Consider the following 71,097-nt stretch of genomic DNA (forward strand, 5'->3'; position numbering starts at 1 on the left):
CCAGGAGGCAGAAGGATCCCTTACCTGAACAGGAATCCCCGAGTGAACATAAAGAGAAGGATGGTGGTCATAGCAAACCAATGGTTCCTTACCTGGCCGGGAAGCCCCAAATAAATGATCAGGCGACCCGACCAGACATGGCTTTAATATCTACTCTTGCCACAATAAAAGAAGAGGACAAGGAAGGACTGTCTCTGGGGGATGTTTAATTCCCTGAGGTGTTAGATGGCAACAGCCCTCCACATTGGCACCTATTAAGGGAACCAGCAGGGAATGCCAGGAGTTGAAGTCCAGCAGCACAGCCATGGGTGGGGCACTTTAGGAAGTTGTGCGCCCCAATTTATGGGAATTCCATATGACCCGGAAGTGCTTCCATCGGGCAGTGACCCTGACACCAGAAGTACTCCCAGGTCCTTAATGAAAGGGACTGCACTCCTTTATCCAGGTGAGTCAGAGCTGGGAGGAAGGAAGGTAACACTTAACCGGAGGAGAGAGGAGAGGGGATTGTGAAGTGAACTGTGGAATAAAGAGAACCTGTGCTTAGTACTTTGTAACTTTGGAGAGGTATTGTGTTGTGTTGAATAAACACCTGTTAATTTGAACCCAGGACTGTTTTTTTGTGATCATGCTTGGGGTTTAGGGGTCGATGATGGCCTGGATCCATCTATATATATATATATTATATTTATATTTAAATATATTTTCTATTTTTTTTTTTAAATATATATTTGTATGTATTGTCACACACATGTGTTTAGGAGACAGCTAAAGGGCCTGAATACATGTAATTCCATGGCAGACCAGGGGGTGGCGAAGTGCACTAATTTTCCCTCTCAATCTTTTGCAGACCATTCTAGGGAAATCCCACCCGACTATGGGAAGCCAATGACATTACTTCCGGTTCCGGTATTGATTACATCACTTCCTGTACTGGCCTTTATAGCCACCATTTTGTCTCCAGAGAATCAGTTCTGCTTTGGACTCGGTTGAATGAACATGTCTTTGATAATGAATCAGTTTTGCAGCTGGGAACAATTATACGGGTGAATGCCCCAAGCCTTTTCAATGTTTGATGGTCGTTTTTGTGACAGTAAATATTGTGGCAGATGCCCAAGGCCCCTGCCAGGCCGGGATGCCTCTTCTTTATATGGTCCATGGGAACAAGCATGGATTGAACCATACCTTCCCCGGGACGCTTAATGGCCGCCCCCCTTGGTGGCAGTGGAAGCAGTTCTCTACAATCCTGTTGGGATCCAGGGTTGCTGCCAGGGTGGCGCTGCAATTGTTCCTGAGCCCATGTGAGCGGTTCGTCTGCAGCCAGAAATCGGTCATCAAACACCTGGAGCACTTTCAGGTGGGCTATAAAAGGAGCCAGCAGCCACCACTCCGAGAGCCATAGTCAGGAGGAAGAAGACCAAGCTTGCTGGAGAGGAGTGGAGGAGAAGAGAAGAATTAGTATAAGTAGAGTGTGTTATTGTGCTTATTGGTTCTGTGTTGTGCCTGTAGGAACGGTCAAGGCGTTGCCTACAGGTGAAGAAAAAAGAATAAAAAAACTTTTTTTAGAAGTGTGCCTCCTGTATCTGTCTGTGTCGGGTTGGGTGGCTGGCACGCCCCCTGCAGTTGTTACTATATATATATATATATAGTGGCGGCGGCTGGGGGTGGTACCCAGCCGGGGCACCGGGAAGGACCAGAAGAGGGACTACGGGTCCTCTGGACCACGAGAGGGCAGCCGCCCTTACTGGAATGGGGACCACGGGAACAGAGCATGGAAGCTCAACCCTATAGGGGCCCGTGGTCACCGCCAGGGTGTGCCCGGATGCCTGAAAAAGCCCTCGACACCAGGAAGTGCCGGCGGGAGTTCATCAGGAGGCACCTGGAGCATGTCATAAAAGGGGCCGCCTCCCTTCATTCGTAAGCTGGAGTTGGGTGGAAGAGGACAGAGCTCGGAGAAGAGGAGTGGAGACAGTAAAGAGAAAGGCATTGGAGAAAGAGGCCTGGACTGAGGGTGATTGGTGCTGTGTGGTACACTGTAAATAATAGTATGTATAATAAACGTGTGTGTGGTTTGAAACCATCAGTGTCTGCCTGACTGTGTCTGAGCTGCTTTCCACAATATATATATTGGCCCCACTTACAAACAATTTCTTGGAGACATTTTAACGTCCCGCTAGACAAGGAAGTGAGATAAAAGGGCAGCTGCTGTGCAGGCTTTAAAAAAATCACAACACATCGCGACCTGCAGATGACGCAGCACGGCAGTAGCAGCAGATGATCCGTCCGCATCTCCTTAGCATTTGTCCAATTCACAACGCAAGGGGCAGAGAAGTGAAGTGGCAAGTGTGACCCGCCACCCCCGGGAGGGGGAGTTTGGTTGGGGGTGTGGGTGAGTAAAGCGAGCAGGTGGAAAATCCTCCTAGTAATATAAAATATAATCATCGTCTTGTGGTTTACTTCTCAAATATCAAACTCCATATCTAAGTATACAAGAAACTCGAGGGGAGAGCACTCCCGAGTTTTATCTCTTAATTATTGTTTGACTGTGCACCTTCACAGTGGAAGGCATGTTGTGTAAATCAAATGGTGCTAACCCCCTAAAAATCCATTTTACTCTCTGGTTGTAATGTGACAAAACAGGACGGACACTGAATATTTTTACAAGGCGCCATATAATCACCCTTTTAGATGACAAGCCATTAGAAGGGTCTTCTGTGAGATCTGGAGCAAGCCATCCCAGTATTAGGGGTCTTCTTCAAAGATCTGCCAAAGGTTTTCAATCTGTCAGTTACAGTACCCGGTAGAAATGAGTGGACCCCAAAATGATTTTTTAGGAAATCATCCATCCTTTCCCCCTTTAGAATGAATACTATCTATGAGATCCTAAACCATAAAACAGTCCAGAAAATCTGGTTTATTGGTTTAAAAAGAGATCTATCAGTACAAAAAATGTAATAACAAAATAATTTGCACAAATGAGTCCACTCCAATAAAGGAATAACTCTTGATAAAATACTAATTAACAGGAATTCAACAACTGACGAGTCGAGTCTGTCATCACACAGGTGGCCACCAGATAACTAACAATTACGGGTGGCATTTGGCAAATAAAATCCCCTCCCGTTCAATGCTGACAATAATGGCACCACATGTTAGAGAATCACTACAAGACTTGATAAAGAAAGTCATTTTGTTACACAAAAAAGGTCAAGGATACGAGAAAAACGAGTAAAGTAATGCTAATCAGTGATAGTGCAGAAGCAAAAGCGAGTCAGAAATTCAAAATGGCCGTCCACGGAAGAGAATACCTCGACATGAGCGTTTTGAGATAAGAAAACTTGAGGTCTCATCTGCTTTTGTTCAGTTCACCAATCATTGGGCACTTTTGTCAACGTTTGTTTTTCTTTTTGTTCTGTGGTCCTGGAGAGCATCGTAGGACACATGGTCCATGTGGGAGAGTTCCTGCGAAATAACAGAAGGGAAAAAAAATCACAATTTGAAATTGCTGAAAAATGAAATGATGTTTATGCAACGGGGACAATGAAACAAAATATGGCAAAATAGCATCTGCAGACGCCACCACCAGCTCAGTCTGTGACCTGTTCCAAATCAGGGGTCCCCAACACCAGTCCTGGAAGGCCACAGTGGCTGCAGGTTGTCATTGTAACCCTTTTCTTAATTTGTGACCAGTTTTTGCTGCTAATTAACTCCTTTAACATTCATTTTAATTGACAATTTTTTATAAGATTCATTCCCCTGAATTTCTTCATCGTACCCCTGAATTGCTTCATTTCTTTCTTTAAATGGCACCCAAAAAGAATTGTAATGTGAAGTGAGTGACCCAACAGAAGAGCAACTGAGTCAGGGCCTCAAACTCTAACCAGTTCCTTGATTAGGCGACGACTCTTGTTGTTAATTAAACTCGTTCTTTAATTCCATGGCTTGTTTCTACTCTCATTGTGTAATAGCAGACATTTCCAAAATTATCGATTTTCTCTTTTCTAAGACCACTCCTAAAATGTTTTGTGGACCTGAGTAGATGAGAATTCCTGAGACCTTCACCTTTCTTTATTTTCAGACATTGTATGATGGACACCAGTTATTTTGGCTCATTTTGTATCTCATTATTGTTTGGCTGCTAATTAAGGAAAAAGAAACAATTGAGGGGTCTGAGTCTTCAAGAACAAAAATGAGTTCAAAAGGAGTTAATTAGCAGCAAAAACAGGTCACTAATCAAGAACAGGGTTAGAATGAAAACCTGCGGCCACTGCGGCACCTCCAGGACCGGAGTTAGGGACCCTTCCCTAAATAACTTTAAGAGACCCCCCCCCAAAAAAAACTCAAAGAGCTGTGCTCAGAACTCCAAAGCTGTAACTTCAGATGCCACCAATGTCATGGTGACTTGATCTAAGTCACTGATATGGAATCCAATTCATGTAAGGCACTATATAAAGAAGTCTATCAACTTGATCTTTACCTGATAATAACCTTCTTGCTCCTGACTGGGAAACATAACCTGAAAAAGAGTTTGAACAATTCTGTCTTTAATCTTTAATTTTTACACAAATAAGACAGGTTCATCAACAATGCTATGTGAAGAGCATTACAGTTATAATTATTATAACAAATGGACTGACTGTTTTGGCCACCATAATGTGCTCCTGATTTCAGACATGACTGTCAAGTGTGCACGCCACACTCAGATGTCCACCCATCTGTCCATTTTTCATTCTCGCTATTCCGTTACCTGTGAATCAGACGCCCGGCTCCTCATGTCCCTCTGGTTCTGAAGTTTGTCTGATCGGCAGCCTTCTGTAATGAAAAATGAGACAGGGTTGGCCACCTCAGCTGCCAGCAACACGTCATGTAAAGGTCCAGTATGTAAATTGAAACCATCCGTCCACCCATCTTTCTAACCCATTCATCCAAGGTAAGGTCATAAGGCAGCTATAGTCTATCCCAGCAATCACAAGGCCCAACACAGGAACAATACCTGGATGGGGCACCAGCTATGAGATGAAATATGGGTGAGGAACTGACTATAAAACAAAGACTGGGTGTAGAAAATTCAATTACATTCAGCCACAAGGGTCAGAAAAAGAATGATAAATATGGACTCGCGGTGATGGTCTCAGTTGTTAGGCATGCCAGGTCAGTCCAACAGCACACTCAGGTGCCACATGCTTTGATCAGGTGCCCTGATTTGAATTGTAATTATTGATGCCACAATTTTAAGGAGAGGGGATAGCATGGAAATGACTAACGATGACGTTCAGAACCCCAGAAATAGATAAATAACCACCAGAACTGAGGTAATTGGTAAAAGGTGTAGTGCAAAAAAGCAAGGTGAGCACAGGATCCCAAGATGGAGGAACAATCGTGTTAATGAATGTTTTTTAGCAAACAAAATCAGAGGGAGACGCAGCTACGGAGATCAGAGCTGTTAAACTGAAGAGTTTGTGCCGGGTAAAGCTTTACCTTGGTTGCGGATTGTTGGTGGACCCTTTTAGTTTATGAAACTTCTCGAAATCTTGGGGTATTTTGAACTTTCTCTAGTCTTGTGGTGGGTGCATCAACACGCTGTGTCAGCAAGCATTTTGAAGATGTCCATCTGGATTTAAATGGAATCACCGCCTTTGATGTAGCCAATGTAATAAGGGAGGGAGTGTTGCAATGCATGTATTAAAAATCTAAAAAATCCAACTAACACAAGTCCACCATCCATTTACAGTTTTAGCCTGTTTTTCCTCTCCGTCCAACAACTTTTCCAACTTTTCACCAGTTCCATCTCCATTGATTAACAACATGCTCTATAGGATGAGACCCACTACTTGAACACCACCACACTTCTCCATTCCTGGCCTCATGCACTAATCTCAAGTGTTACGACATTATTAAAATCATCAGCTCTGGGGCAGCTATTTTCAAAAAACGCTTCTCTAACCCCACAATTAAAAAAAAAAGTTTGGTCTTGATGATGAGAATCTGACCAATTTTCATCCCGTCTCTCACTTACCTTCCATGTAAAGTTCACCAGTTACTTAAGATAATAAACTGATGGTGCCCTTCCAGTCTGGTTTCAGAGCAACGGCTCTGGTTAAGGTAACCAGTGACTTGATTATGGCCACAAACTCTGGGCAGACCAGCATATTAATTGTGTTAGACTTCATTGTGGCATTTGACACTGTCAAGCATGACATTCTCACTGCCAAGAGTGGAGATCAAGCTGGGTAGGTTTAGGAAGGTTGGCTACTGTCCCATGGGCCTTTTTCATAATACTTCAAGCCGCTTAGAGACTGTGGTCTTCTACCCTTTGCCTTTCAAACACTTGTCTATTATTTTCATTCTGATCTCCTCAGACAAGTCTCTCCATGTTTTCCATGTTCAGTATGGGACACTTGATGACATCAAACAGCAGAGTGATGACTTTTCTCCAATTAAATCGGATGAATGACTGACTGCATGAGACATGCATGATACGAATTCAAGAGAACTGATAGTTTGACAAATCACTTGAATTCAATAATTTAAGGGCCTTTTTTAGGGCTCCCAACAAATGTTTACAGGCCATTTAAGTAGATCTTTGTAGAATAAGCCATAGTTGATCTCTTGTCCCACTTGCTTTGCTTTACTTGGTGACATGTCAAATGCTTGCTGGTACACAGGTAACAATAGCTTTTTATGTCATCACTTTTCAATGAGCTGTAAGGAGATTGTACGAGCCAAGTACTCTATTAACATTTTGAGGTTTAGTTAATTTGAAAATACGTTAAATTTATTTGCAGTTCAAGATTATTTTATATAAAATGCTCAAAAAAAATGAAAGGAACACTTTTGAATGCAAATATAGCATCAAGTCAATGAAACTAGTGAGCTATTGATCTGCTCAGTTCAGTAGCAGAGGGGCTTGTTAATCAGTTTCAGCTGCTTTGGTGCACTAGAGGGGCCATAATGAGAGAGATACGACCCCCAAAACATGAATGAATGGGTTAACAGGTGGAGGGAGACCATTGACATTTTTCCCTCCTCATCAGTTTTGTCACTCGTTTTGCATTTGGCTCTGGTCAGTGTCACTGCTGGTAGCATGAAGGCATACCTGGACCCTACAGAGGTGGCACAGGTAGGCCAACTTCTCCAGGATGGCACATCAATACATGGCATTGCCAGAAGGTTTGCTGTGTCTCCCAGCACAGTCTCAAGGGCATGAAGGAGATTCCAGGAGACAGACAGGCAGTCACTCTAGGAGAGCTGGACAGGGCCCCTCATAGAAGGTCTTTAACACATCAGCTGGACCCACCAGTATCTGCTCCATTGGGCAAGGAGTAACAGGATGAGCACTGGCAGAGCTTACAGAATGACCTCCTGCAGGCAGGCAGGCCACTGGTGTGAATGTCTCTGACCAAACAATCAGAAACAGACTCCATGAGGGTGGCCCAAGGGCTCGATGTCCTCTAGTGGGCACCGTGGAGCTCGATTGGTATTTGCCATAGACTACCAGAATTGTCAGGTCCACCACTGGCGGGCGCCCTGTGCTTCTCACAGATGAGAGCAGATTCACATGTGACAGACGTGAAAGGGTCTGGAAAAGCCATGAAGAACATTATGCTGCCTGTAACATCGTTCAGCATGACTGGTTTGGTGGTGGGTCAGTGATGGTATATCTGGGGAGGCATATCCATGGAGGGACACACAGACCTCAACAGGCTAGACAACGGCACCTTGACTGCCATTAGGTATTGGGATAAAATCCTTTGATCCATTGTCAGACCCTATGCTGGTGCAGTGGCTACTGGGTTCCTCCTGATGCACGACAATGCCCGGCCTCATGTGACGAAAGGATGAAGGAATTGTTACCATTGACTGGCCCTCACGCTCACTCGCCTGACGACAATCCAATAGAGGTTGCACCTCAGATGGTCCAGGAGTTCAGTGATGCCCTGGTCCAGATCTGGGAGGAGATCCCCCAGGACACCATCTATTATCGTGATGGTGGTGGTGGGGGGGGGGATTATACAAACTACTGAGCATGATTTGGAGCTGCTGCAATGAAATTTCTGCCAAATGGACTCGCCTGCCTCATCATTTTGTTCCCTTTGAGTCTTTGAATTCAGCCCTCTCTCTTTTGGTTGATCATTTTCATTTCCATCCTTTCGTTCCTAACACATCACCATATCAGTCCATAGCAGTAGAGAGCCAGCAGGATTTTTTCTCATTGAGAGCAGATGTGTTTTCAAAGTTTTCCTTTAATTTTTTATGCAGTTTATTAAGAATAGGGCTAGATAATTAATTAGTTCTAAAGAGATATTGTTACTTTAAGAAGGGGTGCTGGGTAGCGGGAGTTATGGGAACAAGGAAGTTATTGTAAATTTTTGTGTGGATTGATAGGGCTTTGGAAACACACGGTTTTCTTACTGTGTCTCTCTTCAGTTTCATTTTTGACTGTGGAAATATATAACATGGAAAATAAACATTGTTCTTATAAAACAACGGAGTGGATTAATGTGAAATGCCAAGGACTGGACACACGTAAGTTCCTGCTGTTGTCACAAGTTTTTTCGCACCTTTCAGGACCAACATATTTGTAAACCACATTACGAAACTTTCTCACTTCCACCTCCATCATGTATCCCGTGTCTGATCATTTCTCTCCTTTTCTAATGCTAACACTTGTCCATCCTGGATCAGCTACTGGAATTCCCTACTGGTAGGTGCCCTTTCAAATCGGTGATCACAGCTCTAGTTGACTCAAAACTCTTTTGTTAGAGTCTTGACGCAGACCTCCACTGGCTCCCTGTGTCTTACAGGACTCAATATGAAGTTCAAGTAGTGACCTACAAAGCTTTAAATGGCCTGGCACCGGACTACATCAGTGACACTCTCCATCATTCTGCTCCACTGGTTTTTGTTGTGCTCCAATCTGACCAACACTCTGTGGGTGACGGACCCTTCAGCTTTCTAGCGCCCAGACTTTGGAATGACCTCCCTAAAATTAATGAGATCAGCCGACTCCATTCATTCTTTTTCAAAGCAAATTTGTTTGGACTGCATTGAACTGACCGCCCCTTGTCTCAATTAACTTCTCTGTCTACAATTTGTAAATTTTGTCTGCGGTCACAGTCATCTCAAATAGCCATCATTAATATAATATCTCTGCACAAGAAGCCCATTTCCTCACAACGTTGTGAGATATTGGAGCTTGTACTTTCATTTTTTTTAATGTGTCATAGCTCAGACTTGATACTGGTGATTTCTCATCTCAGTCCAGTACAGTGCAGTTGCATGTTGGCATTTAAGGTGTTTGTTTGATCCAAGAGGAGACTCTTTATCATCTCCCAGCTTGTTCCCTCAGAGTCTGCCACAGGCCTAGAGGAAGACTTTGGTGATCTGAAGGCTTACAAACAAGTTCCCCGGGCAGAATGCAGCATCTCGTAGCTCAGTCAGGTAAGCAAAATCATTGTACCTTTAAGAAGCCAATTTTAGTGATAGGGGTAAGGAGCAAGACAGGTCGAAAGGCGTGGGACAGCTGGACTGTAAGCAGTAAGCTGTGGTTTCCAACAGAGTATTACAAAACCCTACCCAAATAGGTGATATTTGATCAAAAACTGGGCTTTGCTGAGCTGCGTTTTTTTGGGGGGCTACTTTTTTCAGAAGCAATGTGGTATTTTGGGCTATTTTTCGAACACTTTCTTTCACCTTTCACCGTTCTAAAATCTCTGAGGGGGAGCCCCCACAGTCATCATTGGTATATTTTGGTATATACAGTGCATCCGGAAAGTATTCACACGCACATCACTTATTCCACATTTTGTTATGTTTCAGCCTTATTCCAAAATGGATTAAATTCATTTTTTCCCCAGAATTCTACACACAACACCCCATAATGACAATGTGAAAAAGTTTACTTGAAAATTTTTGCTAATTTATTAAAAATAAAAAAACTGAGAAGTCACAAGTACATAAGTATTCACAGCCTTTGCCATGAAGCTCCAAATTGAGCTCAGGTTCATCCTGTTTCCCCTGATCATCCTTGAGATGTTTCTGCAGCTTCATTGGAGTCCAACTATGGTCAATTCAGTTGATGTGACATGATTTGGAAAGGCACACACCTGTCAATAGACCTCCAAGACAGGATTGTCTCGAGGCACAAATCTGGGGAAAGTTAAAGAAAAGTTTCTACTGCTTTGAAGGTCCCAAAGAGCACAGTGGCCTCCATCATCCATAACTGGAAGAATTTCGAAACCACCAGGACTCTTCCTAGAGCTGGCCGGCCATCTAAACTGAGCGATCGGGGGAGAAGGGCGTTAGTCAGGAAGGTGACCAAGAACCCGATGGTCACTCTGTCAGAGCTCCAGAGGTCCTCTGTGGAGAGAGAAGATCCTTCCAGAAGGACAACCATCTCTGCAGCAATCCACCAATCAGGCCTGTATGGTAGAGTGGCCAGACGGAAGCCACTCCTTAGTAAAAGGCACATGGCAGCCCGCCTGGAGTTTGCCAAAAGTCACCTGAAGGACTCTCAGACCATGAGAAACAAAATTCTCTGGTCTGATGAGACAAAGATTGAACTCTTTGGTGTGAATGCCAGGCATCACGTTTGGAGGAAACCAGGCACCGCTCATCACCAGGCCAATACCATCCCTACAGTGAAGCATGGTGGTGGCAGCATCATGCTGTGGGGGGCAGGAACTGGTAGACTAGTCAGGATAAAGGGAAAGATGACTGCAGCAATGTACAGAGACTTCCTGGATGAAAACCTGCTCCAGAGCGCTCTTGACCTCAGACTGGGGCAACGGTTCATCTTTCAGCAGGACAACGACCCTAAGCACACTGCCAAGATATCAAAGGAGTGGCTTCAGGACAACTCTGTGAATGTCCTTGAGTGGCCCAGCCAGAGCCCAGACTTCAATCCGATTGAACATCTTTGGAGAGATCTTAAAATGGCTGTGCACCGGCGCTTCCCATCCAACCTGATGGAGCTTGAAAGGTGCTGCAAAGAGGAATGGGCGACACTGGCCAAGGATAGGTGTGCCAAGCTTGTGGCATCATATTCAAAAAGACTTGAGGCTGGAATTGCTGCCAAGGGTGCATCGACAAAGTATTGAGCAAAGGCTGTGAATAATTATGTACATGTGACTTCTCAGTTTTTTTATTTTTAATAAATTAGCAAAAACCTCAAGTAAACTTTTTTCACGTTGTCATTATGGGGTGTAGTGTGTAGAATTCTGAGGAGAAAAATGAATTTAATCCATTTTTGAATAAGGCTGTAACTCAACAAAATGTAGAAAAAGTGATGCGCTGTGAATACTTTCCAGATGCGCTGTATACTCCAACTCTTGATATGTAGCTTTGTCATTTTGTTTTGGGTTAGATTTTTTTGCACCTCTACACAATTTGTGAGCTTTCCTTGGGCTATAAAGTTTTTAAGGACCTGGCACCCCTAGCACATATCAGCTGGACGGATACCAGCCATTCTCTGAGCAGAGATATACAAAACTCATCATATTAATAATTTTGTAAACATTAAAATTCTGGATGGTCACATCTCCACACCTGGACCTCATTTATCGTGGTGGAAACATAAATGGTTTTGTCTTACCTTTACGTTTTAACTTATAGACAGTGCATATGGTGACACAGGTCATCAGTACCAGCATGGTGCCCAAGGTAGAAGAGATCCAGACAAGCCAACTGCTGGACTCATCTAAACAAAATCACAAGGAGAAGAATAATGGAGTCACTCAGAATCTTCTTGGCACTGAAAGGTACTCCTAATGCCTAGGTGGCCCATTTGCTGCAGCTTGTCCACATAAAGAGAACTCATTGATTTCTCTCTCGAGAAGTAAGAGACAAGTCCTCTGTCTTGTACAATTCAGTTTAATTTATTTTCGTGTTCCTCGCCTACCAGGCCAAGCCAGGAGTTCAGAAATCAGACGCCTGATCCAGAATGCTAAACAAACTTTCAAGTCAGAATTCCTAGCCAAAAAGAGTTCCTTTAATCCTAAAGGCCCTAATTAGAAGTACGTGAGAGTTTTTTGTTTAAATATGCACAATTCTGGACCACTTGGAAATCCACAACATCAACCTTGGTGCCGTAAAGATGCCACAAGCTGCTACTTTCAAGTATCATATAGTAGCAACAAGATAACAGCCAAGAAAAATACCATAACACGAAAAAATTAAGGTGTAAGCAAAAAAAAAAAATTAAACCTTTGAATTCAGCAATTTTGAAAACTTTTTCAATAAAAACTTTAAAAAAAATGAAAACATATTGCAGATACCTACTGAAATCACAGCACGATGTCCTACTCTGTTTTCTGGACTCTTGTCTTTGTGTTGCTTTTTGTTTGCTGTTCTGGGGTGCATTTCTGGAACATTTCCTAACGCTAAGTACCTTGTTATCTCGTACTTAAGACTGTTAATCATTTAAATATTTCCCAAAACCCCTCATAACTATAGTAATACTGAGATTCGTTCTGAAATGAACGAGTGAACTGACCCACTCGTTATTTTTAATGTTTTTCTTTGTATGGACTTTTGCATGTGATTCTACCACATAGGGACAGAAGTCGCCTTAAGTAGATTACAGAAAACACCACATTGATGCTCTTTTTTGGACAATGTAGAAATAATAATAACAGCAACAACACGGAGGTCTAAATCTGTGCATTCGGTACCGGATCATCAAATCCCACTGCTAACACCAAGTGACTATAATCAAGTCACTTCCACTGCAGGTGCTCTAATTGGAAAAACAAAAGAAATGTAACCAACTGTATCTCAGATGTTGCCTTGGATAAACACATCAGACAAATACAAATGTGAAAAAGTAAGTGCACCCCATGGAAATTGTTGACTTTTCCAAACCATATCTCTTCATGTTTACAGATAAAGGTGATAGACTTGAATATCAAATTGACATGGTGTACTCATTTTCATAATCTAAATGAAAAAAAAAATAGTCAAATAGAAAAAGTAAGTCCACCCCTCCATTCATCACTACTTTCAGATCCATCAGATTAGAATCAGAGGGTTCCAAATGCAGTGCCATTGCTTAGAACCTCCTTAGAGAGTTTATGTTATTGTTTACATCCCTCCTCGGGCGAACGCGGAGATAGCGAGTGACATCATCCATTCCGCAGTTGCTAAGTTACAATGCAGCACCCTGAGGCACTTGTGCTGATCTCTGGAGACTTTAACCATGTGACGCTGGACAAAACATTACCTGCCTTCTCCCAGTATGTGGATTGTAACACTCGGGGAAACAGGACTATCGACCTACTGTATGCAAACGTTAAAGACGCATACAGCGCCACCCTGCTGCCTGTGCTTGTGAAAGCAGATCATAACCTGGTTCTGCTTCAGCCTCACTACAAACCAAGAGTGAGGGCGCTACCTACAACCACACGCTCATTCAGGAAGTGGTCCCCTGAGGCAGAGCAGGCTCTGAGAGACTGCTTTGGATTTACGGACTGGGATATCCTGCAGGGATCACATAGTGAGAACATTGAGGAGGTTGTTGACTGCACTACTGATTACATCAACTTCTGGATGGACATTGTAGTTCCAGTAAGAACAATACGCTGCTATGCTAACAACAAGCCATGGGTTACAAGTGAAATGAAGGGCCTTTTGAACCAGAAGAAAAGGGCTTTTAAAGACGGTGATCAGCATGAGCTCAAGTGCATGCAGAAGGAACTCTGAGTCCAGCTCAGGGCGACGAAAGAGCAGTACAGGAGAAAGCTGGAGCAGAAGTTGCAGAATAACAGCATAAAGGAAGTGTGGGATGGGATGAAGATCATCACTGGCTGCAGCTCGAAGCGGGGTGCCAACATCGAGACAGACGTGGAGAGAGCAAACCAGATGAACAACTTCTTCAACAGGTTTGACCACCCTAACCCACTCTCACCTCAGAGTACTGCAGCCACCCCACATCCTTCTGCTGATACCAGCATAGGAGAGACATCCCCACCCACAATTACAGCAGCGCAGGTGAGCAGAGAGCTGAGGAGACTTTGTACCAGGAAAGTAGTGGGTTCAGATGGAGTATCGCCACGACTGCTGAAGGCCTGTGCATTGGAGATGGGGAGTCCACTACAGCACATCTTCAACCTGAGCCTGGAACAGGGGAGAGTCCAGAGGCTTTGGCAAACATCTTGTATCACCCCAGTCCCAAAGGTATCACATCCAAGTGAGCTGACTGACTTCCAGCCTGTCGCTCTGACATCACATGTGATGAAGACCATGGAGAGGCTGCTGCTTCACCACCTGAGGCCACAGGTCCACCATACCCTCGACTCTCTGCAGTTCGCATACCAGGAGAAGGGGGGAGCAGAGGATGCTATCATCTATATGCTACACCAATCCCTCTCCCACTTGGACAGAGGCAGTAGTGCTGTAAGAATTATGTTTCTGGACTTCTCTAGCGCCTTCAACACCATCCAACGTCTGCTCCTTAGAGACAAGCTGACTGAGATGGGAGTAGACTCACACCTAGTGCCATGGATCGTGGACTATCTTACAGACAGACCTCAGTATGTGCGTCTTGGGAACTGCAGGTCTGACATTGTGGTCAGCAACACAGGAGCACCACAGGGGACTGGACTTTCCGGTCCTGTTCATCCAACATACATCGGACTTCCAATACAACTCGGAGTCCTGCCACGTGCAAAGGTTCACTGTCGACACTGCAATCGTGGGCTGCATCAGGAGTGGGCAGGAGGAGAAGTATAGGAACCTAATCAAGGACTTTGTTAAATGGTGCGTTTCAAACCACCTACACCTGAACACCAGCAAGACCAAGGAACTGGTGGTGGATTTTAGGAGGACCAGGCCCCTCATGGACCCTGTGATCATCAGAGGAGACTGTGCAGAGGGTACAGACCTATAAATACCTGGGAGTGCAGCTGGATGATAAACTGGACTGGACTGCCAATACTGATGCTCTGTGTAAGAAAGGTCAGAGCCGACAATACCTTCTTAGAAGGCTGCCGTCGTTCAACATCTGCAATAAGATGCTACAGATGTTCTATCAGACGGTTCTGGTGTGCACCCTCTTCTACGCGGTGATGTGCTGGGGAGGCAGCATAAAGAAGAGGGACGCCTCACACCTGGACAGACTGGTGAGGAAGGCAGGCTCTATTGTAGGCACGGAGCTGGACAGTTTGACATCTGTGGCAGAGCGATGGGCGCTGAGCAGAATCCTGCCAATCATGGAGAATCCACTGAACAGGATCATCTCCAGACAGAGGAGCAGCTTCAGCGACAGACTGCTGTCACCATCCTGCTCCACTGACAGACTGAGGAGACCCCACACTATGTGACTCTTTAATTCCACCCGGGGGGTAAACGTTAACATTATACAAAGTTATTGTCTGTTATACCTGCATTGTTATCACTCTTTAATTTAATATTGTTATTATCAGTATGCTGCTGCTGGAGAATTATGAGAGTATTATCTATCTATCTATCTATCTATCTATCTATCTATCTATCTATCTATCTATCTATCTATCTATCTATCTATCTATCTATCTATCTATCTATCTATCAATAATGTTATATGGTTTTTCATCTCCACAGCATTGCACGCCTGCGACCCTCCCTCACACGACACGTCCCACATTGATTATTGTAATTCTCTTCTCTTTGGTCTCCCACATAAGCTTCTCCATAAACTTCAGCTTGTTCAGAATTCCACTGCCCGTATTATAACTTAGACCTCTTCTGTGCAGCACATGACCCCATCGTTAAATGGCTTAATTGGCGTCCTGTAAAATTTTGCATTGATTTTATAAATCTTCTACTTACCTTCTGAGCACTATACCATTACACCTCTCTGACGTCACTCATGTTTATGCTCCTAATCACACTCTTAGGTCCTTTACTTCTGGTTTTCTCATCAATCCCCCCCCCCACAATTCCCAATTAAGGATGACCACCATGGGCTCCAGGGCATTTAGTCTTAGTGCCCTTCATCTCTCAAACTCACTACCATCAAACATTCGGGACACAGACTCCCTACGTAGTATTTTCAAATCTCGTCTTAAGACTTATCGATTTAGATTAGCTTACACTACATGACCTTAGGCTGTTTACTTATTGCTGTATTTTCAGTTTCATAGATACAGATAGGGCGGCACAGTGGCACGGTGGTAGCGCTGCTGCCTCGCAGTAAGGAGACCTGGGTTCGCTTCCTGGGTCCTCCCTGCGTGGAGTTTGCATGTTCTCCCCATGTCTGCATGGGTTTCCTTCCAAAGACATGCAGGTTAAGTGCATTGGCGATTCTAAATTGTCCCTAGTGTGTGCTTGGTGAGTATGTGTGTGTGTGCACCCAGCAGTGGGTTGGCGCCCTGTCCGGAATTTGTTTCCTGCCTTGCACCCTGTGTTGGCTGGGATTGGCTCCAGCAGATCCCCGTGACCCTGTTAGGATAATAGCGGGTTGGATTATGGATGGATGGATAGATACAGATATAAAGTGCATCCAGAAAGTATTCACAGCACATCAGGGAGAGGACCCCATTGGCAAAGATCTTCATTTCGGGTCCACTACCTCTCGTCAGACGATCAAATGAATACTACAGTTATCTGCTGGGATTAACCAAGTGGCTGAAAGGCTTCTGTGAGAATCAAGACATCGGGTTCATCGACATCTGGGACCTCTTTTGGGAAAGGCCATGTTTCTTCAAGCAGGATGGCCTGCATCAGAATAGATTCTGCGCCCGGGTCCTCTCCGAAAACATCACTAAGGTAATTTGTCTATCTTGACTGTCTATTTCTACTTTAAACCCCTTCCATAATGCTACTGCTTTGCTAAGACATGATAATGGCTTAACAACATTAATACTCTAATAGCCAATCTTAAGGAACAGAAAAAAATATAGGCAGTGCGGCATAAACACCAATAATTTAATTGCAATTACTAATTTAGATGAACAATGCATTAAAACTAAAAAACAGATTATAGATTACATAAAAAATACACACAGAGCGGCACTAACAAAAATGACCTTTCTGTTTCTGTTCCAAACACCAATAATGCACATAGAATTCAGCTCTGCTCCTCTGAAACATTAAATATGGCACTATTAAATGTTAGAGCTTTAACTAACAAGCCGTCTTTTATCAACGATCTTATTAGTGATAGAAAAATTGATTTTAATACACTAAGTGAAACATGGCTTAGCTCAGACGGTGCGGCTGTTTTAATCGAATCTGCGCCTCCGGATTACAGTTTTACTCGTGCAGATCACCAGGGAAAAAGGGGCGGCTTGGCAAACATCTACTCGTGCCGGTTAAAGTGTAAAGATGTTAGTTTTGGTAAATTCAAGTCCTTTGAGTATCTCACTGTTGTTATTCATGGAGATTCTCACGTTCTAGTATTATCCGTGTATAGACCTCCTAAAGTTAATGCGTCTTTGTTTGAGGAATTCTCTGACTTAATGTCAATTTTAATTACGAACTGTGACACACTCTTAATAGTCGTCGACTTTAACTTTCATATCGATAATCAGTGTGACCCAAAAGTAAAAGAAATTCATGAACCTCCTGGACTCTTTTGATTGGAGACAACTCGTTAATCAGCCTACACATAAAGCAGGTCATACGTTAGACTTAGTGATTGCTAAAGGACTAAAGTTGATATAAATCATGATCATTGATATCAGTCTATCAGACCATTTTCTTCTACTATTTAATATAGAAATAATGATAGTAAACATTCATGAGAAGCATATTGTTAAAAAAAACTCTTCTTTGACTTGCAAACATTCTAAGCAATCAGTCCGTTTATAGTGCCAACTATAATAGCGAGGATAATGTAAATAGTAAGGTGGAAAACTTTAATTCTAAAGTGAGAGCTGCTGTTGACATAGTTTCACCTGAAAAGACAGTTAAAAAATCTTCTAGCATTGTTATACCATGGAAGACCCAAAGAGTGTCTGATTTAAAGAGAACATGCCGTAGAGCTGAGCGTAAATGGAGGAAAACTAAACTAACTATCCATTATGAGATATTGAAGGTTAAAATAACAGAATACAATAACACAGTCCGTCTTGAGAGGCTGCTATTTCTCTAAGATTATAAATAACAATTCTAGTAATCCCAGAGTCTTATTTTCTACGATTGATCGTCTGCTAAACCCAGGTAACACAAAGGAATGCCTCCAAATACTTCCAGTGAAACCTGTGAGGCTATTGCTGTATTCTTCAATCAAAAAATTAATGATATTAGAAATAACATAGTCCATCTCCCCAACACTGCAGATCCTCCCCAGTACTCCATTATAAACAAATTCAATTCTTTCACCAGGATAGATTTACCTGATTTACATAAAATAATCTCTCAACTGAAACCCTCCACCTGCGTCCTTGACCCAATACCAACAAGGTTTTTCAAAGAAGTATCAGGCGTGCTAATTGATAATATTCTTGACATAGTAAATTCGTCATTAGATACGGGGGTCTTCCCAGACTGTCTTAAGACTGCTGTAGTTAAACCCCTACTCAAGAAACATAATCTCGATCCCCTCTGCTTCTGGAAATTTTAGACCCATCTCTAACCTGCCCTTCTTAAGTAAAGTTCTAGAGAAGGCAGTCATTATGCAGTTAAATGACCACCTCAATAAACATGCTATTCTTGATAAATTTCAGTCAGGTTTTAGAACAAATCACAGCACAGAAACTGCACTCGTTAAAGTAGTAAATGACTTGTTGGTAAATGCAGACAGAGGCCATTTATCTGTTCTCATCCTCTTAGATCTGAGTGCTGCATTTGACACCATTGATCACAATATTCTTAGAAATCGCCTTAGTCAATGGGTGGGCCTCTCTGGCAGTGTCTTAAATTGGTTTGAATCCTACCTGACAGGGAGAAAATTCTTTGTTAGTTGTGGTAATTACAACTCAAAGACACATGATATCCTATATGGTGTTCCACAAGGCTCTATCCTGGGTCCGCTGCTCTTCTCAATCTACATGCTTCCGTTAGGTCAGATTATCTCAGGGCACAACGTGAGCTACCACAGCTATGCTGATGACACACAGCTGTACTTATCAATAGCACCTGATGACCCCGACTCTCTCGATTCACTAACACAATGTATGACTTGTATTTCTGACTGGATGAATAGTAACTTTCTCAAGTCAAATAAAGAGAAAACTGAAATTTTAGTGATTGGCAATAATGGATACAATGAGGTTATCAGAAATAAACTGGATACATTAGGATTAAAAGTCAAGACGGAGGTAAAAAACTTAGGGGTATTGTTGACTGTAATCTGAATTTTAAATCGCATATTAATCAGATCACTAGGACAGCATTTTTTCACTTAAGAAACATAGCAAAAGTTAGACCTCTTATATCACTGAAAGATGCTGAGAAATTAGTTCACGCGTTTGTTTTCAGTCGACTAGATTACTGTAACGCACTCCTCTCAGGACTACCCAAAAAAGATATAAATCATTTGCAACTAGTGCAGAATGCAGCTGCTAGAATCCTAACTAGGAAAAGAAAATCCGAACACATTTCTCCAGTTTTGATGTCGCTACCCTGGTTACCTGTGTCATTCAGAATTGACTTTAAAATTCTGATTATCTATAATAATAAAAGGCAAAGCCCTTACTGACTGACTGACTGACTGACTGACTGACTCATCACTAATTCTTCAACTTCCCATGTAGGTAGAAGGCTGAAATTTGGCAGGCTCATTCCTTACAGCTTACTTACAAAAGTTAAGCAGGTTTCATTTTCGAAATTCTACACGTAATGGTCATAACGGTCGACAACGTCTGCCATGTTGAACTTTCTTATTTATGGCCCCATCTTCTCGAAATTTGGTAAACGGCTAACTTTTATCACTGTTGCAAAGCATAAAATGAACTTAACTGCCAGTGTAACATTAAAATGCTGATTCTGTATATTACAGATCTTCCACATTTTGCAAAAAAGTCGCCGCAACAGACCATCTGTTTGGACGTTTAACCGTGCTTCAGAGTGGTGGGATGTGATTGTTCCCGGTTTTACAAACACTCAGTGGCTGGAGAACTTTCCAATGTCTGAAGAAAGATTTATCCACTTATGCAACAAACTGCGTCCTGCGATGGAGAGACGGGACACAAACTTCCACGTGTGTGTACCTTTAAAGAAAAGAATAGCCAGTGACGCAGTAATGACGATTTTCTCCGGCCAATCAGTGACCAGCAGAGTTTACACGTCACGTTTTGGTAACGGTTCGGCGCTTGGAACCTCAGCTGAAGTGGTACTAAAAAAAGGACCAGGTACCAGGTACTGTTCCCAGTGGAAAACCCCCCAAAAGTGAGCTGAACTGAACCGTGTCGTGCCGTACTATGCAGTGGAAAAGCGCCATATGTGAAAACACAATAACGTTTATTTTGACCTCTTGTATACCTGTACAGTAAAATAATTTACTAACTGGATTCAGTAGACATCTTTAATGCGATGTGTTGCTTTACCTAGAAAATGGATTCATTTAATTTATTCACATAAAAAAAGTTCACTTTTACCTTTTTGTCAATATCGCCCTATATATATATATATATAAATACACTAAGGTCTGAATATATATATCTATATCTATATATATATATATATATATATATATATATATATATATATATATATATATATATATATCTATATATATATATATATATATATATATATATATATATATATATATATATATATATTGTCACACATGCATGTTTAGTGGAAAACTAAAGGACCTGAGTAGATGTAATTCCACGCCGGACCAGGGGGAGGCAAAGTTTACTAATTCTCTCTCTTGATTCCTGCAGACCATTCTAGGGAAATCCCACCCAACTCTGGGGCAGCCAACGACATCACTTCTGGTCCCAGTCCTGATGACATTACTTCCCATACTTTCCTTTAAAGCCTCCATCCTATTTCTAGAGAATCAGTTCTGTTTTTGACTCAGTCGTGTGAACATGTCTGTTCTTTTTCATCAATTTTGCAGCTGGGAAGAATTATACGGGTGGCTGCCCGAATCCTTCTCAATGTCTTTTAGTGATATTTGTGACAATATATACTGTATATATATATATATATATATATATATATATATATATATATATATATATATATATATATATATATATATAGTCATGCCAACCCGGACACAGACAGGCAGGAGACAGTTTTTGCCACAGTACACTTGTTTATTTACATAATACAGTGCCCCAATTATCAGTCCTGCATCACATTACACCATAATTCCTTCTTGCCGCCAGTCCTTCTGCCTCCTCTCCTCTTTAGGCTTTGTCTCCTTCCTCCCGACACTGACCTCTGATTGGCGGGACTGGCCCCTTTTTATAGGGCACCCAGAGGGACTCCAGGTGCCTGACGAGCTTCTTCTGGCTACACCTCTGGGTGTGGCAGAAGTGTGACCAAGTAAAGTCCTAGAATGGTCCATGCACCCCCTGGCAGTGGGCATAGATTCCAATAGGGTTGAGGGGGCTTCCCTCTGTTGGTTCAGGGGAGAAACTTACTTGATAATACTCTCTCACCCAGTCCTTCCCCACTTTGGGCATCCTGACCAGGTAAGTATCCCAGCTACCCGGCACAATATATATATATATATATATATATATATATATATATATATATATATATATATATATATATTTTAACAATAAGGCACCATATGGGTGCCTGACCCAGCACAGATAGACACGGGAGACACGTCTACAATAAATTAACTTTTATTTTTTCTTTGTCTGTGGGCGCACTTCTTCTCTGTGTCCCACAGGCAATACACAGTCCCAAGCACAAATGCACAATTAAAACAACCTTCTCCTGCACCACCACTCCTCCTCCCAGGCAACCTTATCCTCCTCCACCCGACTCTGGCCGCTGAGTGGTGGTTTCTGGCTCCTTTTATTGGGTACCCAGAAGTGCTCCAGGTGCTTAATTGCCGACATCCGGCTGTACTTCTGGGTGTGGTGAAACCAGTGCCCAAAAGAGGCCAGCAGCTCCCGCTGCAGCACCCCCTGGCGGCACCTGTGGAACCCAACAGGGCTGCACCAAACTCCAACTCCCATGAAGCCCTGCGGGAGTCCAAGGCACCACTGTATCCCAGGGAGGCTGCCATCTGGCGTCCAGGGGGAGATATTTTCTTTCCCATGCTTGCTCCCCTGGAATATAAGTTCTGTCGTGTCCACGTTACTCAGCCTTGGCCACTCCCCTCCACACCACTTGCCCAATCATTACTCCTCCTCCTACGCACACCCTCTCTCTGTCCCAGTCCATGACACTCTCAGTGCTGCTAACTCGCCCTTCAATGCAGTCAGTTATAATGGATGTTGAATTTTAGAACGTTAAATTTTAGATCGCTATAAAAAAAGAGCGGCAAAAGCTGATATTGAACATCTATAAAAAGAAAATGAACAAAAAAGAGCTACATATAATTAAAATCGAATCCCAAACAATATCCAACCTGCTATATCCTAACTACAAGGTCACGGGGATCTGCTCGAGGCAATCTCAGCCAACACAGGGTGCAAGGCAGGAAACAAACACCGGTCAGGGTGCCAGTCCACCACAGGGTGTGCACACACACACACACACATACATAGTAGGGACAATTTAGAATCGCCAATGCACCTAACCTGCTTGTCTTTGGACTGTGGAAGGAGAACATGCAAACTCCACGCAGGGAGGACCCAGGAAGCGAACCCTGATCTCCTTACTGCAAGGCATCAGTGCTACCCACTGCGCCACCGTGCCACCCTCCCGAACACTATGTGAACAGAAATGCAACAAAGCAACGTTTATAGTAATCCATAATATTGTTTTTGATAATAATAATAATAATAATATTTCATTACATTTATATAGCGCTTTTCTCAGTGAGGCATTAATATAATTTACTTTGACTTTTTTCTGTGTTTTATTATTCACTGGTATTTGAAATAAACAGTTGTAGTGAAATACGCAAGTAACTGATTTTCTATCTATAATAACAAAGGACCAAACCGTCTCTCTCCTGTGCCCCACATACTGTTCGTTATACATTCCATCTCTTTAAATACAATTGCTATCTGTAATGGAAGAGCATACCAATCCCTTGAGCGGCTCAGCTGGAAGATAGCAGGTGCCCAGCTCCAGCGGTTGGCAAGTGAAGTAAGAAGTATGTTGCTTGACTACTTGGCCAAACTCCCTGCCTAGCACTAGACACAAGTTGACAAGACAGTGACTGACCTGCCACAATGAGTTCAATTCCCTCGTTGAAGAAGACGTACGCATGCCATTTGTTGAAAGTGCAGTAATACTTCCCGGTATCATCCTTCTTTACGCTCTTGATGATTAAAGTGTGGTTTTTTTTGGAGGTGAAGTGCTCCTTGTCGTCGGTGTTGTGCTGGATGGTGTAGTTATTCTTGTAGCTCCAAAATGTTGTCAGCAATTGCTCTGGAGGCTGGCCACGAAGCTGCTTGTACCACGCCCTTTTGTAAGTGCTGGGGACTAAACAGGTGAGTGGACAGGTGAGTGACACACGGTCCCCTGGGTGAGATGTCACTGTGATGCTCCAGACATTAAGGCTCAGGTGCAGGAGACCTGGAAATGGACAAAAGGGAATCTTCAGTTCTCTTGCCTCATCTCCTCCATGCAGTGTGGTGCTGCACATACTGAGACCCATTTTAGAGTTACCGAGGACACATGATGGCACTCAAGGACAGCAGTGGACCTTTAGGAGGAAGTGGATTTAGGACTGAAGCCAGGAAGCAGTTCTTAATGCACAGAGTTGTGGGAATCTGGCACAAACTACCAAGTCATGGAGTTAAAGCAGGAACCTTGATGACCTTTGAGAAGTACTGATTATGAATGAGATATCGGGACAGCTTAGCCATTCGCTAAACAAACGGGTGACAAATGGACTCAATGGTCTCCTCTCGTTTGTCAAACTTCGTATGTTCTGATGTTCTTATGGCACAAAGGGAGTGTTTGGGATTATATCCAGGGACAGACTCGGATATATATATTTATATATATATATGTGATGTATCCGTTGTCACACATGTGCGTTTCAGAGGAGTCTAACTAAGATTGAATTTCTGGGACAGGGGCTACATGAGTGGACTAACACTTCTTCTTCCCCTTTATCAGACCCCTCTGAAGAGAATAGCCAGACCTAATCTTCCTCTTCCTGTTCCTCACCACGCCCACAATGACCTAATTTCTGGGAATTACCTTGTTATCCCACCTCTTCCTATTTATCTGCCCTCATAACCTTTGTTTTCAGTCTTGTCTTTGTTGGAGACTCAATCTATGGTGTTTACTCTGTGGAATTGCAGTTGCATTTTTTGTTGTATGCTGTACAATATATGAGGTGGACTTCCCCAAAACTTTTTCCACAGCTGGACCTCAGCGGTTAGTCACTAAAAGCTGAAGACCACAGTGATGAAGTTTGTGGACCTTTAAGAAAATCTGAAAATTGGGGTGCAGGAGTTCTGGAAGTTGGCAATTGGGGCACAACAGTTCTGGGAGCTACCTGTAGACCCATAATATTGAAAGTGGATCCTGATTCTGAATTTGATAAAGAAGGTGCTAAATGGTCACCATCTGAAAGTCATAGTGGACAGAGGACAGTGAAATTCTTACTCTCCACTTCCCAGCAACATAATAAACTAGAATGTATTCAATGTACTTACAGATCACACGTAACGTCACCATGTTACGGGAGGACATGGCAGAGTCTGGAAAGGTCCTTGAGAAGAATCCAGGAGTCGCTGCAGAACACACAAACATAGGACTGTCAGTGGAGGCTCAGCACTTCGCTGTTTTTGCACTTTTCAGTTTTTTATTTCAGTTTTAATGCTCAGCAAATGCCAATTTTGTGAATTCAAAGTGCATGTTTTAGTACTTTTGGGGCCAGCAATGCCCTGGCTGATGCCATTCAGACTGCGTCCCAGCCACTCTCTACAGTATGCGGAGTTTGCCTGTTTCTCCATGTTGATGTTCTTTACACCACACAAAGACATTCATCCTAGGCAGAGGGAAGTGAGTGTACCCGGCCATGGACTGGCACTCTCCAGGATTGATACCTGCTGATCTCGTCCTTGACTCTCAGTTTGGAATAAGTGGGCTCAGAAAGCACTTGTGTCCCTCTCTGTCAACTTGCTTTCTTCTTCTCCCATGACAGACGCATTTTTGTTTTTTCCATTTTAATGTCTCTTTCCCCATTTCTGGAATCCCACTTGCTATCTTTACCCCCTGCGTAACCTTCCCTTACAATGACATCACTCCTGTGGTCTCTAGCCCCCCTTCTACTTCCTGGCCTGTCCATCTCTGATGATTAAGTGAGGGGAGATCTGGGGAAACATAGCTGGAGGGCACCAGGGTGCTGCCAATGTGTTCCAGCCTGCTCCATGGGGTCCTTTAGCATCTGTTCTCACTTAACCCTAAGTTTACAGAAGGGTCCTCAGTTGTGGAAAACATCCTGTGTGGTCCCAGTACCCAAAAACGGTGGTATCCCAGGGAGTTCAGACTTACATCAAGAAGACCTTTGAAAGTCTGGTCCTGAAGCAGCTCTAGAACAGAGCCACAGGACATCTGGGCCTACCAGACACATGCAGGTGTGGAGGACGCTCTCATCTATGTGCTGCCCAGAGCCTACTGCCACTTGGACAAAGCTGGCACAAAAACAGCATTCATTTCTATGGCACATTTTCAATACAACAGTGTAGCTCAAAGTGGTTTACAAGAAGATCAAGAAAGTTACAAATAAAGAAAGCCAATTCAGGGAAGCTAATAATATTAAATATATATATCAATAAGTACAAAAAAAGAAAGAAAAGGTGAGGTCAGATGGCTGGGAGGACAGAAAAAAACAAAACAAAATGAAAAAAAATCTGCAGGGGTCCAAAGGTCAAAGACCACCCAGGCCCCCAACTGGGCATTCAACCCAACATAAATGTTTCTGAGTCAGTCCTCTTAGTTTTCATGCTTCATATGATGGACAGCTGAGATACCCACCTTCACTGTGTCATCACATGTGGCCACACAGTGTCCTGATTAGGTAGTGGTGGCACAGATCGCCACCACAGAAAAACCAGAAAAGAGAGCAGAGGATAGTAAAGATTAGTACGGACCCCTGAAGAATATCATAGTTCTACGCCTGTGTAGTCTATTAGGAATACAACTGAAATGTAGCTGTGAAGAAGCCAAATTAAAATTAAGGGCTTTTAGTTTTGTGAAATTTTCCACCGTATTAGCCTGGAAAATTTTTATCGGTCAGCTATTCCAGATTTTAGGCGCATAACAGCAGAAGGCCGCCTCACCACTTCTTTTCAGATTGGCTCTTGGAATAATAAGCAGACCACCATTAGAAGATCTAAGGTTACGACTTGGAATGTAAGGGGACAGACATTCCGAAATATACAACAGATCTTTATACACCATTAATAGTATTTAAAAGTCAATTCTAAATGACACGGGTAACCGGTGTAATGACGCTAGGACTGGGGTGATGTGCTCGGATTTTCTTTTTCTAGTTAAGATCTTGACAGCTACATTCTGCATTAACTGTAACTGATTGATGTCTTTCTTAGGTAGATCCCCACAGTCAGCGTCATGTTTTTCCTGATTTTTTCCATGCTTTTAACACCACCCTGCTCATCAGCTGAGAAAAAATTATTTTGATGTCCCCACAATCTCTTGGATCATGGATTACCTGACCAACGTGTCAGTTTGTGAGGTGTGAGGGCTAAGCGTCAAAGATGGCAGTGCGTAATACTGGAGCTCCACAGGAAACTGTCCTGTCCCCCCTCTACACTTCCATCATAACACCAGCACTTGCCACATTCAGAAATTCTCAGGTGACTGCATTAATAATGGAGACAAGTAAGAGTACAGGAAAGTTCATCTTCGACTTGAGGTGCAGAGAGAACCAACTGTAGATCAATATTAAGCATGCCAGAGATGTTGTGAGGCCAGTCACCATTCAGGGAAGTAAAGCAGATCTACAAGGACCTGGGGGTTTCACGTTAACTGTAAACTGGACTGGTCTGACGCCACATTGGCACTGGATAAGAAGGGTCAGAGCAGATTGGACTTGCTAAGGAGACACAGGTCTTTTGATGTGTGCATCAAACTGCTGGAAATGTTCTACCAGGCCATTAAACCAGTGTGGTGTTCTGCACTATGGTCTTTTGGAGCGCAAAAGAAGTACAATGTCGGACTGAACTTATCAGGAGAACTTGCACCATCACAGGACAAACCCTGGGCACACTGGTAGCTGTTGTGGGAAACAGGATGGGGGAAAAATTGGATGCCATCATGAAAAATCCCCACCATCACCACCAGGAGTCGCCCTCTTGGCACACTTTTAGCCACAGGCTCATTCCACCACGGTGTGCTAAGAAGCACCTCTGGGGGTCTTTTCTTCCTGCTGCTATCAGGCAATTCAATCTTTCTACCTGATGTACTTTTATTTTTATTAATTTATTTTTTGATTGTTTGATTGATTGATTGGCTGTATTATATATCCTGTGAGTCTTGAGATAAAAATGCAACACAGACATCATAAGGATTTGGGGCAGCCACCTGTATAGTGTTATACCGGCTGCAAAAGTTAAGTTGATGAAGCACGATGTGCATAGAACAGAGTCCAAAACAGGACTGACTACGATAGCCCAAAGATGGAGGCTTTAAAGGCCCATAGAGGAAATGACGTCATCAAAAGTGCCAGAAAAAGAAGTGATGTCGTCTGGACCGGAAGTGACATCAGCAAAGGGACCGGCTTCAGAAGTGTTGTCTTCTGGACCAGAAGTGACATCAGCACAGGAGCTGGCACCAGAAGTGATGTCTTCTGGTTTGGAAGTGATGTCAGCACAGGGGCTGGCACCAGAAGTAATGTCTTCTGGTTCAGAAGTGATGTCAGCACAGGGACTGGCTCCGGAAGTGATGTTATCTGGACCGGAAGTGACGTCAGCAAAGGGACCGGCTTTGGGAGTGTTGTCTTCTGGATCGGATGTGACATCAGCACAGGGGCCGGCACCAGAAGTGATGTCGTCTGGACCAGAAGTGACATCAGCACAGGAGCTGGCACCAGAAGTGATGTCGTCTGGACCGGAAGTGATGTCAGCAAAGGGGCCAACACCGGAAGGGAATTTCCCAGGAAAGGTCTGTAGAGAACTGAGAAAGACAGTCAGCGCACTCTGCCACCCCCTGGTCGGATGTTTTATTACACTTACTCAGATCCTTCAGCTGCCTCCTACTCGCACGTGTGTGACAGTCTCTATTCTTGTTTTTTTTATGTTTCTGCTGCTGTATGCATTTCAGTTTCCTCCCGGGGATTAATAAAGTTTTACCTAATCTAATCTATCATCAAATCTAATTTTAAGAATGCTACTAATAAATGATCAATTGTTGTACATGTTGTGAATCCCTAATCCAAAAATTAAAACATCTGATATTTTCCCAAATCCAAAACGTCTTGAGCTCCAGCATGACGCCACCTACGCTCCCTCTAATTATGTTTACTGCCGATGTGAACGACATGGAGGATGTGCAGAATGCAGGTAGATTTATTCATTCTGAGCTCACTTGTGGTCCTGCGGGTGGTGGTTGGTGAGGTTTTCAGAGTTGTCCCCCATGAATCTGGAGCAGACGATCAATCACAGGGTTTTGATGTCCCACGTGAAGCAGTGAATGCCACGAAGCCCCGTCACTCGACTGACTATGGGGAGCGCCGCCAGTTGGAGTCGATGCTGTGCCACACTTTCAATACGCTGTGTGGGTTTGTGTGAAGCGATAACACCTGCATAGATGTTCAAAATTGCTGCATGGCACCCATAAAATAAAAATAACAATAATAATAGTAAGTTGAAAATGAACATTGGCAAAAACATGTTATGTTTGATATTGGTAAACTCACACATGGTGAGGTCAGTCGGTGAGTTAATGGCTTCCAGCATAGCGGGCCTCATGGAGGTAAGGCTTAGCTGACCTGTTGGCCAATCTCCCGAAAAGTGACAACAAGTAGTTGATATAAACAGATGATAAAACCAAAAAGGTTCTTCGGTGTAAATATGCAGGGGGCTAAAATACGGTCTGCACATCACATTATCCACTTTCGACATTCGATATTTTTGTCATATCACTGCCCATTATAATACCAGCTCAGAGATGTGAGTTATTATATTGCAGTGGTCGTTGTTTAGCTGGTTTGGCTGCATTTCCCCCAAGATATCTTATTTACGTTCATTCAGATATTCCAAACACTTCTGCACCCAGGCATTTCACATTAGGGAGATTCCACCAGCTGTCCCGACTCCATTCAGTCTACTGTAGTGTGGTGCTGAGGTGTCACCCAGTGTCCTAATTGGGGCTCCTGAGGTGGTTCGTTGTGTGGATCATTGCAGGCTGAGGCTTCCTAACCTGTCATCATAATTCAGGCTGGAAAGGTACAGCCATCTTCTGTGGCTACACGCTGAAACTCAGCCTCTGCCATCTGAATATTCACGTTTAATAGTCCGGATTTGAATTAAACGTAACAGACGGTAAGTCAGGCCGACTAGCCTCGGAGGTTTTACTCTGAAACAGACGCTAAGGAATTGTGCTTAGGCTCTGAGGTGGCACAAGAGCAGTAATTCATGTAATGCCTGCTAAGAAAAACCCTGCAGTTTTATGATAAAGTCAAACAGCACTGAGGTTACAGATAAACGGCGACCATTGGCCACAGTCATATGGCTTATCTTGATGTGTATAAACCAGAGCTTCGTAAGTCAGTCTAATCAAATATTACAGTAACTGATAACAAGGCTATCTCTTTATATATAAAAGTCAATGTGTGTGTGTGTATCTCCCAGCATCACGTCTGAACATCTGGATTGATTTTCATGACATTTGGTACACATGTTCCTCATTGGTCAACTTAAAAAAAAAAAGAATGAGCCTAAAAAATTAATTGATGGTGGGATATCTTCCAATGCACACAAGCCAACTTTGATTATGAAATAAGTCTTTGCACAACCAGAAGTTTGATGTCAACGCAACATGGCAGTGGGCCGGTGTTTTAATAATATGCATATGCTTTTGAGGCCGTGAGCACATAAGGGCTTCACGGAAATGAATACTGAAAGGCTGCTCATTTAAACACTACCTTGCAATTATCCTCCTTAATAAGCAGATACATGTCTGTGCATCTGGATATTATGCCTCAAGTCATTTCAAAAGATGGCACACCACAAATATTTGCAGTATTAAAATGCATTTTATTTTCCATTCCAACAGATGGCGCAGCACAAACATACTGAAACAAATTGCTCAATCCTAACTCACCCCCTTCTGGGTGATCTCGCGGTCTTGTATACATGTTATCATCCAGTTGACACTCAGAACGACCAGCAGATGGTGAACTGGACGTGACTGGCAGCACTCTTTATGTCTGAGCGCCACTGTGCCCGCCTGTTCATTTGAAGTTAAATAGAGCTGGCCGCTTCTGAGAGTCACCTGGATGATAACATACATACAAGACTGCAAGACAAGCACATTAGTGAGTCTTCATTGTTTGTTTGTTTATTTTTATTTTATAATTATATTTTTCTCAAACAATAAAAAAAAAAAAAACGTTTATTCTCCTCCCGGTCAACGCCGATTATTTCAGCTAGTAGCCTATAAAACTGGACCTCAATAAACTGAAACTCACCTGGCAGATCACTGGGCCGTGTCCTGGGACTTCTCACTGTCAGGTCAGGTCAGAGTGAGACTACAGCAGCTTTATGGGCCCTGGTTAGCACGGCCATCGCCCAGCAATATAGTGTGGGACCCCTGCAATGGTGAGCACTCTTACAAAGCCAGCTGTCATCAGTCAGTTATTCACCCTTTTATATAGTGCCTTTGATGGAGCACAAAATCAACAAATCATTCATATTCGGCACAGCCACGCTTACAGTAAATCGGTCCTTTCACTGTCAGCCCAGCTCACCTCATAAATAGTTTGTATCTCATAGCGCGCCTTTAACAGCGCAACTCCTTTTAAAATTCATTTTAATGCATATAGCGCCTTTCACAGCATGACTCCTCCTCAGATTCATTTTAATTCACAACGTGTCTTTCATGCTCCGCACAGTTCACTTTGAAATTCATTTTAATTCACATAGTGCCCTTTATAATCAGCACGACTCATTTCACAATTAATCTTTAATTCATATAGCGCCTTTCACAATCAGCACCATTCACATCACAATTAACTTTTACTTCATATAACGCCTTTAACAGTCAGCACTACTCACTTCACATTTTTATTAGTTTATATAGCACCTTTCACAAGCAACAGCACTCACTTTACAATTAAGTTTGATTTTATATCTCACTTTTAACAGTCAGGACCACTCAATTAATATTTTATGGTTTATATAGTGCCTTTCACTCTCAGAACAACTTACTGTATAATTCAGGTTTCCTTCATGTAGTGCCTTTCACAATCAGCACCACTCATTTCATAATGAAATTAAACATATTACCCTTTAAAAGTCAGCAGTACTCCACATTCTTATTAGTTTATGTAGCACCTTCCACACTCAGCACCACTCACTTTACAATTCAGTTTTATTTTATATAGTGCCTTTCACTCTCAGCACCACTCACTTCATATTTGTATTAGTTTATATAGCACCTTTCACAAGCAACACCACGCACTTCATATTTTTATTAGTTTATATACTTCATATCACTTTATATTAGTTTATATAGCCCTTTCACACTCAGCACCACTCACTTTATTAATTAGTGCCTTTCACACATTACCACTTTTTCATATTTTATTAGTTTATATAGCCTTTCACACTCAGCACATCTCACTTCATAAAGTGCTTCATATTTTTATTAGTTTATATAGTGCCTTTCACACGCAGCACCACTCACTTCATATTTTTATTAGTTTATATAGCGCCTTTTACACTCAGCACATCTCAGTTTATAATTAATTTTTCCTTCATAAAGTGCCTTTCACAATCAGCATCACTCACTTTACAATTCAATTTTATTTTATATAGCGCCTTTCACACTCAGTACCACTCATTTCATATTTTTATTAGTTTATATAGCGCCTTTCACACTCAGCACATCTCACTTTACAATTTTATTTTATATAGCGCCTTTCATACTCAGCACATTTCACTTTATAATGTATTTTTCCTTCATATAGCGCCTATCACAATCAGCACCACTCACATTTTTCCTTCATAGAGCACAAAGCCGAGAAGAAGCCCACCTCCACGGACATTCAAGTGGCTTTAACCACCACAGGCGGGTATTGCTAACAGGATAGGCAGAGATGAAAGTGAAGAGCAGTGTGATGAGCCCCCAGCTCCCCCCTTGACAATGCTGGCACCCCCCACTCTGGGCACACTCACATATCTATCCAGTTTCGTCATTGGCCACCTCCACACGGTCAGTCTATGAAGATGCTCTTCACCCTCAAAACAACACAACTCATCCCCATTAATGCAGTGGGATGATTGCAGTAGATACCCATCCGTCTATTCATCTGCCCATCTGTCCATTTTCAGAGCCCCCCGATTTTGTATTCCTTATCAGTAGAGCACACTTACCGAGTGTAAAGAGCGCCGTGTCTCGTCTTCACAGTTCGCTCTGACATCAGCCATTCATGTGGTGCCGCACCGCTCACCTTTCTGTCTTTACTCACCAACCACAAGCCTCCTTGCTCTACAGGACCGGACATGGAGGGGAGCAGCGGTGGTTTTTGCTACAAGTGACAGCTCACCACAGACACTCGTCTTCTGCTTTTTTCTTTCCCTCTTGCACAGTCGTGGCCAAAAGTTTTGAGAATCATACAAGTTTTGGTTTTCACAAAGTTTTGCTGTTTCGGTGTTTTTAGATCTTTTTCCCTGATGTTTTTCTGGTAGACTGAAGTAGAATGACAAGCAGTTCAGAAGTTTCAAAGGCTTTTATTGACAATGACATGAAGTTTATGCACAGAGTCCATATTTGCAGTGTTGGCCCTTCTTTCTTTTTCAAGACCTTCGCAGTTCACCCTGGCAGGCTGTTAATCAACTTCTGGGCCCAATCCTGACTGATGGCAGCTGCCCATTTTTGCAGAATCAGAATTGGTGGGTTTTTGTTTGTCCACCCGCCTCTCGAGGATTCTCAATGGGATTAAGGTCTGGGGAGTTTATTGGCTGTGGACCCCAAATGTCGATGTTTTGTTCCCCGAGTCACTTAGTTGTCACTTTTGTCTTATGGCCCTGTGTTCCATCATGCTGGATTGTTCATTGTTGGTCACCAAACTGTTCTTGGATGGCTGGGAGAAGTTGCTCTCGGAGGATGTTTTGGTCCCGTTCTTTATTCGTGGCTCAGGATAGGGGTCACCACCAGTATAGAGCTCTCTCAGGAATGGCAGGGCAGCAGTCAGGTGTGAGGGAGGCAAAGACTTTTGGAGGATGGCATAGTGGATGTCAAGAAGGGCAGAAAAGAAGTCAAGAAAAACATCAGGGACAGACTGATATTCTGGGATTGGACTGCTGAGGACTCCTGGGGTCAAGTCATTTTCTCTGATGAATCCCCTTTCTGATTCTTTGAGAAGAAAAAGGTGAGCAGCGCTACCATCATGCCAACAGTAAAGCATCCTGAGACCATTCACGTTAGCAAAGGCAGTGGGCTCACTCACAATTTTGGCCTAAGAACACAAGAGAGCAACTTCTACCAACCATCCAAGAACACTTTGGTGACAAACAATGAACAATCCAGCATGATGGTGCACCGGGCCATAAGGCCAAAGTGACAACTAAGTCGAAATTTGGGGTCTATGGCCAGGAAACTCCCTAGAGTTTAATCCCTTTGACTACTTGTGGTTAGTCCTCAAGATGCGGGTGGACAAACAAAAACCCACTAATTCTGATTCTGCAAGAATGGACAGCTGCCATCAGTCTGGTTTTGGCCCATAAGTTGATCGACAGCCTGCCAGGGTTAGGGTTAGGGTTAGGGTCAATGAAAGCCTTTGGAACTTCTGAAATGCTTGTAATTCTACTTCAGTCTACTATCGAAACATCTGACACAAAGATCTAAAAACACGGAAGCAACAACTTTTGCGAAAACCAACATTTGGTTCATTCTCAAAACTTTTGGCCACAGCTGTACATAGAACGTTGAAAATATGTTTAAAAGTCAAGTATTTCCATGGGGTGTATTTACTTTTTCACATGATTGTGTTAAATCTTCCTTATTTTTTTTTTAACATCTGACAGCTTTGTATTACTTCTCACTAATACTTTTGGTCCTGAGCTACTGGCCAGGCGTCTGCATCGACAGGTCATCTGTGACACAAATGAGTAGGGAGACGTCACCCTGAGTGAACTGCCAAGCAGGGACAGCAGGTGGAAGGCCACATGGAAGTGGGGAGAACATGCAGACCCCCAAAGTCGACACCCAGCAGGGTTCAAGATCTTGTGATGTTCAGTGACCAGGCCTGCAGGTGTTGATGGGCCCTGGACCCGCACAGTGACACCATAACTGGGTATTGAGATTTTAATGCAGAACCTTGCATTGGAGAATCTAACAGAGAAATCGGCCAGCTGGCTTTCAATTAACGAGCAAACCAGGAGTTGTGAGTGATTTATTATTTTATCTGAGAAACGTGACAATGTGAAAGAAATGAAACCGAATGGAGATTAAAAGGAGCAGATGGAAAGATCAGATCAGAACGGGGCCACCGGGTGAGCCACGTCACAGAGTCAAAGTCACGCTGGGTGCAGAAGTCAACAGCTGGGGACTCTCTTGGAAAACCTAAAGCCATGGCGCCCTCTGTTGGTCAGACTGTGAGCAGCTTAACTGAGGCTAAGGTTTTCATGTCAATGCAGATCCGGGAGAAAAGAGGAGGAAATGAAGACTCGACGTCCTTGGCTCACTGCTTTTTTGTGTTTGTTTGTGGGGCGCACACTTCATACACAGCCTGATCCTTGTGAGAGAGCGTCTAAAATGAAATAAAAAGAATAAAACCAAGCAAGTCAGTGTTGCATTTTCATTGTACTGAAAGGAGTCTTTTGTGACTTCTAAAATTCAGATTACCTGGTAGTCACCTTCTAGTTGGACACCACCCTCCTGAAACAAAGATGACATGAAGTGAATTTTCGTTAATAATTCCAACCTGAAGCTTTTTTTCATTTTTGCCATTTTTTTTTTTGGTTTATTGTGAAGATCCCCCCCCAAAAAAAAACATTTTCACTGAGAATGCACAGGTAGTGAACCAGCTGAGGGTAGGGAAGGTTGCAGGGGTCTGAGGTGTGAACTTCTCCAGGCTGGGGGTAAGGCTGTCCTCCTGGCATTGCAAGTAATTTTTGCTTCCATTTGGGAGACTGGCATCATCCCAACTGAATGGAAAATGGGACTTGTCGTCTGGATTGGGGCAACTACAGCAGGATAACCAGGTCCTCACTAGGGTCATCCTCAATAGGATCCATGATCACTTGCTCACCTTCCAGCAACCAGAGCAGTCTGGTTTTACGCCTAAGAAATCTACCATCGACCGCATCCTGACACTGAGGGTTCTCATGGAGCGCAAACACGAATATCGGCAGAGTTTCTTTGGCCTTTGTCGATTTTCGTAAAGCGCTGGACTCAGTTGATCGAGCTGCCCTTGTGGGACCTCCTGAGACTTTGCAGGATCTCCTCAAGGTTGCTGGATATCATGGCCGGCCTGTACACTGGTATTGTGAGTGCTGTGTGGAGTGGAGGCAGGACCTCTACGTTTTTCCCAATTGATTCTGGTGTCCATCAGGAGTGTGTTCTGCTTCTACTCTGTTCAATGCTTGCATGGACTAGGTGTTGGGCAAGGTCGTGGGGTCCAGCGGCTGTGGGGCATCTGTTGGTGAAGAAAGATTCACTGATCTTGACTTTGTGACGATGCTGTGATCTTCTTGGAGTCCATGGAGGCTCCGATCGGGGCGCTCGAGAGACTGAGTGAGGAGTCTGAGTGTCTGGGCTTGTGAGTGTCCTGGATAAAAACCAACATCCAGGCCTTTAATGACCTCTTGGGCATAGCCATCAGCAGTGTGTCTGTCTGCGGAGAGAGTGTCGACCTAGTCGAGAGGTTTACTTACCTTGGCAGTGACGTTCATGTCTCTGGTGACTCTTCCTATGAAGTCAGTAGATGGATTGGGAGAGCATGAGGGGGACATGAGGTCTCTGGAAAGGGGTGTGTGGCGCTCCCGATATCTGTGCAAATGGACGAAGGTCCAAGTCTTTAGAGTTCTGGTGCTTCCAGTTTGCAAGACATGGACGCTATCCAGTGACCTGAGATGAAAAATGGACTCCTTCATGTGTGTCTCTTCAGAGAATCCTTGGGTACCACTGGTTTGACTTTGTGTTGCTCACAGAGTCCCGAATGAGGCACTGTGATAGACGGCCAGCAGCTCAATCTGGCCGAGATGCCCGCAGAATGGAAGTATTGGGGAAGCCAATCTCTTTGGGACACTACTTCCCTCTAGCCACTAGATGGCAGCGGTGACCCGGATTCCTGCAGGGCACTATGGGACATGTAGTTTAATACAACAGCCCTGCTGGGTACCATGGGTGCCGCCAGGGAACACTACAAAAGAACCTGGGGAGTCATGTCTCACCCATAGCCCGGAAGTACATCTGGGCTATCGTCCTCGTGACTAGGTAGTACTTCATTCTGACCCGGAAGTGCTAGCAAATCACATGAACGGAAGAACAGAAGCACTTCCAGATTGAGGAATATAAAAAGGACTGCTGAAGACCCAGCAAGAGAGCCAGAGTCAGGTGGAGGTGGAAGAAGCTTACTGGGAGGTGTGGAGGAGATATATAGTGAGAGAGAATTGTGTGAATATTATTATTGATTACCTATCTTATTGTGGCTCTGGTTCTTAGTAGGGCACTGTTTAGACAAGAAAAAAAATTAAAATACTTCTCATTGCTTTTACCCGTATGTCCTGATCCGTCTGTCTGTCGGATCCCTTGAGGTCAGACCGGATCCTCTCTCAGAAACCAGTTTTCAATTTAGAGAGACGCCAGCCTCATTTAAAGGGAGCAATGGAATGATGACTCCCTGAAATTTGCGAAGAATGCAGTAGTACTTGTCAATGGCCAACGTACCCATCAGCCCATGCCTCAGGGCCCCCACTTTGTTATCGAAAATGATTTATTATATCGGGTCAGTGAACATGAGGGGGAGGTACGGAAGTTGTTGCTAATTCCACGAAACCTTCCAGCGACAGGTTTGTTAGTTTGCGCACACCCACCTCTTAGGAGGCCACCTGGGCACCAAGAAAACATTACAGCGTATCAAGCTCCGATTTTATTGGCCGGGAATTAACAAGGAGGTTCAATGTTTTGATATCTCTTTCTCGGAGTGTCAACTGCGGCAAATTCCTAGGAGGGATCATGCTCCTCTCATTCCCCTTCCCTTAATTGATGTCTCATTTGAGGGAATAGGGGTCGATATAGTGGGACCCCTGAAGCCCTCAGCCAGAGGACATAAGTATATATTAGTCCTCGTAGATTATGCGAACCGATATCCAGAAGCTGTTCTGTTGCGTTCAGCTACTTCCAAAGCCATCGCACGGGAACTGGTAGGGGTTTTTGCACAAGTCAGCATCCCTAATGAACTCCTTACGGACCAAGGGACGCCGTTTACCTCGGAGACTTTGCTAAGTTACTTAAAATAAAGCACGTAAAGCAGGGATGTCAAACTCCGGGCCTCGAGAGCCGCAGTGGCTGCAGGTTTTCATTCTAACCCTTTTCTTAATCAGTGAGCAGTTTTCACTGCTAATTAAATTACGTTTCCCTTCATTTTAATAGCCCTGTTTTTAAGGATTCCGCCCTCTGAAATGATTATTTTCTTCATTAAATGGCAGCCAAACAGGAATGAGATTTGAAACGAGGTGACAGATGACCAGCTAAATTGGGGCTTCAAACTCCAACCGGTTTCTTAATGAAAAGGCGATTCTTGCGATTAATTAAACTCATTATTTAATTCCATGTCTTGTTGCTGCTCTCATTCTGCCACAGCAGACATTTCCAAAACTGTTGATTTATTGTTTTTTCTAAGAACATCGTCAAAAAGTTTTGGTGACCTGAGAGATCAGCCTTACTGAGACCTTCACCTTTCTTTATTTTCAGGTAATGTGGTGAGCTGCTCATGTGGCGGGTAGTTTTGTGTCTCACCCTTACCCTAACCCTAATTAAGGAAAAAGAAACAAAGGAGCCTGAATCAAGTTAATTCAAAATAAGGCGAAAAAAGTTAATTAGCAGCAAAAACAGGTTACTAATTAAGAAGATGGTTAGAATGAAAACCTGCGGCCCCTGAAGCCCTCCAGGCCTGGAGTTCAACACCTGTGACTTAATGACTGTGGCGTATCATCCTTAGTGGAGAGGTTTAATCAGACTCTCAAACTGATGCTTCGCAAGGTGGTCAGTGGGGAGAGAAGGAATTGGGATCAACTCCTCCCCTTGTACTCTTTGCCTACAGGGAAGTCCCTCAAGCCTCAACGGGGTTCTCGCCATTTGAATTATTATACGGACGGCAACCCCAGGGTATATTGGACATTTTGAAAGATGGTTGGGAAGGAGAGGTTCTTCCCTCGTAGTTACGCAATAGATTTGGGAAAATTTGACGGTTCACCGACAAAAGAGCGATAGACATATGAGCGCCGACAAAACCGCGACGGAGAAATGAGCGCCGACAAACTCGCTAACTGGTTTTTGACAAATGCGCACTGACAAAATCGCGAGAGAGGCCAAGTGGGATGCGTATGTGCGCATTATGTACACATTATGTGCTAGGTTATAACTATTATAACTGCTGATGGCATGCCTCGAACAAATAACTCAGTCGAGGGTTGACATAACGCGTCGTATACAAAGCGGAATTACCAGCAGTCAGGCAGCCAGCAAGTCTAAATACGCTCAACTATCAAGACGTCTTGCTGCAATTCCTCCTACATATGCAGGGTGTGATCTTAAGGACTATCTGCGTGCCGTGTCTCATAATATTGACTTCTAAAATAAACATTATTATATATATGCCTTAAACTAGTAATTCATATTTAATGAAACTTTCGCGATTTTGTCGGTGTGATTTTGACGCCACGTTTTAATGGGCGCTATTTTGTCGGCGCTCATATGTCTATCGCACAAATGTCGGGTCACTAAATTTGACGTGTACTAAAAAGTCACATGGAGGAAGTGCAAGCAGAACAGGCCCGCTATTATGACCATGGCACTATGCTCTGGGAGTTCCAACCAGGGGATCGTGTCATGGTGTTGGTTCCCACCTCCCATTCTAAACTACTTGCTCTTTGGCATGGACTATACGAAGTTAAGGAGAGGAAAGGGCTCATCAATTTGGTGAAACAGCCCAATCGTCGGCCGAGCGAGTGGATATATCACGTGAATCTGCTGAAACTGTGGAAGGAAAGGGATCCCGATCCCTCCTTCGGCCAGCCCCGCTCATTATTTGCTCAGACCAACACACTTAATTAGGTCTGAACCCCCGACAGAGGCGAGAGCTCAAAGCAGTTATCTAGTCCATCCCAGAGGTGATAGATGAAAAAACGTCGGCGAACCAGACAGCATGTCCAAGCATTTCTCGGTTTAGCCGGGTACTCCAGCTAAACTTGGTTTTCGGAGAGAGCTGCGCCCTTGAGTGATTTAACAAAGAAGAGAGCCGCCAACATTGTGGTATGGACCGATAAGACAGCAGACAGAAAGCACCTAACTTTCTGCTTCCTTTTATTCTCCAGACGGACACTTCGGACACAGGCCTAGGAGCAGTGCTGAGCCAGAGTGTCAATGGCGCTGAACACCCCGTCATGTTCCTGAGCCGGAAACTGCTGGATTGGGAGACCAGGTATGCGGTGGTGGAAAGAGGGGCTCTTGCAATCAAGTGGGAGATTACATAGTTGAGGTACTACCTCCTGGGTCGGGAGTTTACACTTGTCACGGACCATGAACCATTACAGTGGACGGCCCTACACAAGGAGTCAAACCCTTGAGTCACTAAATGGTTCCTTGATCTACAACCTTATAAGTTCTCACTCGTTCATCGGAAGGGCTCTCTCCACACCAATGCCAATGGTCTCTCTCATGTTCATGACCTCTCGGTGCAGGTCGCCCAACCCAACGGGTCTGGGTTGAGGAGGGTCCTGTCACACACGCGCGATTAGGGGACAACTAAAGGGCCTGAATAGATGCAATTCCTTGCCGGACCAAGGGGTGGCGAAGTGCACTGATTCTCTCTCTCATTTCCTTGCAGACCATTCTCGGGAAGTCCCGCCCAGTTCTGCGGCAGCCAATGACGTCACTTCCAGTTCTGGTCCCGATTACATCACATCCTCTCCATGCATTTAAAAGCCGCCATCTTAAGGCAGCAGTCAGTTCTGTTTTGACCTCAGTCGTGTGAACATGTCTGTTCTTTTTGATCGATTTTGTAGCCGGGTAATATTATACGGGTGGCTGCCCCAAACCTTTTCAATTTCTCATTCTCGTTCTTGTGACAATATCTATAGAAAGTTGCTGGATGAAAACTACACTGATGCTTTATTATTAATTTGTTTCTCTTACCGGATTGTGTGCAGCCCGTTCTTTTCTACTTGGCTGTGTCATTGAGCCTTGCAAACGAGTGCCACACGGGTAAGTGGGCTCTGTGTGTGTTACACCCGGTGCTGCTGGGATAATAGAAACACAGGGATTTTACTTCAATAAACTAAATATTGTGTTAGGTTAGTCGTCACTTTAAAAAGTAATCGGACTACGCAACACACGTTACTCTAAATCAGTGGTTCTCAAACTGTGGGGCGGGCCCCCCTAGGGGGGCGCAAAGTAACAAAAAGGGGGGCGTGAAGATGTGAAAAAAAGAAAACAAGGATCAAAAATATGAAAAATACATCTATTGAAACCAAAACAAATTAACTTAAACTACATTCTGTTACTAGAAAAATAAATATAGAGTTAGACAAATGTCAATAAAAGTTAAGTAGGTATAATAAAATATGCATCTATGATATATTATTAATTAAAAAAGAACAAATTGGTATTAGTGGGCTCTTTTCAAAAAAACATTAGGGGGGCGCGATTAAAACTGTTACGAAAACCCGGGTCGCAAATACTTAAAGGTTGAGAAACGCTGCTCTAAATACACTATACTGCCAAAAGTATTGGGACGCCTGCCTTTTCACACATATGAACTTAAATGATGTCCCATTCATAATACATAAGCTTTAATATGGAGTTGGACCACCCTTTACAGTTCAAACAGCTTCAACTCTTCTTTCCATAAGGTGTAGGGGTGTGTTGATGGGAATGTGTGACCAGGAGAGCATTTGTGGACGAGTGAATGTTAGACGAGAAGGCCTGGCTCGCTCGCAGTCTCCACTCAAACTCATCCCAATGGTGTTCTGTCGGGTTGAGGTCAGGGCTGTCTCTGTGCAAGCAAGTCAAGTTCCTCAGTCGTGCATTTCTTTCCAGACTTTGCTTTGTGTATTGGTACGTACTCAGTCATGTTGCCCTCCTAAAACTTTTCCTACAAGGTTGGGAGCATGAAATTGTCCAAAATGGGTTCCTTTCACTGGAACTAAAGGGCCAAGCCCAACCCTTGTAAAACCACCCCACACCATAATCCCCCCAAAACCAAACGTTACACTTGGCACAATGCAGACAGGCGAGTCTATCGGATTGCATGATTTGATGATTTGTCAATCCAGAGAACACATGTGCACTGCTCTCGAGTCCAGAGGTGGGCGGTGGGCTTTACACCACTGCATTCAACGCTTGGCATTACACTTGGTGATGTGTGCTGCTCTGCCATGGAGACCCCATTCCATGAAACTCTCCCTCTATGCTGCACTGTTCTTGAGCTTTTGGGGTTCTGTAGCTATCGACTCTACAGAAAGTTGGCGACTTCTGCCCACTTCAGCATACTCTGACCCTGCTCCGTGATTTGACGTGGCCTACCACTTCATGGCTGAGTTGCTGTTCTTCCCAATTACTTCCACTTTTTTATAATCCCACTATGGAATATTTAGTAGGGAGAAAATGTCACAAATGGACTTCTGTGCCAGAAAATAAATTTATTCTGTGCCTATCATGGTACCACGCTGGAATTCACTGAACTCCTGAGAGCGACCCATTGTGTCACAAATGTCTGTAGAAGCTGTCTGCATGCTGAGGGGCTCAAAGTTATACACCTGTGGCCAAGGAAGTGATTTGATTGGAACACCTGAATTCAACGACTTAGAGGGGGGTCCCAATGCTTTGGGCAATATAGTCACCCTACTGCTCTCAAGATTGTGCTGTTGAGTTTAGCTCTGTATGTTCAGCTCATCAACATCAATTTAGTGATTTCTGAAATATGGAAACACATTATTTCAGCCAGGAGAAGGAATAAGTGAATTTGATCTTCTGGATTCTTCTGCCTGTGGCTGTTGGGTGTGTCTGTAATGCTTATATGTATTTTGAGAAGATGGGCACGAAGTCTACATAAAATGTACTCAAAGATGGCTTGATGTGGACATGCTGTTGTGGTCACACAATTCTGTTATAAATGAGATGACTTTGTGATAAAATGTTTGGAGCAGACACAGCAGGAAAATCAGAGAATAAACCAACATTATTACCAGCTGTGGTACCTCTGGATCAGATCCACAACTCCGGACATTCTTCTTGATTTTTCTGTTGAAAAAAATATATATATATATATATATATATATATATATATGACCTGAGTGATATCTGTTTCACCAAGTGGAAAGATTGACTGAGTAAGAAACTTAATGTGACACTCTATTAGCACATTCACAATAAATCATTCACTGTAAGACAAGATCCTCCGTACCCATGTAGTGGCAGAACATCAAAGAAAGAGCTGGGACCACCAGTGTGTCATGGTCATGCAATAATGAAGTCCATACGTACCCTTACATGTCAGTCTGTATGCTAAATACACAGCAAAGGGGGTCATCACAGCCAACAGGACGGCCGGGACAATTAAAGACACAGGAAAAACTTCAGCCTTCTGGTATAAACGCTCTGATGGAGAAGAAAAAAAAATGGGAGCTGAAAAGACAAACTACCAGCAAAGTGACAATTAAAAGGGGCCAGCAGAGAAGATGAGGTGTCTTAAGATACTTCCAGACTGAGTCACTGAGGAGCTGAATGAGGAAGGTAATGAAATAATATCAAATCACAATTAGAACAATAAGAAAGGCACTGTATGATAGATAGATAGATAGATAGATAGATAGATAGATAGATAGATAGATAGATATATAATAGATAGATAGATAGATAGATAGATAGATAGATAGATAGATAGATAGATAGATAGATAGATAGATAGATAGAAAGGTACTATATGATAGATAGATAGATAGATAGATAGATAGATAGATAGATAGATAGATAGATAGATAGATAGATAGATAGATAGATAGATAGATAGATAGATAGATAGATAGATAGATAGATAGATAGATAGATAGAGAGTGAAAGGCACTATATAATAGTGATCTGCACATTTCTTTGTTTTGCTGTCACCTCCTGCTCTCATTTGCAGTTCCTTCGAGACTCTATGAGGTCGTATGTGTGGCCCTTTTCAGCCCCAGTGACTGTTAGTGATGGGCGACTCATGAATGATTTATTCTGTTTTCAATTACTCTTTTCAGTAAATCATATAAATCAAATTAATTAATTGTGTCCTGCCTGATATTATCAGCATCTCCTGCTTCACTGATGCTGACAGATTTTGAATATTAATAATTCTTTTCTGACTACTCCAAATGTTTTACATAGAAAGTTGGGAGCCACTTCAACCACCACTCATGTTGAGCACCCACCTGGATGACGTGATGGCAGCCATTCTCACTCCAGTACGCTCAGTACTCAGTAATGTGCAAACACCGTCTGAATCAGGGGCCTTGACTCCCTTCACTTCTGATTAATTTGAGTTGAAACCATTTTATTGTTGGTGAGCGAAACTTCTGTCACTGATGATTCTCTCATTCACCATACAAGTTCAATAAAGTAACTGCACGTTGATATTTAGAATGCTTCACTGTTTTGTTTTCTACAGTGCACATTATGTAAGAATGATTACATGTTTGTGATGCAATCCAGTGTCTAATCCTTTAAAGAGTCGAGCGAATCAAAAGATCTGCTTCATTTAGGGTTAGGGTTAGGACAGTATGAAAAAATCGGCTCAGTAAAGTGAATCGAAAAGCCCCCTCAGTCACTCCTGCCACAGCTCAGGTGTCACTCTCACTCTCAGCTCAGCCTCAGGGACTTCACATCTTTATGAATCACGAGTGCTTTACCGTTATTCTTATTTTTACTTCTACACTCCTGCCTGATGTGCCACATTCCCACATATTTTCTTGTGGATTTTTAGAATGTCTTCTTATATTTCCTCCTACAAAGTGAATACATATTTTGAACTTTAAATCTATCTGGGTCACTTTACTCTTTGTCAGTACAGAAAATGGAAGAAAAGCACAGTCACTATCATGTTCTTAATTTCATACAAGTAAATAGCCTCATGATAGTAAAAAAACTTTACAGATTAGTCTAAAACAGTGTGAGGTGCACATAAAGAAAAGAAAAATACAAAAAGAACTGACCAGGCTCAACAATGAGATGAACTCCATCAGTGAATCTGAGGGGGATTTGTTTGAGATTGACACAGTAGTAAACTGCCGAGTCCTCATGGCTTACATTCTTGATGACTAAAGTGTGACCTTCTTTACTTGAGAACTTCTCTTGAGGATGATTGTAGAGATAGTGGTCTGAAGACTGAGCTGTGAATGACTGCATCACGGGCTGAGGAGGCTGGTCAGAGAGCTGTCTGTACCAGAACATCGGGGAGTTACTTCTGTTGTTTGAACAGTTCAGGGACATGGTGACACCTGGGAGAGATGTCACCTTGAAGCTCCTGGCATCTAGAGGACCTGCAACTGGAAAAATTCACAGCTTAATTTATTATTTTTTAGTCTGATGAATTCATTCTCACTCTTACTTCAAGAGATGAAGCAATCCTCCCATTTTTTTCGCTCTATTAAAAATCAACTTGGTAATCAAGATGAGCCGTCAGTAATGAGCAGTCAGCACACTTCAGTGACGTCAGTTCAATAAATGAGACGTTCTGTTTGCTTTTTTTGGCTCTTTGTGTGGATTGTTACAAAGCAGAGATATTTCACTATTGTACGTGACGGTCTTTTGAGAATACTTCTGCTTTACTCGATGCCGTGAGAGAGCCGTTCACACCAGACTTCTTAAGAAATGAAGCAGTTCTGTAAGGAAGAACAGTCCATAATTCCTCCTGAGCGTTGCACAGGTCTGATCCACTTACAGTTTGGGCACTCCCAATAAAATCACTGTATCAGTTTATAACTTGCTAAGCTTTTGAGGCAGCGACATATCTTATACCTTATGGAAACAGCAACATTTCAGTAGTGAAGTATTTTTTTATTGGAGCAACAGAACCAATTTAACGTGCATGTAAGCAAAAATAGGCCTGTGTATAAATTTGGGCGCCCCAAAGGAATAATCCCACCGATATTTAGTGAAACTGAAATCACAGCCTGTAGACGCCTCCTTATAGCCACTGGCTGTGTTGTTGTCTGTCTGCTGGTTACACTGGTCAGGTTCGTTATTGGATTGGTCTACTACTGCACCTTGATAATAACACACATACACACACACACCCTAACCACAACAGTGCCCCAAGAATGACACACACACACGCTAATTAACCTCTAGCACTTTAAGCCACACAAGTGCCTTAGGAATAACACAACTTGTCACTTCAAGAGACTTACTTATTATCAGCATACAATGTGTTATAAACTGCCCAAAAAATTAAACGAGCACTTTGAAAACACCTCAGATCTCAATGGGAAAAAATTCCTGCTGGCTCTCTCTACTGATATGGACTGATATGGTAATGTGTTAGGAAGACAGGATGCCACATCGTTTGATGGAAATGAAAGTGATCAACCTACAGAGGGCTGAATTTAAAGACACCCCAAAAAGCAAAGGGAAAAAATGATATGGTAGGCAGGCGAGTCCATTTTGACGAAATTTCATTGCAGTACCTCTAAATCGTATCCAGTAGTTTGTATGGCCTCCACTTGCTTGTATGCATGCCTGACAATGTCCTGATAAGATGATGGATGGTGTCCTGGGGGATCTCCTCCCAGATCTGGACCAGGGCATCACTGAGGTACTGGACAGTCTAAAGCGTCGGATGGACCGAAACACAATGTCCCACCCAGAGGTGTTCTAATGGATTGAGGTCAGGCGAGGGTAGGGGCCAGTCAATGGTATCAATTCCTTCATCATCTCGCCACATGAGGCCGGGCATTGTCATGCACCAGGAGGAACCCAGGAGTCACTGCACCAGCATAGGGTCTGACAATGGGTCCAAGGATTTCATCCCAATACCTGATGGCAGTCAAGGTGTGGTTGTCTAGCCTGTAGAGGTCTGTGAGTCCCTCCATTGATATTCCTCCCCAGATTGACCATCACTGACCCACAACCAAAGCGGTCATGCTGAATGATGTTACAGGCAGGATAACATTTTCCACGGCTTCTCCAGACCCTTCCATGTCTGTTACACGTGCTTAGGGTGAACCTGCTCTCATCTGTGTAAAACACAGGGCGCCCATTAGTGGTGGACCTACCAATCCTGGTATTCTATGGCAAATGCCAATCGAGCTCCATGGTGCTGGGCAGTGAGCATAGGGCCCACTAGAGGATATTGGCCCCTCAGGCCACCCTCATGAAGTATGTTTCTAATTGTTTGGTCAGAGACGTTCACACCAGTGGCCTGCCTGCTGGATGTCACTTTGTAGGCTCTGGCAGCGCTCATCCTGTTCCTCCTTGCCCAAAGGAGCAGATACCGGTGGGACCTGCTGATGGGTTAAGGACCTTCTACGAGGGACCCTGTCCAGCTCTCCTAGAGTAACTGCCTGTCTGTCTCCTGAAATCTCCTCCATGTCCTTGGGATTGTGCTGGGTGACACAGCAAACGTTCTGGCAATGCCACGTATTGATGTGCCTGCATTCCTAGAGAAGTTGGACTACCTGTGCAACCTCTGTAGGGTCCAGGTATCGCCTCATGCTACCAGTAGTGACACTGACAAAAAAAAAAAAAATTTAATAAAAGACTTTGTTAAATGGTGCAACTCAAACCACTTACACCTTAACACCAGCAAGACCAAGGAGCTGGTGGTGGATTTTAGGAGGCCCAGGCCCCTCATGGTCCCTGTGATCATCAGAGGTGACTGTGTGCAGAGGGTGCAGACCTATAAATATCTGGGAGTGCAGCTGGATGACAAATTGGACTGGACTGCCAATACTGATGCTCTATGTAAGAAAGGTCAGAGCAGACTATACTTTCTGAGAAGGTTGGCATCCTTCAACACCTGCAGTAAGATGCTGCAGATGTTCTACCAGACGGTTGTGGCGAGTGCCCTCTTCTATGCAGTGGTGTGCTGGGGTGGCAGCATAAAGATGAAAGACGCCTCACGCCTGGACAAACTTGTTAAGAAGGCAGGCTGTATTGTAGGAGTAAAGTTGGACAGTTTAACATCCGTGGCAGAGCAACGAGCATTAAGCAAACTCCTGTCAATCACGAATAATCCACTGCATCCACTGAACAGTGTCATCTCCAGGCAGAGGAGTAGCTTCAGTGACAGACTTTTGTCACTGTCTTGCTCCACTGACAGACTGAGGAGATTGTTCCTCCCCCACACTATGCGACTCTTCAATTCCACCCGGGGGAGTAAATGCTAACATTAATTTTATTTTTATTTTTTTTTTTTCATTTTTTCATTTTTATTACTATTTAATTTAATATTGTTTCTTTGTATCAGTATACTGCTGCTGGATTATGTGAATTTCCCCTTGGGATTAATAAAGTATCTATCTATCTATCTATCTATCTATCTATCTATCTATCTATCTATCTATCTATCTATCTACTGACCGTAGCCAAATGCAAAACTATCGAAAAAAACATTCCTGTTTGGGGGGGTCGTCTCATTGTTTCCCTGCTAGTGCACATGTTGTTAATTTCATTAACACCAAGGCAGCTGAAACTGATTAACAACCCCTGCTACTTTACTGACCTGATCAATAGCCCAGAAGTTTCATTCACTTGATGCTATACTCGGATTAAAAAGAGTTCCTTTTTTTGTTTTCAGCAGTGTATATATCTCAGACCTAAATACTAGGAATATATTTAAACATACAAAGGCTCAACATCTTTGGCTATAGGCCATTTACCAGCCAATGATGTCTTACTTTATTTGCTGTTCTCTATAATTGGGTAGAGCTCTAACCCTCAGCCTTAATAAACCTCAAAGCACAGAGCATATGGCAAGCCTCCAGCTGCTCCAGGTGCTCATAAAAAATAAATCTTACTTTATTACTTAAATCACTCCACATATAAAGACAAAGTATAGAAAGATGAAAACAAGTTAGTATTTATTAACACTAGAATTACCAGAGCCTACAAAAAAACTTGTAATTCCGTCCCACCTTAAATCGCTTCTTAAAATCGTTCACAGCTCTCCACCAGCGTCTTTTGTCATCTAAATGTGCTGATAAAAATCAGGCTGCAAGCAGCCGGCTATTCCATCCCCCCACCGACTTAGAACGTGCACAAACTTCTCCCAGCTCATGCCTTGATTGATTATCTGGGAGTGAAGTGGAGTTTTAGAGTGGAAATAATAGATCATTATTTGGAATACACACATTTCACGTGTGTTCCGTTTCTACAGTAATCTGTGTAAACACATTTTTAAAACAGAAACATTTTTCATATTGTAGTAGTAAATGACAAAATGTAAGCATAAACTATATAATGTATGAAGCCTGAAGTCCAAATATCAAACACTTTCACAAAAGGTACAAATATAACAGAACAAGTATGCTTTTATTCAAAAATATAACTGCAGAAAAAAGCCACCTTAGCATGCCATATTGACACATATTTACTATAGCTGCCAAGATAGTGTAATGGTATCAGCTGCTGACTAGTATCCAAAAGGTCATAAGTTTGATCCCACGTGGTTCAGTTTTGAGAAGTAAACCGCTCTTATTCTTAATATTTTAGAATAAAAACATGCATTTGATTTCAGTGTGTAACAGCCAATGTAATTTATGATACTTGTAAAGGTTAGTTTTTTTTTTATTCACTTTTCATTCTCTCAGTCGTGTTCAGGATCCTTCCCTACCCCCCATCTGAGAATGCTGTTTTCACATAAAGACGCGCTGCAGCTCTGCAGCGTACTTGTGACTGCATTCTCGTACCAATGCTTGCGAACTGAAGTGCCTGCGTGCACTTTTCGTGGCATTACACGTCTATTTTTTTGAGCATGCCCGTGTCGCTCAAACACAGGAACATATGTTGGTGTACAAGAATAAAAAACAAGTGCACTTTTATTCTAGACTATAAGTGAAGAAAAAATAAAGCAAGTTACAATAGGCGGTTGATACGACAGCTTGCGTGGTGCAATGCTAAGAACTGCTGATTTCCGATCCGTGCTGTATAAAATCATCACATTCAAATATTAACAATTCCCACACGCCCTTCCTACATTCACGACATGTGCACTTGTTGCAGTGTACACATCTCTCTGTGCTATGGTTCCTATTACACTGAATGAGCACCTGACATTGTACTTTCTTCCCTATATAAATAACATTCGAGTTTAGCGCGTCTCCAAATAAATCACAATTGAGTTTTAGCGCGTCTTTATGTGACAACAGCATTGTCAGATTTGGGGGGGTTGGGGGGGAACGGAGATCGTGAACGCGACTGAGAGAATGGAACTGAATTTATTCAGTGCAGCAGTTTCAACGCACAGTACATGCAATATTATTTGAAAACGAACAGCATCAGAACGGGCACATATTCAAACCCGATCTGACGCTGTTCATTTTCAAATAATATTGCATTAGTGCGATGATGTTTTTACATATATTGTCTCTTTCATTCATCTTGCGGTTTGTAATCAGTGACCGCGTGTTTTTTCCCCGATCTTGCCAGTTCGCACATGTTGCTGTATGGTGCTGTTTCTTTTGTACTCCAGGACATGCAGAGGACAGAATAGTACAGAGTAGTAAGTTCAGCGCTATATGCAATCAGACAGACAAACAGGCAGAGAAGGCACTAGATATATAAATAAACAGGGAAGGCACTGTATAATACATATATAAAAAGCAGCTAAGGGGATAGATATATAGATAGGTAGGAAGGAAAGGCACTATATGATAGGCAGACAGCGAAGCTCCTATATAATAATAAAATTACTGTTATTACTATATAGACAGGGAGTTCAGCGTCGCAGCGTGTATTCAAACCCGATCTGACGCTGTTCGTTTTCAAATAATATTGCATGTACTTAACTATTTTAGAATAAAAACATACATTTGATTTCAGTCAGTCTGTAAGAGCCACTGTAAATGCATGATAATTGTAAAGGTTAGCTTTTTTTAATTCAGTTCCATTCTCTCAGTCGCGTTCGCGATACCCCCCATCTGACACTGCTGTTTTCACATAAAGACGCGCTATAACTCAAATGTGATTTATTTGGAGACGCGCTATACTCGAATGTTATTTATATAGGGAAGAAAGTACAGTGTCAGGTGCTCATTCAGTGTAATAGGAACCATAGCACAGACAGATGTGTACACTGCAACAAGTACACATGTCGTGAATGTAGGAAGGGTGTGTGGGAATTGTTAATATTTGAATGTGATGATTTTATATAGCACGGATCGGAAATCAGCAGTTCTTAGCATTGCACCACAAAGCTGTCGTATCAACCGCCTATTGTAACTTGCTTTATTTTTTCTTCACTTATAGTCTAGAATAGAAGTGCACTTGTTTTTTATACTTGTACACCAACATATGTTCCTGTGTTTGAGCGACACGGGCATGCTCAAAAAATAGACGTGTAATGCCACGAAAAGTGCACGCGGGCACTTCAGTTCGCAAGCATTGGTACGAGAATGCAGTCACAAGTACGCTGCAGAGCATCTTTATGTGAAAACAGCATTCTCAGATGGGGGGAAGGATCCTGAACACGACTGAGAGAATGAAAAGTGAATAAAAAAAAAACTAACCTTTACAAGTATCATAAATTACATTGGCTGTTACACACTGAAATCAAATGTATGTTTTTATTCTAAAATATTAAGAATAAGAGCAGTTTACTTCTCAAAACTGAACCATGTGGGATCAAACTCATGACCTTTTGAATAATAGTCAGCGGCTGATACCATTATGCTACCGTGGTAGCTGTAGTAAATATGTGTCAATATGGCATGCTAAGGTGGCTTTTTTCTGCAGTTATATTTTTGAATAAAAGCATACTTGTTCTGCTATATTTGTACCTTTTGTGAAAGTGTTTGATATTTGGACTTCAGGCTTCATACATTATATAGTTTATGCTTACATTTTGTCATTTACTACTACAATATGAAAAACGTTTCTGTTTTAAAAATGTGTTTACACGGATTACTGTAGAAATGGAACACACATGAAATGCGTGTATTCCAAATAATGATCTATTATTTCCACTCTAAAACTCCACTTCACTCCCAGATAATCAATCAAGGCATGAGCTGGGAGAAGTTTGTGCACGTTCTAAGTCGGTGGGGGGATGGAATAGCTGGCTGCTTGCAGCCTGATTTTTATCAGCACATTTAGATGACAAAAGACGCTGGTAGAGTGCTGTGAACGATTTTAAGAAGTGATTTAAGGTGGGACGGATTTACGAGTTTTTTCATAGGCTCTGGTAATTCTAGTGTTAAAGAACAATAATAAGTAACAGAAAATAAGATCAATAGTAAAGTCTGGATATATTTAGTCTTAAAAAGCTTACTGAAACAAATTACAGATGTCAAAGATAAAAGTCCCAGGGCGGAGTTGATTTAGCAATCGATGTTCATAAAATGCCATCCATTTTTAGGTCATAAAGTAATCAATAGCCTGAGGTATCAATGTATTTTCTATTCCCAGGCTGTAAACCAATTTGTTTGATCAACTGTGAGGTATAATTTGGGAAGAGGATATGCTTTTGAAGTTAAAATGCTTATACAAGTATCCTGCATTTGAATTCATTTTGTTTGGCTTGAGCAAAATATAATGAAAATATAGAGGAAAATTTGCAGATTTTATTCACCACAACACTGACAAGTCCCTGAATTCTGGCGGCTGGTGTTTTGGACCATTCCTCCATACAAAATGCCTCCAGTTCAGTCAGGTTTGAAGGCGTCTAAGCGTGGGCAGCCTGCTTCAAATCAATACATACTGTATATTTTCAATTCTGTTCACATATGGGGGACTGGGATGGCCATTCTAGCACATTGGACTTTCTTGGTAGATTTTGAACTGTGCTTTGGATCATCCAACCCCAGCGTAACTTCAACTTTGTGACAGACTCTTGAACATTCTTGTCAAGAATCTGCTGATTCTGGGAGGAATTCATGCGGACCTCAACTTTATCAAGGTTTCCAGTACCAGTGCTAGCCACACAGCCCCAGAACATGATGGACCCTCCACCAAATCTTACAGTGACGCAGCAAGTTCTTCTACTGGAATGCTGGGTGTGTTTTCTTTTTTTTTCACATCTGGTTGTGATCAAATAACTCAACCTTAGTCTCATCTGTCCACAGGATTTTTTTTTTCAAAATGTTTCTGGCTTGTCCAGATGTGCTTCTGTATATCTCGTGTGACTCTTCTTGCAGACTCAAGAGGACTCAAAAAAGACGCTTCGTGCATCACCCGGTGCAAAGTGTGCCGGACTGTGTGCTGAACAATGCAGAAGGACACCATCAGCCTCCAGATGTGCTTGTAGATCTCTGGAGGTGGTGGTCTGTGGTTTGTCTGTGACCGCTCTAAGCAGCCTTCGGCTGTGCCTATCAGATATTTTTCTTGGCCTACCACATCTTTCCTTTACAAGGACTGTTCCATTTCCTCACTTCATTTCTGACTGTGGAAACAGACGGTCCAAACCTTTGTGATCTTTTCTTGTACCTTTCTCCTGATTTAGAACAATGGATTCTCTTAGTTTTTAGGTCAGTAGAGAGTTCTTTCGAGGTTCCCATGTTGCCACTGTCACCAAGGACAAGCACAACTAGCAGTTACCTCTGTTAAATGACCTTTGTCATGATTGGTTGCATCTGTCTTTGAGGTTTCAGGTCTAACGAGCTAATCAAAGCCATTTTGTGCTGCAACCTATCAACATTAAATGACTACAGGTCTTCAACTAAAAGGGTGCCCAAACTTTTGCACATGCCATTTTTTACATTTTATTTTATTTCATGCACCTCAATAATGCTACAATGAGAATTTTGGTCTGATAAACAGCCCCTTGTCTACTTTTCTCTAGCAAAAAAAAAAAATGTCATATTGCTGTCATTTTCTCTTATGAAGACGTAGTTAATTATCAGGCAACCTCAGAGGGGGGGCCCAAACATTTATATAGCACTGTATTTTAGATTATTACTGCCAGTTATCAAACACAAGGGTTCCCTTGCTTTGAATGTGTGATGTTAAGAAACATTTTTTAAACAACATGATAAGAAACTGAATGAACAAAAGTGGGTGGCGCAGTGATAGCGCTGCTGCCTCGCAGTAAGGAGACCAGGGTTTGCTTCCTGGGTCCTCCCTGCAAGGAGTTGTTTTTTTTTTGCTCTTTACTCTGCAGACCCACGACTGTGTACCAATCTACAGTTCCAATCACATTGTAAAGTTTGCGGACGATACAACCGTGGTTGGCCTCATCACCAATAATGACGAAGCCAACTATAGAAATGAGGCTAGCCAGTTAATCCAGTGGTGTAAAGACAACAAACTTTTTCTGAATATGGGTAAGACCAAAGATATTGTGCTCGATTTCAGGACAGGTCATCCACAGCATCCCCCCACTGACTATCGATGGTGTAGCTGTGGAAAGGGTGAGTAGCACCAAGTTCCTGGAGACATACATCTCCGAGGACCTCTCCTGGTCAGTTAACACCACATCACTGGCCAAGAAAGCACAAGTTCTTCCCTCCATCATGTGCTCTTTCTACCGGGGCACAATCGAGTGCATCCTCATTAGCTGCATCCCAGTATGGTATGGAGGCTGCACTGCCTCCTGTAAGAAGTCCCTGCAATGCATAGTGGATGTGGCCAGTAAGTTCATTGGTGCCCCACTGCCCTCCCTCAAGGACATTTTCCACACTCGCCTCACCCGTAGAGCCATTAGCATTGCTGGGTACTCTTCCCACCCCTTACATTCCCTCTTCAGCCTCCTCCCCTCAGGGAAAAGGAACCGGAGCCTCTGGGCCCGCTCCACAAGACTGTCTAACAGCTTAATTCACCGAGCTGTCAGGATGTTGAACTCAGTCCACTATCTTCCCCCCTTGCCCCTGGACCGTAACAAGAGTCACTATCTACCAAGTACCCTACCTCAGCTGGTATTACATAAGGACTCAATATTACATCTTCTGCTGACTGGCTGTCTTTTTGTACATCTCATAAGTTTCTCTATAATGCACCTTCTCACTTTTTACTGTAAGTGGCTTTTGCACTACTGATTATTGCACATTGTACTTAGGCTTACTTTACAAGTTCTAATTTTATTTCTCTTATATCCATCCATTCATCCATCCATTATCCAACCCACTATATTCTCACTACAGGGTCACGGGGGTCTGCTGGAGTCAATCCCAGCCAACATAGGGCGCAAGGCAGTAAACAAACCCCAGGCAGGGCGCTAGCCCACCACATATTTACCTTATATGTTATACTTATATACTTTTTATATTTTATTGTACTATGAAGATGAGAGAGAAACAGTATTTCGATTCTTCTGTATGTTCTGTACATATAGTAAATTGACAATAAAAGGCTATTTGATTTGATTTAATTATTTTTAGAGAAAGTGTTCCAATTCTGTTATCGCTACACATTTTATTAATAAACCTTCCTAAAACTTGGCAAAGAGAGTCTGAAAGAAAGTAAGGAACAATTGTACTCTCATTATGATGAACAGAGCCTCCCCACATGCCCGACTTACTGCACATCCATTGAGTCGATACTTACAAAGGACACAGAGCAGAAAGACATCACCACCGACCTTCATCTAAAGTGAAAAAGAAACACAATGAATGAAGTGCGTCACTTACAGCAGGAGGTCAAAGAAGCTGTGGTAAAAATGTAACGTCTTATTAACTCTTTCGGGGCGGATGTCGACTTTTGCTGAAATTCAGGGGAAGAGGATGGTAATCAACCGTAAACGGTGACAAAACTCACCATTATGTTTTAGTTCGACTCCTTTAGCTAGAAGGAAAGTTAGCTTCATTGATTTGACCTCGAATACCTGCACATGCATGAGTCACGAAGAGCAAACAACCTCTAAACTGGCATCGAAATCTGGCGAGAGACCCAAGCGAATGCACAAAGCAAAATACTCCATCGGTGACATTTTGCGTAGTATCGCCGAATCGGACTCTGATTTTGAAGCAAGTGATCTGAAGATGGGGACTGAAAATGAAAGTAAAGTACCGGCTTCAGCTAATTGGTCCCCAGACGATCATGGTGCTGAACACGCATGTGTAGCTGATGCGCCTACGGCAACGTTTACCTAGGAGGACCGCCACTTACAATGACAAAGAGGTACCAACCAGATTGCGTCGCACTGCCACGTGAAGACAGGCCAGGCAGCCATTCCTACTAGTCATCGAGCTGCTCCTGCACAGCCACCAGAGATGCTGAGCAGGCGTCGACCGCAGCTACAGAGACATTTTACTTTGATTTACATGTGAAACCTTTGCTTTGTGTGCTTTTTAGAAAACTGAGATGCCTGCAAAAAATATTCAGGCCTCAAAGAGTTAAAGAAAGAAACTTATCCTCTAACAGGACAAATCAGGAATCAGGCTGGAGAAGAACTGTTCATTGTGTCTTTTAATTACTCCTTAGCAAAATGCCTTCATCAAAATCAGTCTGTTACAGCCTGGTCAGAATGATCAGAGAAACGAAGAACAGAGGTCCATTTTTTAAAGTGTTGAATTTGCATTGTGGACATGTTGGACCCAAACACCAACGGGCTGACACAGAAAGTCTTCAGTTATACACGTTTATTCACAACCCGTAACCCTAAACAGCACACAATGTACCAATCACCATAAAGCTCAGTCTCTCTTGACTCCTCTCTGCTTCTTCGGCCTCCTCCAACTCCTCACTGGCAAGCTCTGTCCTTCTCCCACCCAACTCTGGCTTCCTGATTGGAGTGAGGCGGCCCCTTTCATTCAGTCCCCTGATGTGTTGCAGGTGGCCCCTGATTAACATCCAGCAGCACTTCTGCTGCAAGGGAATTCAGTCCTCCTTCTGGCCGAACTCCCAAGTGTGGCGGAAGTGCTGCATATTCAATTCCAGGGGCTATCCAGGTGCCCCCTGGAGCACAGGGTTGGATCCCCCATCTCAGTGCCCTCGTACAACCCAGGGGGCCCATGGAAAACACTGCCTTCCTTCTGGTATTTCCGTACGTCCGGCATATTGGTGGGGCAAGGTCCCTGGACATCTGTCACAACATACAGTATCAATCAATGCATACATTTTACTCTGGTTGGTTCGTTGGTTTACACCCAAATGACTTACATCAAACTAGCCATTCTCAGCAGCTCTGTCCATGTAGTAGTGAAATGGGACAGTAAAGCCCGCCTGGCTCCCTACTCCTGACGTCACGCTTCCCCCTCCCCTCGGCCCACAGCCTCTCTCTCGTATTAGCGCGAATATATTGCTCCTACAAGTGAATTATGATACTTAGCACGATGTGAGAAGTCACAAAATCAACTGGAATCCATCCATCCATTATCCAACCCGCTATATCCTAACTAGTAGGAGGAAACCCACGCAGACATGGGGAGAACATGCAAGCTCCACGCTCCTAACTGCGAGGCAGCAGCACTACTCACTGCACCACTGTGCCGCCCTATCAACTGGAATGTTCAAGCAAATTATAGAAAATAACCCGACCTAAATCCGTTAAGTAGTTGTCTCATTTGCCAGCTAAGCGGAGGTAAGGTACAACCATGAGTGAGAAAGACTCCGCACCCCTGCCCTCAGCCTGCTGCGTGTCTCTCGGATTCACGCAAATAAATTGACACCACAAGCGAATTGTGATACACAGTGTGATGTGAGAAGTCACAAAATCAGCCGGAATGTTCAAGCAAATTATATAAAGAAAAAAAAATGATCTAAATCTGTTAAGTTGTTCTCTCGTGAAAAGTGGAAAGATATACAGACTGGCAGACAGACGTTGGATTATATATATATATAGAGAGAGAGAGATACAAGCCTATTGTGTTATATTCTGGTTCTTCTTGTACCTTTTGAGATGAGCCACCACCCTTAAAATGTATGTAGCAACTGTCCTTTTTGGTTCTTTACAGGACATCTGCTGACTTCTTAGTCATCTTTCAGTACATTTGATTGTTCACTTGACCCCGTCTGGCACCTTGACATGCCTGCAAAGGTTTATTAACCCTTTATGCTATTTCTTTAAGATGAAAGCTATGTTTCCCTAAATTTATTCTTCCACAATATAAAGAAGGAGACCAAATGAAAATAACCTGTGAATCTCTGACCACAGAGAAAACTAAAACGGTGGCAGTGAGGTCCCCAACAACCCCAGACAGCTGCACTACAGGAAGGGCCTCACATCAGCCTTCCCCAGGCATTCTGACAATTCTTGAAATCAACCAAAGCTTCTTGGTGCCCACTCTACACTCCCCATATTAAAAAGAAGTGACCCTCTGAACCTAAAGAGGCCTCTGGGATGTTCATGCAGCCTTACCTTTTCGGATTCTTCCTGTCAGACAGTGATGCTCATCACCTCCACGAAGGTTTGTCTGAGGAGCCCCTCAGCTTCTCTAGATGCTTGCTGTACTACTCTGTGGTTCTCTTTCAAGAGCCTGCTGATTTCAGGGACACATCTAGTCATCTGTTCCTCTTACTCAATGTTTTCGATTTCAACATGGATACCACAATAATGACTAGCACAATAGTAAAATAACAAAAACAATTTGTTTCAGAGAAAGTGTCATCTCAGTCTGTTTTCATAACTCATTTTGTTATTAAATATTTCACTGACTTGGCAGTGAGTATCAAGCCCATAAAAAGATGAATAATGGGCCACTGGTATGGAATGGTGTGTCAGGGCACCTTTGTTGTCATGTGCTCTTATTGTATTGAATTGATCTTTATAAAATGAGGAGCATAACCTCTCTAGATTCCCAACTTACTGCCCATCCACCGAGTCGATACTTACAGAGGACAAACGGCAGCCTGGCACCACCACCCATCATCATCTAAAGTGAAAAGAGAAAAAAAGAGGTGTAAAGTGTGCCACTTACAACAGGAGGTGAAAGACAAAAGAGGTATAAATTTGAGGAGGGAGAACAAACTAAAAATGAATTTCTGACTTCAGGCCATGACAGAGAAACCCAAAATGGCGGCAGGAAGATCAGGTGCCTAGATAGCCCCAGAGAGCTACGCCACGTGAAAAGCCTCGCATCAGCATTCTCACTCATATTCAATGATTGATCCACTGTCCACCCTATAACACTGAAAAGGCCTCTGGGATATTCAAGCAGTCTTTCCTTTCTGGTTATTGATGTTATTCAGCTCCCTGGAGGTCTGTTTGAAGAGCTCGAGCTTCTCTATACACTCACTCTACTGCTCTGTGTTCTTCTGTGCAGAAGGCTGCTGACCTCAGAGATGTGTCACATCGTCTTTATGATCTTCCTCACTGCTTTGCTATCAACATTGACAACACATGAATGGTTAGGTCAACCAAACCTGCCACACATACAGTATGTGACTCAGGTCTATGCACAGACCAGCCATTAGGCCCCAGGTTTATTTAGTAGCTGTCACTGTCCTCTGTCGCTCCCTTATACGTCCACATGGTGGGTCCTTCTGAGCAGGGCCTGCAAGACACAGTGGTTGTTGGTGGTTGAGTAAAGCAGGGATGTCAGCCTCTCTTCTGTTCCTTTGATTTTGTACCATTGAGCTTGCAGGTAAGAGAAACATCAGTCCTGCAGCTTTGACGACAAGCAATGGCCTGAGCCGCTTTGCATGAAGAGTTTTCTTCCTGTGTCTCTTCAGTGTAATTATAATATTTTTTTTTCTTATGCCCATCCTAGCTGGTCAGCATTTGTGATGGCGGTTCATTTTATAAACTGCTCAAAAAAATTAAAGGAACACTTTGAAAACACATCAGAACTCAATGAGAAAAATAAATCCTGCTGGATATCTCTACTGATATGGACTGATATGGTGATGTGTTAGGAACGAAAAGATGCCACATCGTTTGATGGAAATGACAATGATTAACCGACAGAGGGCTGAATTCAAAGACACCACAAAAATCAAAAGTGAGTTGGCGAGTCCATTTTGCCGAAATTTCATTGCAGCAACTCCAAATCATACTCAGTCGTTTGTATGGCCCCCATGTGCTTGTATGCAGGCCTGACAATGTTGGGGAGGGGTTAGGGGGGCATGCTCCTTATGAGATGACGGATGGTGTCCTGGGGGAATCTCCTCCAAGATCTGGACCAGAGCATCAGTGAGCTCCTGGACAGGCTTAGGTGTCAGATGGACCGAAACATAATTTCTCACCCAGAAGTGTTCTGTTGGATTGAGGTCAGGCGAATGAGCGTGGGGGGCCAGTCAATGGTATCAATTCCTTCATCCTCTCATCACATGAGGCCAGGCATTGTCATGCACCAGGAGGAACGAAGGAGTCACTGCACCAGCATAGGGCCTGACAAAAGGTCCAAGGATTTCATCCCTATACCTAACAGCAGTCAAGGTGCCCACCGTTCTCTAGCCTGTAGAGGTCTGTGAGTCCCTCCATGGATGTGCCTTCCCAGACTGACCATCACTGACCCACCAGCAAACCGGTCATGCTGAACGATGTCACAGGCAGCATAACCTTCAACACGACTTCTCCAGACCCTTACACGTCTGTCACATGTGCTCAAGGGTGAACCTGCTCTCATCTGTGAAAAGCACAGGGCGCCAGTGGTGGACCTGCCAATTCTGGTATTCTATGGCAAATGCCAATTGAGCTCCATGGTGGCGGGTGGGCCGTGAGCACGGGGCCCACTACAGGATGTCGGACCCTCAGGCCACCCTCATGAAGTCTGTTTCTGATTGTTTGCTCAGAGACATTCACACCAGTGGCCTGCCTGCCTGCCTGCTGGAGGTCATTTTGTAGGCTCTGCCAGTGCTCATCCTGTTTCTCCTTGCCCAAAGGAGCAGATGCCGGTCAGTCCTACTGATGGGTTAAGGACCTTCTACGAAGGGCCCTGTCCAGCTCTCTTAGAGTAACTGCCCGCCTGTCTCCTGGAATCTCCTCCATGCCCTTGAGACTGTGCTGGAAGACACAGCAAACCTTCTGGCAATGGGAGGCACGTATTGATGTGCCTGCCATCCTGTAGAAGTTGGACTACCTGTGCCACCTCTGTAGGGTCCAGGTATGGCCTCATGCTACCAGTAGTGACACTGACCGTCGCCAAATGCAAAACAAGTGACAAAACAGATGAGGAGGGAAAAATGTCAGTAACCTCCCTCCAGCTGTTAACCCATTCATTCCTATTTTGGGGGTCGTCTCTGTCATTGTTGCCCCTCTAGTGCACCAAAGCAGCTGAAACTGATGAACAAGCCCCTCTGCTACTTCACTGACCACAAGGTTCATTGACTTGATGCTAGACTCTCATTCAAGAGTGGTTATTTCACTTTTTTGAGCAGTATACTTAGGGTGACTGGTGTGACCATTAGCCTGTTAGTGACCAATGCAACCAAAGATCTATTAGACGGTGACAGTCATGCATATGGTGGACTGGCAGTTTCACTCTGTTGAATTTATTCAAATTATATAAGGCGCCTGCCCTGATATTTAAGTGCTACAAATAACAGTCCGCGATTTATCACAGACTGATACGTGATCTGTAGAAATGGAAATGTTGATAAATTTATCCAAACACCCGAGCTCTTGGTGAAATCCAGGGCCTCATTTGTGCCCAAGCTAACCAGAGCTCAGCTCGTTCACCTATAATTCTGAGACCTCCATATATGCTTCAGGAGTTCAAAATGTACATGAAATTGTTTAATAATATTTAAGAAAAGCAAATTACATTGATTTATTTAAACTTAATTAAAGTAGCTTACTTACACAGACGTCATTTCAATTTGTTTTTGTATGGCTGACGAGGAAAACAAAAAAGTTATCCAAAAACAATGGAAGCTGCACAAGTTGAAATTAATCATTAGGTGACTGCAGATAAAGAAAGAAAAGAGATGGTTCTGGTGCAGTGGGACATGAAGAGTTAAAGATAAAAGTGAGACAATGATGAGATAGACACATCAGGCAGCGTTGAGAAGAGCAGAAACCCCAATAAGAGTGTGAGGCACAGGATCCAAAAAATAGATTTAACAAATATGGACATATCCATCTGCCCCATCCATCCATTCTGGATCCATTTAATGGATTTACAGGTCGAAGTGGAACTGAAACTACAACCTTCAAAGCCTGTAAGTGGTCCTGTTCTTCATCACCAGTAACAAGAGTTAAGAGCAAACCAAGACAGATGACAATGCTGTGGACTTTAGACCCTGAAGGTTTAGTTGACAAATGGCAAATGTGGCACAGAGGTGATCAGCCACAATAAACTTTTTCATGGAATATGGATAGTGGGCCAAACACAGCTCAGACACAATCAGTCACATGTCAAGTATGTCTGGCATTACAGTTAGGGGCCAATTAAGGCCCACCTGCAATCCACCACATTTAGGAGTGTTCCTGCCATTTGTGTACTGGTCCACATGTGGCCCGTATGCAACCATGAACATGAAATATACAGTATTATATACAGTGGGTCTGGACATCTTCTGATTTCAAAAGGGTAGTATGTAGCTGAAGCAGAATACTTAATGACCTTTAAGAAGAATCTGGATGAGATATCGGGACATCTTAGCTGTTAGTTAAGCAACCAGGCTTAATGGACTGAAGGGTCTCCTCTCATTTGTCAAATTTCTAATGGTCTTACGTTTTAGAGAAGCAGCAGGCTGAATGGCAGTGGAGTAGGCGGGGCTAAACACTTGGGTGGCAGCAAGCTGGGCAGGGCTTTGTGCTTGATTGGCAGCTGATTGGATGATTAGCATCCACTTGCAGAGCCACAGCACCATACGTCACTGCAGTTGTAGACCCGGAAGTGACGTCTCTGTCATTTCAGGACTGACTTCGTAAACTTACTTTTTAGAAGGTTTCGGCAGGTCTCGGCAAAGCCCGGAAAGTAACGTCGGTCAAGGACCCGTTCAGAAATTAAGCAATAAAAACGAGAAGAAAAAAAAGTACATCAGACCAAATAATATGCATCATTGTGAAGTTCAGAGGGTTTCTGCCATCACGTCGTGTCATACATAAAACTAAACAATACGGATCGTTTCTGTGAAATATTAATATTAACATTTACATTGTGTTCGGGTCTGTGGGAACCATTTAACATGTCGGCAAAACTAAAATCATCAAGATTTGTGATAATTGAAAATAGTTTTTCGTTTACATTCATGAAACAAAATATACAATATAATTACAATGTTTGCACCACGTTAGAGTTTAGTAAAACGTTTATAATAAATGTGATTACGTTTTTTCAAAATGTACTAGGCAAGTGTGCAAAATTCTACTAAACCAATTTAGAATTAACATTTAAGCCAATCTAATATTTTTAAACATGTATGTGAAGAAAACGGCAATACAGGTCCTTGACCTGACGTTACTTTCTGAGATTTACAGAGACCTGCTGAAACCTTCCAAAAGTAATTTTACAAAGAGTCAGCCCTGAAACGAAGGTGACGCCACTTCCGGATCTGTAACTGCGGGTCTACAACTGCAGATCTAGAACTGCAGTGACATATGGTGCTGTGGCTCTGCAAGTGGATGATACTGGATTGGATGGGGCTTCATGCAGGAACAAACTACTCTCTCATGGAGTGGAAGTAGAAGCCTTGAGAACCTTTAAGAAGGATCTGGATGAGATATGGGAGACAGCTTAGCTGTTAGTTAAACAAACAGGCTTAATAGACTGAAGGGTCTCCTCTCATTTGTCAAATTTCTCATGGTCTTACGTTTTAGAGAAGCAGCAGGCTGAATGGCAGTGGAGTAGGCGGGGCTAAACACTTGGGCAGCAGAAGCTGGCAGGGCTTTGTGCTTGATTGCCAGCTGATTGGATGGGGCTTCATGCAGGAACAAACTACTCTCTCATGGAGTGGAAGTAGAAGCCTTGAGAACCTTTAAGAAGGATCTGGATGAGATATGGGGGACAGCTTAGGTATTAGCTAAACAAATGGGCTTGGTGGACTGAATGGTCTCTTCTCATTTGTCCAGTTTCTTATGTTCTTATATGCCACACTTCATGGCTGACTGCAGTGCTTCCTCTCATCAGCCTTTCCTGTTTGTGCTTCTGCTGAAGATCTTGGAAAGCATACGTATAGAAACACCTGCCTGCTAGTGTTATGTCTGGGACCTTCCTGGTACAGGATAATGTTGCGGAGTGAAACTGTGCATATAAGTTGATACATATTTTGTGTGTCTTTATTTGTATGATAAGTACCCCTACCCCCTTTTAGGACTGAGTCTCTTTGTAATTTTACGACAGGGTTGGGGGAAATGCCTCAAACAAGTTTGGCAAGGACTCTCTTAGTCAACCCTCACTTGGAGTCCAACTGTTTAGCCAGCAGGCTTCACCTTAACAAATGGTTTTGGGGGCAGGTATTCTGTACCCCATTGGTCTGAAGTATGGCTGTTTGGAATTGGCTTGTATCAGAAGCCTTTAAGTACCACGACACCCTATTGGCTTTAGGGTTTGGCTAGAGAATATATAAATTTGCTTCCTTTACCCATCCCTAGCTCTCTCTTACCAGCTGATGACCATCACACACTATGAACTGAAAAGGACAACACAATGGAGAGCACAGCTCGGCAGCCATATTAAGACAGGCATGTGGCCTGTTCTGAAGAAAGCTGACCACAAAATGAGGACTTAACTGGAGACATTTTAAGTAACTAACAAGTCTGTTACCATTTATCAGGTTTATACTGATCTGATCCCAGAAAATGAGAGAGGTGTAGAAGGACCTCAGCTACCACATTATGTCATTGTGTGGGATAATGTGAACTTCCACCATGCCCACGCATCAGAACCTGGTTCACCACCCATCCCCGGATGCTAATGGAGTTTCTTCCACCTTACTCTCCTTTCCTGAATCCAATTGAGGAGTGCCAATAATCACTTGTACTTTCCTTATTGTTATTATTTATGAATACTATCAATAATACAGTGTAACTTAACTCCTGCTTGTCTTTTACTACACCTAATTTCCTGAGGTTATAAATGTAGAAGGGAAGGTGGGGAGTATTTATAAAATACAATACCTGATAAAGAGTGGTGAGTCTGGGAGATTTGAGGCAGATAGATAGATAGATAGATAGATAGATAGATAGATAGATAGATAGATAGATAGATAGATAGATAGAGATAGATAGATAGATAGATAGTGTCAGGGATAGGGGCCATGACCCGAGGAGACCGGAAGATAGAGCCCTGCCTGAAAGGCCTTCTATATGAGGCTAGAGTAGGGTAGATAGAGGACGAGATAGGAGCTGTGGAGGCGGCCCGAGATAGCATAGGATTGTGACTGTTTGGGGTTTGTGCATAGATCTGTGTGAGAATAGAATAGGGTCTTTGACCATAGATTAGTATACTGAAATAGATGTGGTGGTTTGACAACAACATGTCCGCCTGTCTGTGCCCGGGCCAAGTTCACAATAGATAGATAGATAGATAGATAGATAGATAGATAGATAGATAGATAGATAGATAGATAGATAGATAGATAGATAGATAGATAGATAGATAGATAGATCCAGTCTTTGCTCTTCTTCTTAAAAATTTAGTCTAGTGCTCTTTTAGGATGCTTTGTTTTGGCTGTGCTCTGACCTAAATCCTGCTTCAAATGAGGTGTTATGTAGGTTGAATTGTCGCTGTGCTCCAACCCAAATCCTTCTTCATAGATGGTCTCACTATGGTTCAGTTGTGGCTGTGCTCTGGCCAAGTTGTGCTTCACACATTGTCTTCAGATTGCTCAATTGTGGTTGTTTTGTGGCCCAGTTCTGTCCTTCAGCCTACCTGAGATATGGTTTAATAATGGCTGATTTGTGGCTGTGTTCTGGAAGCCAGATATTGAGGAGTTCATCACCGTCATTCCACGGTGGTATGTGGGCCACTTGAAAATGCTGAGACCATGGTACTGGGCCGTTAATAATTTAGCGATCTGGGCAGTGGGATGACAAACCCCAAACACCCTAGGGTGATGCAAGACATGAAAATGAATGTGTGTGTCATAAATGACTCAAGTAATGCCCAACACATACACCTTTGGGCTGTTGAGGATTCAGTGGTGATGAAAAGGACATCAGGAAATGTCTGATGATGACCTCTTCCCCCATTGCCCAGACCTGCAGCTCGTTTGATTGGCTAGGTTGTGTCACGTGCTGGACTGGCCACTCATCCAGGGTTGGTTCCTGGTTTGTGTCTCAGTATACTTGAGTCAGACTCCCCAAACCGGGATTTCTAAAGGTGGATAGGTATCTTGTTTCTTTGAAGCACATTTCTATTACTGATTAAGCTGGATTGATGCCTCCTCCATATTATAGGATGTAAGGTCTAGAACTGAATGTTTGTCTTGTCACTTGCATTCCTTATTTATTTCTTCGTGTCTTTATTCTGTTTGCTCTTCTGTGGCCGCTCACACCATATCAAGGATGGCTCAGTAAATGCAGGCAACTTTTCACTTACTTACACAATGTAGTATGTAGTGATGAGCAAAAAAAAAATGTAGTCTCACGTTTTCATAAACATGGCAGACTTTCTAAGAGATCTGTAGTGGTTGCGAAATGCTAAGGTTAATACATTGTCCAAAAACGATGATTTGTGAATTTTATTAAAAAGACCTGAGGAACACACCCAGCCTTGGTCTGAAACACACACACTCACACACATCAAAAAGCTTCTCAAATGAACCGATAATAAAATGTATTTTAAACAAATAAAGAATGGAAAAAATAACTATCATTAAACAGTGCATACGCAAAAGCCCTCCCAAATTCCCCTGACTGCGATATCTATTTAAGAAACACTCGACAAATAACACCTGTCACACACATGCTCATGGGAGGCATCTGAAGGGCTCACAAAGGGATAATTCCATGGCAGACCAGGGGGGTCAGAGTGTACTGATCCTTCATCTTTTTCATCGGCCGATCAACTACGGGAAATTCCACCTGGACTTGGTGACGTCACTTCTGATGTTGGGCCCGATGACGTCACTTGCAGTTCCTGCCAGAATGACACCACTTCCTCTTTAAAACCGCCATATTTGCCTGTCTATGTCGTTCAATTGTTGGACTGAAGTCTTTTAAGACCTGTGCCATTTGATCCACAACTTCCGATTTGGCAGCCTATTTCAAGTATATGGGCGGCTGCCCCAAAACCTTTTCCTCTGTTTTGTGGAATCCTTTCACTGTGGCGTAGTCAGCATGATTGATGTCTCCAGGATGAACCAGGAGCAGGACCTAAACACTGAACTTCTGCCCTTTCACAAACTTAAGAAAACATGAAGCATGAAATCGTTAATGATGCTCTTACCTGTTTCTTTTTTTTTTGCGTTGGCGCACAGGACTTGCATTCAAGGTTTATTGCACATCCATAGCTGTAATGGAGTTTGCGGTCTGTGCTGGAATGGGCGTCTGAAGAGGCCTGTCCTATCGTAAACTACCAGTCATGTGGCCGTCATTCTAATGAAGTGCTGTTATGGAAAGGAGGTTGTGTGTCAGAGCTGTCAGAGGGAGAGATTGAGGTGACAGATAGCGTTGCATAAGGACGGCGAGCTCATGATCATGGTAAATGGCCTGTATATATAGCAACTAGAGTTCAAGAACCCCCTAGGCGCTTTACAACACAACAGTCATTCACCCATTCACACACACATTCATACGATGATAAGCTACTATGTAGCCACAGCTGCCCTGGGGCACACTGACAGAAGTGAGGCTGCCGAACACTGGCGCCACCAATCCAGTTCCCAAAAGATAACAGGACACAGTGTGGTTAGCGTCGCAACACGGGATGGCGACTGGAGGAGCCCACATGGCTTCTGCAGTGATTTGTTATATGGCGGCGGCATAAAACATCATCGTAGACGCTAGGGGGCGTTTTTGTCTTCAGGCCAATCCAAACTAAAGACCATTTAGTGGTATAGTGTAGATAGAAAGAACATGTTGGAAAGAACATCCAATTTATATCAAGGTGGAGGCGGTGAGCTGAATGGAGGAGTACCGTTAGTTCAATTTAATTTGTACATGTATATAGTTTATGTTAATCTACAAATTAAATTGAACTAACGGTACTCCTCCATTCAGCTCACCGTATATATACGTATATAGTTTATGTAACCCAGCCACAGGGGCATGCACAAACCAGTGTGTTTCTTCGCGCCTGTCCCAAGCCCGGATAAATGGGGAGGGTTACGTCAGGAAGGGCATCTGGTGTCAAATTTTGCCAAATCAATATGTGCACAACAATACAAATTTCCATACCGGATTGGTCAAACCCCGGGTTAACAACGACCGCCACCAGTACTGTTAGCTAACAGGGTGCTGGTGGAAATTGGACTACTGTTGGCCAAAGAAGAAGAAGGAGAAGAAGAGGAGGGAGAAAAGGACCGGTGGGCTACAGAGGGGGACTGAGCTGGGAAAGATGTGCAGCAGGTTAGCGTGATAAAGGATAAAGATGGAAATGTACTCACAAGGTGAGGAGAGTGTGTTGAGCAAATGGAAAGAGTACTTTGAGAGGCTGATGAATGAAGATAACGAGAGAGAGAAGAGGTTGGATGATGTGGAGATAGTGAATCAGGAAGTGCAACTGATTAGCAAGGAGGAAGTAAGGACAGCGATGAAGAGGATGAAGAATGGAAAGGCCGTTGGTCCAGATGACATACTTTTGGAAGCATGGAGGTGTTTAGGAGAGATGGCAGTGGAGTTTTTAACCAGATTGTTTAGGAATAGAATTACCAGAGCCTACAAAGAAACTCGTAGATCCGTCCCATCTTAAATCACTTCGCACCTCTCTGTCAGCGTCTTTTATCTTGTAAATGTGTCTATAAGCAGCAAGCAGACAGCAGCCTGCTATCACATCCCCCAACCTGCACAGTTTTCTCAGCTCAAGTCTGTTTACCTGCATGTCAGTTGCTTAGAGTTGTATAAATAACATTTGATTTGGCTCTTACATACAAAGGACAGTGTATGTAAGGATGGTGCATGTGCCCAAAACATTAACATTTATATGTTACTTACATAAAAGCCATATCGAATGTTATTTACCTGTTTACCTATATTTACTTACTTTCAACAATGTAAAGTCACAAGTAGAGTGAAGAGCTTCCCATGTACATATACAAAGTACAGTGATGGCAAAAGTGCATTCTTGCTCCGATGTAGAACCGTCATCATGATTTGAGTTTACCTCTGTTATAGCGCGTCTATGTGAAAACTGCAATGTCAAATGCGCTTTGGGGGGAGGGGAGGGGTGTTGGGATCGTGAAAGCGGCTGAGAGAATAAAACTGAATTAAACAAAAAAACAAAGTTAACCTTTACAAGTATCATAAATTACACCAGTTGTTACAGACTGGAATCAAATGTATGTTTTTATTCTAAAATAGTAAGAATACAAGCATCTCACTTCTCAAAACAGACTTGTCTGGAATCGAACCCGTGAAGCTTTGATTACCAGTCAACGGTTCATACCGTTGCACCAGTGAAGCAGTAATAGCAAATGCGTGTCAATGTTGCACCCTAACGCAGGTTCTTTTTCTGAAGTTATATTTTTGAATAAAAGCGCAATTGTTCTGTTATATTTGTACCTTTTGTGAAAGTGTTTCTTTGAGATTTGGACTTCAGACTTCACACATTATACACTTCATGTCTACATTTTGTCAATTATTGCTAAAACATGGAAAACGTTTCTGTTTAACAATGTGTTTACATAGATCGTTGTAGACACGGAACACACATGAAATGCATGTGTTCCAAATAATGATATAGTATTTATAAAAGGTGTCATTTTGCTTGACTTCTCACTCTATACAATTCTAAGCAACTGACACGCAGGTAAACTGACTTGAGCTGAGAAAACTGTGCAGGGTGGGGGATGTGATAGCAGGCTGCTTGCCGCTTATAGACACATTTACAGGACAAAAGACGCTGATGGAGAGGTGCGAAGCAATTTAAGGTGGGACAGATCTACAAGTTTCTTTGTAGGCTCCGGTAATTTTAGTGTTAATGGAATCTTGGAAAGTGAGAGGATGCCTGAAGTGTGGAGAAGAAGTGTACTGGTACGGATATTTAAGAATAAGGGGGATGTGCAGGACTGTAGTAACTACATTGGGATAAAATTGATGAGCCACAGCATGAAGTTATGGGAAGAGTAGTGGAAGCTCAGTTAAGAAGTGAGGTGATGATTAGTGAGCAGCAGGATGGTTTCATGCCAAGAAAGAGCACCACAGATGCGATGTTTGCTCTGAGGATGTTGATGGAGAAGTTTAGAGAAGGCCAGAAGGAGTTGCGTTGTGTCTTTGTGGACCTGGAGAAAGCATATGACAGGGTGACAAGAGAGGAGCTGTGGTATTGTATGAGGAAGTCGGGAGTGGCAGAGAAGAACATAAGAGTTGTACAGGATATGTACGAGGGACGTGTAACAGTGGTGAGGTCTTTGGTAGGAGTGATGGAGGTGGGATTACATCAGGGATCGGCTCTGAGCCCTTTCTTATTTGCAATGGTGAAGGACAGGCTGACAAACGAGATTAGACAGGAGTCCCCGTGGACTGTGATGTTTGCTGATGACATTGTGATCTGTTGTGATAGTAGGAAACAGGTTGAGGAGACCCTAGAGAGATGGAGATATGCTCTAGAAAGGAGAGGAATGAAGGTCAGTAAGAACAAGACAGAATACATGTGTGTAAATGAGAGGGAGGTCAGTGGAATGGTGAGGATGCAGGGAGTAGAGTTGGCAAAGGTGGATGAGTTTAAATACTTGGGATCAGCAGTACAGAATAATGGAGAGTGTGGAAGAGAGGTGAAAAAGAGAGTGCAGGCAGAGTGGAGTGAGTGGAGAAGAGTGTCAGGAGTGATTTGTGACAGACGGGTATCAGCAGGAGTGAAAGGGAAGGTCTACAGGACGGTAGTGAGACCAGGTATGTTATATGGGTTGGAGATGGTGGCACTGACCAGAAAGCAGGAAACAGAGCTGGAGGTGGATGAATTAAAGATGCTAAGATTTGCATTGGGTGTGACGAGGATGAACAGAATTAGAAATGAGGACATTAGAGGGTCAGCTCAGGTTGGACAATTGGGAGACAAAGTCAGAGAGGTGAGATTGTGTTGGTTTGGACATGTGCAGAGGAGAGATGATGGGGATATTGGGAGAAGGATGCTAAGGATAGAGCTGCCAAGCAAGAGGAAAAGAGGAAGGTCTAAGAGGAGGTTTATGGATGTGGTGAGAGGGGACATGAAGGTGATGAGGGTAATGGAACAAAATGATGAGGACAGGAAGATATGGGAGAGGATGATCCACTGTGGCAACCCCTAATGGGAGCAGCCGAAAGTAGAAGAAGATATAGTTTATGTGTATTTGTATACTGTATATATAAAGAGCTTCCTGGACTGAGTTATTTGTAGAAGGAAGACACTTTAATTTTTTTTTGCTCGTTAGTTTTGACCGCAGAACATACGGTGCAGGTCTCTGCATCTATTGTCACACACACTTGCAAATGGGAGGCAGCTAAAAGGCATGAATGAGAGTAATTCCACTCCAGACCAAGGGGTGGTGGAGTGTACTGACCCTTTCTTTTTTTCCACTGCAGACCAGCTACGGAAAATTCCACCTGGCCCCGGCGAATGCCACTTCCTCTACTCTCTC

General features: G+C 43.1%; 1 protein-coding gene and 1 gene segment (V, D, J or C); both read right to left on the bottom strand.

The window, feature by feature from the left end:
• Positions 1-3,130: 3,130 nt before the first annotated feature.
• sid1 (secreted immunoglobulin domain 1) lies at positions 3,131-32,650 on the bottom strand. 2 transcript variants are annotated; one of them, XM_039742508.1, is made up of 7 exons: positions 32,583-32,650; positions 24,678-24,755; positions 23,230-23,583; positions 11,591-11,695; positions 4,745-4,809; positions 4,475-4,513; positions 3,131-3,459 (listed from the first exon to the last, which is right to left on the bottom strand). In XM_039742508.1, exons 2-7 carry the CDS (start codon positions 24,712-24,714, stop codon positions 3,370-3,372), a joined length of 690 nt encoding a protein of 229 aa, XP_039598442.1. In that variant the 5' UTR covers positions 24,715-24,755; positions 32,583-32,650; the 3' UTR covers positions 3,131-3,369. The 2 variants fall into 2 exon arrangements, with proteins under 2 accessions (XP_039598442.1, XP_039598448.1); XM_039742514.1 differs by lacking the exon at positions 11,591-11,695.
• Positions 32,651-34,573: 1,923 nt separating this feature from the next.
• LOC120514952 lies at positions 34,574-57,947 on the bottom strand. The segment is given in 7 exon segments: positions 34,574-34,960; positions 35,056-35,088; positions 42,633-42,675; positions 42,919-43,032; positions 44,619-44,951; positions 55,102-55,141; positions 57,854-57,947. Coding segments are annotated over 5 exon segments (549 nt in total).
• Positions 57,948-71,097: the final 13,150 nt, after the last annotated feature.

Source organism: Polypterus senegalus, chromosome 1, assembly GCF_016835505.1.
Source record: "Polypterus senegalus isolate Bchr_013 chromosome 1, ASM1683550v1, whole genome shotgun sequence".
Lineage (NCBI taxonomy): Eukaryota > Metazoa > Chordata > Cladistia > Polypteriformes > Polypteridae > Polypterus > Polypterus senegalus.

What these genes read in the sequence shown, in the direction of transcription:
- sid1 (XM_039742508.1), bottom strand. Translation starts at nt 24,714, where the DNA reads ATGTCCTCCCGTAACATGGTGACGTTACGTGTGATCT. An exon ending in AATTGAACTCATTGTGGCAG is followed by an intron (nt 11,696 to 23,229) that starts GTCAGTCACTGT and finishes GATTTTGTTTAG; the next exon opens with ATGAGTCCAGCAGTTGGCTT. An exon ending in GCCGGGCGTCTGATTCACAG is followed by an intron (nt 4,514 to 4,744) that starts GTAACGGAATAG and finishes ACTCTTTTTCAG; the next exon opens with GTTATGTTTCCCAGTCAGGA.